At 49.2% G+C, this 70,971-nt stretch overlaps 3 protein-coding genes and 1 non-coding gene across 7 annotated transcripts in view; 2 read left to right on the top strand and 2 right to left on the bottom strand.

The window, feature by feature from the left end:
* The first annotated feature begins 33,641 nt into the window (after nt 1-33,641).
* On the top strand, nt 33,642-51,413 carry LOC144110920 (uncharacterized). The gene is made up of 7 exons (XM_077643987.1): nt 33,642-33,681; nt 34,152-34,206; nt 39,681-39,775; nt 44,040-44,475; nt 48,390-48,540; nt 50,702-50,879; nt 51,338-51,413. The coding sequence occupies exons 1-7, from the start codon at nt 33,647-33,649 to the stop codon at nt 51,411-51,413; spliced, it is 1,026 nt and encodes a 341-aa protein (XP_077500113.1). The 5' UTR covers nt 33,642-33,646.
* Nucleotides 51,414-57,684: 6,271 nt separating this feature from the next.
* LOC144110917 (uncharacterized) lies at nt 57,685-63,022 on the top strand. Its single transcript, XM_077643985.1, has 3 exons — nt 57,685-58,104; nt 60,529-60,775; nt 62,121-63,022. The coding sequence occupies exons 1-3, from the start codon at nt 57,685-57,687 to the stop codon at nt 62,624-62,626; spliced, it is 1,173 nt and encodes a 390-aa protein (XP_077500111.1). The 3' UTR covers nt 62,627-63,022.
* A 947-nt stretch (nt 63,023-63,969) lies between these two features.
* On the bottom strand, nt 63,970-64,041 carry TRNAS-GCU (transfer RNA serine (anticodon GCU)). Its single transcript has one exon. It is a non-coding gene; the product is annotated as a tRNA-Ser (tRNA).
* Nucleotides 64,042-69,996: 5,955 nt separating this feature from the next.
* Nucleotides 69,997-70,971, bottom strand: part of LOC144111461 (dihydropyrimidinase-related protein 2-like) — a 77,306-nt gene continuing 76,331 nt past the window's right edge. For all 4 annotated transcript variants that reach the window (XM_077644775.1, XM_077644776.1, XM_077644779.1 and 1 more), the window contains one exon: nt 69,997-70,971. This exon is cut by the window's right edge and continues 344 nt beyond it. The gene's annotated coding sequence lies outside the window, so the exon portion shown is untranslated.

Below are 70,971 nucleotides of genomic sequence, written 5' to 3'. Positions count from 1 at the left end.
GGTTAATAATAATAATAATTGGTTTTTGGGGGGAAAGGAAATGGCGCAGTATCTGTCTCATATATCGCTGGACACCTGAACCGTGCCGTAAGGGAAGGGTAAAGGAGGGAGTGAAAGAACCCGAAAAACAATTTTAAATTTTTTCGTGGACTGGCCCAGGGAGCCAGTTATGATACCCTTCCTTTCCTGAAAATCACTCTAGAACGTTGTCAACGTCAACGCGAATGAACACAATAAATGCCGACGGCCTATAGCTTCAGTGCCGCGTTTCTGCACCAACTTTGCCAATGCCAACGCATGGGGCGCACATTTGACGCTACTCTTCCGTAACGCATCTGGGGTGTATTATGCGTCTTCCCTTTGCTTTCGAAGCTTCCGCTCTTGATCGGTCCAAACTCAGCTGGGGCTCGGAGACGTCACATGGTCATCCTTGGTTCAAGGCTATATGAAATACACGCCGAACAAGCTACGGAACATAGTAGTAAAGCTTTCATTTTAAATAGTTACCTGCGGTTTAACTACTCCAGAACCTTGTTGGAGAGCGAAAGCTGTGGTGCGTCGGGCAAGTAGACGCGGCTTGACGTCTGGGTTGTTGAGCGCGTTCCCCACACTGACTAGGCAGCGCGCCCACCCTGCCGCACTGGAAGGTGTCAGTTGAAAACTTTTTTTTTTTATGGGGGGGGGGGGATTTCGCTGTATCTCTCTCGTATCTCGGCGGGCACCTAAACCGCGTTGTAAGGGAAGAAATAAAGGAAGGAGTAAAAGAAGAAAGGAAGAAAGAGGTGCCGTAGTGCAGGGCTCCGGAATAATTTCGACCACCTGAGGATCCTTAACGTGCACTGGCACCACACGGCACACGGGCGCCTTAGCGTTTCGCCTCCATCGAAAAAAACGCTGCCGCCTTGGTCGGGTTTGCACCCGGGTGCTGCAGATCAGTAGCCAAGAGCCCTACCGTACGCTGAGCTACTGCGGCGAGTACCAGCTAATGGTTGATCGCGAGAGGTTGGCCGCTCAGTGAAGAGAGGAGGAGGATAAACTTTATTTTGGTCGACAGAGGTAGCAGTTGGTGTGGGGTTATAGCCCCATCATGTGGCCATGAGCCCGTGGCGTTCGGCGACTTCTGTGGCTCTTGTCACAACCAAGTGAACGCTGCAGATTGTTCCTGTAGTGCCGCGTGTCTGCCACAACGTTGACAGCGCTAATGCATGCGGCCCACATCTCTCTCTCTCTCTCACACACACACACAATAAAGTTCTTTGACTGTTAATAAAGTTCATTGTCTGTCTGGCTATCTCATCATCTCCATGTATACTCAAAGTGCGATTCATCCACTGACCCAGGGAGCCAGTTATGAGTCCTTCCTTTTAAATCATTGGAGTCTTCCCTATCCTCTCTTCCTGCCTCCTCGCCTTTTTCATTTCATTTCTCCATTCTGCCTGCTATCCTTTATTTCCGCTTCCGCAGCTCAGATACTTCAGTACCGATCGCAGTTGCCGGGGCTAGCACAAATTTTATATTTCGTTTTTATTATTATTATTTCCATACACCACTGCTACTTGGAGTCTTAAGCATTGTGAACGGCAACGCCAATGACCGCAATGATAACCGACGTCTTATAGCTTCAGTGTCGCGTTTATGCCACAGCGTTTTGAGCCGGTTCCTATGGGAATCTTCACAGGCGTCTCTGGGCTCATTGGCGTAGTTACACTGACAGTTTCGTACAGAGCACCACCCAGGCATTGTAAACTAACTCGCTCGCAAACTTCTGTGCAGTACTGTTCAGAAACAACGCAAACACAGTCCAAAATGACGCGCGCTGACAATGTGAGCCGCGACATGCCACTGCATTCCGAAGCGGCGTTCCGTTTCGAGTTGTTCGCGTTGACACTGGCGTTTCAGTTCGCGTTCATTGCGCTCGCCCCGCCCATCTCTCCCTTCTTCTCACTCACGTTATTGTCGAGATGGGGACATGCGCAGGCCTTATAAGGAAGCGACGAAGCACTCAATAGAGGAGAGCTGGGAGCGAGGAGACGCGGGTACCAGCTTTTCGTGAGACCTTCGCCATTTCGACCTGTGCGTTCGCACTGTCTGGACTGCTCCCTATTTGTTCCCTGTTCTGGAAACTCTCCTTATACGTATATTTGCTGCATTAGAGATGGAAAAGGAAGCGACTTGTAGCAATGACAGCAGTGCCGAGGGATTGGCCGTTACGGTGAAAAGAGAGCGGACTTATTCGACGGGAAGCAGTGACTACATCGCCCAGGGACGCCCAAGCTGCCGTCGCGGTAAGTTGCCTTCTACGATATTCTGCCAGAGTGTCCTAGATTCTTTTACTCTTTGGGTCATCAAGGATACGGTAATACCTTGACCGCACGGCGCTGCCTGTCGTGTAGGTTCAACGATATGGGAATGCTTTTCTCGCCCGGCGTCCCTTGGCCGGTCAGTAGCGTCCTGTTCTAAAAGCATATGGCCATTTCTGCTTACGCAATGGAAACAGCCAGTTATCTTATTATCGTGAAATCAACGCAGGGATGACGCCCCGCGTGACGGAAGCACGAATGTGTGTGTTACGGTAGGGTTATAGCAAGCGCTTAATTGTTTGTGAAATAATTGGACACTGGTGTGAGGAAAGGGCGCCTCGACACGGCTTTTTTTTTTGGGGGGGAGCTTCACCCTTCCAAAGGAAGCTGCATCGACGCATCATCCCTAGGGATGTCGCGCAGCGCATTTCCAAGAAGCTTACCGAAAGCGTTCGTCCTTAGTCCAATCTCGCATTATGTCTAGGCTATAAAAGTTCCGAGGAGCGTGTGTCGGTGCTTTTGAAGCAAAATGCTTCGCTACGTTAGGTAAACCAGACTTCGGGAAGGTGGCGAAACGACTTTGACCGACCTTTACCCCAACTAAGGACTGCCGTGGATGAACACATGTATTGTAGTTACGATGTCCAACCCTTCACTCCTGATCATCACCCATTACCATTATTTGACCTTTAACATTGGGTTACCATTGAGGTGACCTTTGACGCTAAGAAAAAAGTATGGGGTGATGTGAAGCCGCGTGATGAGTAGCCACGTGCGGAGAAGCTTTTCGCTGAATTTCAAGGACAATGTTCTAGATGGCTATGAATTTGTGCAAAGGAAGGGCGCATAACTGGCTCCCTGGATATGCGGACGCCATATTCATGCTTTCATACATGTGGCGGTGGTGAGAGAGATGTGGCCTCAATAGATTAGCGCTGACAGCGTTGTGGCTCACATGCGGCACTGCAGCTGTAGCTAGACCGCAGCGTTCATTTGGTGATTAATCTCTCGCGATCTCCATTAACTGCATGCCACCTCCCAGAGTGGCAGAGAGGCCGCACTGCTTATAGAGTGCGCGGAACGCAAAGCAGGCTTTTGCAGTTGGACACCAACGCCACGAATATGAAAGCGAGATCGAGGTGTCCACTTAATCGCGGAGTCGATTGTGCGCCTTTCCTTTCATGAAAATGACAGCCTTTGCAAAGTTGTCGACGCCAATGAAGTTGTAGGAACGCCGTCGGCTCACCTGTTTTGTTTGGTTTTTGAGGTAATGAAATGGCACAGTAAAAGGTCTCACCTATTTCGGTGGACACCCGAACCGTACCGCAAAGGGAGAGATAAAGGAGGGAGGGAAAGAAGAGAGAACAGAAAATTGAAAGTTGGATTTTTACCCGCCGCGGTGGCACAATGGTTAGGGCGCTCGACTACTGATCCGGAGTTCCCGGGTTCGAACCCGACCGCGGCGTCTGCGTTTTTATGGAGGAGTGGGTGAAAACTTTTATTGATCCATTCAAGAGATTCGCGGATTCGAAAGCTCCGTCGTCTTCGTTCTTGGCGCTGGCGATCGCAGAATCCTCTTCAGCATGGGTGGGCCCCTATTCCAGGGCTCCACTGAGCCGTGCTGCATCGCCCGCGTGCCTCACTAAGGCCCGTTGGGCCATGAGCTCGCTGCTGGTGAGACGGCTCTCCCATTGCTCCGCACTCGGGTGTTCGTATTTGTGGAATGCTTTGTAGCGTTCGCACTCCCAAGTAATGTGATAAAGTGTGGGTGTGGCTCCGCACCACGGGCAGGTGGCCCTGTATTGTGATGGGAACATTTTTTTGATTATGTGTAGGTTGGAGAAGGTGTTTGTCTGTAGTCTACGCCAGATGGTGGCCTCCTCCTTTGTCAGAGCTTTGTGTGGTGGTGAATATTTGATTCTGATCCCCCTGTGTAAGTTTAAATGTTCTGCGTATCCCCCCTCGCAGGCTTGCAGATGGAACTCCGGGGCGTTAGACTGTCCTGCTCGGATTGCTTCGCCTCGAGCTAGGCTGTCTGCCCTTTCGTTTCCCTCTACCCTCGCGTGGCCTGGGATCCAAATCAGATTGTGTCTGGGTTTGTTTAACACGGTAGGGGCTACTCCGCTGAGTATCCTGAGGGCCGTTTTGCTAATTCTGCCCTTCGTGCAGTTTTTGCACGTTTCTTTCGAATCTGTTAGAACATTTAGGGGGCGGCCGGTCCTATAGCCTTCTGCTGCCGCAAGCGCGACGGCAATTTCCTCTTCCTCCGCTGCGACTGCGACTTTCGCCGTGTCGCTCGTCACTAGGTGTCCTTCGTTGTCTACTACCACCATTGCGGCTGCATGTTCTGCTCCGCATGGATAGAGGGCAGCGTCTGTGTAGACAGTGTTGTCTTTTGGGGCTAGCGTTCGTTCGACGTATTCTGCCCTAGCCTTGCGTCGGTTTGCGTGGAGATTAGGGCCCATGTTCTTTGGCATAGGCCCTATGTTAAAGGATTTTCTGAGGTGGTCCGGAACCTCCGCGTATCTATCGACTAGTCCGCGCGTGTCCCGACCCAGCCTTTTCAGGAGCGCCCGTCCTGCGGGGGTGCCTCCGAGTGTGACGGTCTGTGCACCCAGCAGCGCTTCCGCGAGTTCGCTGAATGTGTTGCTGACGCCCAACTGCAGGAGTTTCTCGTTGGACGTGTTTCTGGGTAGGTGGAGGGCTGTCTTGTAAGCCTTTCTGAGGATGGTGTCGGCTTGCTCTCTTTTAGGCGCCCGTGTGCTGTGCGATGTCAGTGCACGTTAAAGATCCCCAGGTTGTCGAAATTATTCCGGAGCCCTCCACTACGGGACCTCATTCTTCCTTTCTTCTTTCACTCCCTCCTTTGTACCTTCCCTTACGGCGCGGTTCAGGTGTCCAACAATATATGAGACAAATACTGCGGCATTTCCTTTCCCCAAAAGCCAATTATTATTATTATTATTATTATTATTATTATTATTATTATTATTATTATTATTATTATTATTATTATTATTATTATTATTATTATTATTATTATTATTATTCATCGGCTGGCCCAGGGCGCCAGTTATGATACCCTTCCTTTCCTGAAAATCACTCTAGAACGTTGTCAACGTCAACGCGAATGAACACAATAAATGCCGACGGCCTATAGCTTCAGTGCCGCGTTTCTGCACCAACTTTGCCAATGCCAACGCATGGGGCGCACATTTGACGCTACTCTTCCGTAACGCATCTGGGGTGTATTATGCGTCTTCCCTTTGCTTTCGAAGCTTCCGCTCTTGATCGGTCCAAACTCAGCTGGGGCTCGGAGACGTCACATGGTCATCCTTGGTTCAAGGCTATATGAAATACACGCCGAACAAGCTACGGAACATAGTAGTAAAGCTTTCATTTTAAAAAGTTACCTGCGGTTTAACTACTCCAGAACCTTGTTGGAAAGCGAAAGCTGTGGTGCGTCGGGCAAGTAGACGCGGCTTGACGTCTGGGTTGCTGAGTGCGTTCCCCACAATGACTAGGCAGCGCGCCCACCCTGCCGCACTGGAAGGTGTCAGTTGAAAACTTTTTGTGGGGGGGGGGCGGGAATTTCGCAGTATCTGTCTCGCATCTCGGCGGGCACCTAAACCGCGTTGTAAGGGAAGAAATAAAGGAAGGAGTAAAAGAAGAAAGGAAGAAAGAGGTGCCGTAGTGCAGGGCTCCGGAATAATTTCGACCACCTGAGGATCCTTAACGTGCACTGACACCACACGGCACACGGGCGCCTTAGCGTTTCGCCTCCATCGAAAAAAACGCTGCCGCCTTGGTCGGGTTTGAACCCGGGTGCTGCAGATCAGTTGAGAGCCCTACCGTACACTGAGCTACTGCGGCGAGTACCAGCTAATGGTTGATCGCGAGAGGTTGGCCACTCAGTGAAGAGAGGAGGAGGATAAACTTTATTTTGGTCGACCAAGGTAGCAGTTGGTGTGGGGTTATTGCCCCATCATGTGGCCATGAGCCCCTGGCGTTCGGCGACTTCTATGGCTCTTGTCACAACCCAGTGAACGCGGCAGCCTGTTGCTGCAGTGCCGCGTGTTTCCCACAACGTTGACAGCGCTAATGCATGCGGCCCACGTCTCTCTCTCTCTCTCACACACACACACAATAAAGTTATTTGTCTATCTGTCTCTCTCTCATCATCTCCACGTACCTCAAAGTGCGATTCGTCCACTGACCCAGGAAGCCAGTCATGAGTCTTTCCTTTTAAATCATTGGAGTCTTCCCTATCCTCTCTTCCTGCCTCCTCGCCTTTTTCATTTCATTTCTCCATTCTGCCTGCTATTCTTTATTTACGCTTCCGCAGCTCAGATGCTTCAGTACCGATCGCAGTTGCCGGGGCTAGCACAAATTTTATATTTCGCTTTTATTATTATTATTTCAATACACCACTACAACTTGGAGTCTTAAACATTGTGAACGGCAACGCCAATGACCACAATGATAACCGACGTCTTATAGCTTCAGTGTCGCGTTTCTGCCACAGCGTTTTGAGGCTGTTCCTACGGGAATCTTCACACGCGTCTCTGGGCTCATAGGCGTAGTTAGACTGACAGTTTGGTACAGAGCACCACCCAGGCATTGTAAACTACCTCGCTCGCAAACTTCTGTGCAGCACTGTTCAGAAACAACGCAAAAACAGTCCAAAATGACGCGCGCTGACAATGTGAGCCGCGACATGCCACTGTATTCCGAAGCGGCGTTCCGTTTCGAGTTGTTCGCGTTGACACTGGCGTTTCAGTTCGCGTTCATTGCGCTCGCCCCGCCCATCTCTCCATTCTTCTCACTCACGTTATTGTCGAGATGGGGACATGCGCAGGCCTTATAAGGAAGCGACGAAGCACTCAATAGAGGAGAGCTGGGAGCGAGGAGACGCGGGTACCAGCTTTTCGTGAGACCTTCGCCATTTCGACCTGTGCGTTCGCACTGTCTGGACTGCTTTTATTTGTTCCCTGTTCTGGAAACTCTCCTTATACGCATCTTTGCTGCATTAGAGATGGAAAAGGAAGCGACTTGTAGCAATGACAGCAGTGCCGAGGGATTGGCCGTTACGGTGAAAAGAGAGCGGACTTATTCGACGGGAAGCAGTGACTACATCGCCCAGGGACGCCCAAGCTGCCGTCGCGGTAAGTTGCCTTCTACGATATTCTGCCAGTGTCCTAGTTTCTTTTACTCTTTGGGTCATCAAGGACACGGTAATACCTTGACCGCACGGCGCTGCCTGTCGTGTAGGTTCAACGATATGGGAATGCTTTTCTCGCCCGGCGTCCCTTGGCCGGTCAGTAGCGTCCTGTTCGAAAAGCATATGGCCATTTCTGCTTACGCAATGGAAACAGCCAGTTATCTTTTTATCGTGAAAACATCAACGCAGGGATGACGCCCCGCGTGACGGAAGCACGAATGTGTGTGTTACGGTAGGGTTATAGCAAGCGCTTAATTGTTTGTGAAATAATTGGACACGGGTGTGAGGAAAGGGCGCCTCGACACAGTTTTTTTTTTTTGGGGGGGGGGGGGAGCTTCACATTCCAAAGGAAGCTGCATCGACTCATCATCCCTAGGGATGTCGCGCAGCGCGTTTCCAAGAAGCTTACCGAAAGCATTCGTCCTTAGTCCAATCTCGCATTATGTCTAGGCTATAAAAGTTCCGAGGAGCGTGTGTCGGTGCTTTTGAAGCAAAATGCTTCGCTACGTTAGGTAAACCAGACTTCGGGAAGGCGGCGAAACGACTTTGACCGACCTTTACCCCAACTAAGGACTGCCGTGGATGAACACATGTATTGTAGTTACGATGTCCAACCCTTCACTCCTGACCATCACCCATTACCATTATTTGACCTTTAACATTGGGTTACCATTGAGCTGACCTTTGACGCCAAGAAAAAAGTATGGTGTGATGTGAAGCCACGTGATGAGTAGCCACGTGCGGAGAAGCTTTTCGCTGAATTTCAGGGACAATGTTCTAGATGGCGATGAATTTGTGCAAAGGAAGGGCGCATAACTGGCTCCCTGGATATGCGGACGCCATATTCATGCTTTCATACATGTGGCGGTGGTGAGAGAGATGTGGCCACAATAGATTAGCGCTGACAGCGTTGTGGCTCACATGCGGCACTGCAGCTGTAGCTAGACCGCAGCGTTCATTTGGTGATTAATCTCTCGGGATCAACCATTAACTGCATGCCACCTCCCAGAGTGGCAGAGAGGCCGCACTGCTTATAGAGTGCGCGGAACGCAAAGCAGGCTTTTGCAGTTGGACGCCAACGCCACGAATATGAAAGCGAGATTGAGGTGTCCACTTAATCGCGCAGTCGATTGTGCGCCTTTCCTTTCATGAAAATGACAGCCTTTGCAAAGTTGTCAACGCCAATGAAGTTGTAGGAACGCCGTCGGCTCACCTGTTTGGTTTTTTAGGTAATGAAATGGCACAGTAAAAGGGCTCACCTATTTCGGTGGACACCCGAACCGAACCGTAAAGGGAGAGATAAAGGAGGGAGGGAAAGAAGAGAGAACAGAAAATTGAAAGTTGGATTTTTACCCGCCGCGGTGGCTCAAAGGTTAGGGCGCTCGACAACTGATCCGGAGTTCCCGGGTTCGAACCCGACCGCGGCGGCTGCGTTTTTATGGAGGAGTGAGTGAAAACTTTTATTGATCCATTCAAGAGATTCGCGGATTCGAAAGCTCCGTCGTCTTCGTTCTTGGCGCTGGCGATCGGAGTATTCTCTTCAGCATGGGTGGGCCCCTATTCCAGGGCTCCACTGAGCCGTGCTGCATCGCCCGCGTGCCTCACTAAGGCCCGTTGGGCCATGATCTCGCTGCTGGTGAGACGGCTCTCCCATTGCTCCGCACTCGGGTGTTCGTATTTGTGGAATGCTTTGTTGCGTTCGCACTCCCAAGTAATGTGATAAAGTGTGGGTGTGGCTCCGCACCACGGGCAGGTGGCCCTGTATTGTGATGGGAACATTTTTTTGAGTATGTGTAGGTTGGAGAAGGTGTTTGTCTGTAGTCTACGCCAGATGGTGGCCTCCTCCTTTGTCAGAGCTTTGTGTGGTGGTGAATATTTGATTCTGATCCCCCTGTGTAAGTTTAAATGTTCTGCGTATCCCCCCTCGCAGGCTTGCAGATGGAACTCCGGGGCGTTAGACTGTCCTGCTCGGATTGCTTCGCCTCGAGCTAGGCTGTCTGCCCTTTCGTTTCCCTCTACCCTCGCGTGGCCTGGGATCCAAATCAGATTGTGTCTGGGTTTGTTTAACACGGTAGGGGCTACTCCGCTGAGTATCCTGAGGGCCGTTTTGCTAATTCTGCCCTTCGTGCAGTTTTTGCACGTTTCTTTCGAATCTGTTAGAATATTTAGGGGGCGGCCGGTCCTATAGCCTTCTGCTGCCGCCAGCGCGACGGCGATTTCCTCAGCCTCCGCTGCGCCTGCGACTTTCGCCGTGGCGCTCGTCACTAGGTTTCCTTCGTTGTCTACTACCACCATTGCGGCTGCATGTTCTGCTCCGCATGGATAGACGGCAGCGTCTGTGTAGACAGTGTTGTCTTTTGGGGCTAGCGTTCGTTCGACGTATTCTGCCCTAGCCTTGCGTCGGTTTGCGTGGAGATTAGGGCCCATGTTCTTTGGCATAGGCCCTATGTTAAAGGATTTTCTGAGGTGGTCCGGAACCTCCGCGTATCTATCGACTAGTCCGCGCGTGTCCCGACCCAGCCTTTTCAGGAGCGCCCGTCCTGCGGGGGTGCCTCCGAGTCTGACGGTCTGTGCACCCAGCAGCGCTTCCGCGAGTTCGCTGAATGTGTTGCTGACGCCCAACTGCAGGAGTTTCTCGTTGGACGTGTTTCTGGGTAGGTGGAGGGCTGTCTTGTAAGCCTTTCTGAGGATGGTGTCGGCTTGCTCTCTTTCAGGCGCCCGTGTGCTGTGCGATGTCAGTGCACGTTAAAGATCCCCAGGTTGTCGAAATTATTCCGGAGCCTTCCACTACGGGACCTCATTCTTCCTTTCTTCTTTCACTCCCTCCTTTGTACCTTCCCTTACGGCGCGGTTCAGGTGTCCAACAATATATGAGACAAATACTGCGGCATTTCCTTTCCCCAAAAGCCAATTATTATTATTATAATTCATCGGCTGGCCCAGGGAGCCAGTTATGATCCCCTTTATTTTCTGAAAATCACTCTAGATCGTTGTCAACGTCAACGCCAATGAACACAATAAATGCCAACGGCCTATTGCTTCAGTGCCGCGTTTCTGCAACAGCGTTGTAAATGCCAACGCATGCGACGCACATTTGACGCTACTCTTCCGTAACGCATCTGGGGTGTATTATGCGTCTTCCCTTCGCTTTCGAAGCTTCCGCTCTTGATCGGTTCAAGCTCAGCTGGGGCTCGGAGACGTCACATGGTCATCCTTGATTCAAGGCTATATGAAATACACGCCGAACAAGCTACGGAACAGAGTAGTAAAGCTTTCACTTTGAAAAGTTACCTGCGGCTTAACTACTCCTGAACCTTGTTGGAGACCGAAAGCTGCGGTGCATCGGGAAAGTAGACGCGGCTTGACGTCTGCGTTGTTGAGTGCGTTCCCCACACTGACTAGGCAGCGCGCCCACACTGCCCCACTGGCAGGTGGCAGTTGAAAATAATTTTTTTCTTTTGGGGACGGGGGGGACTTTGCTGTATCTGTCTCGCATCTCGGCGGACACCTAAACCGCGTTGTAAAGGAAGAAATAAAGGAAGGAGTAAAATAAGAAAGGCAGAAAGAGGTGCCGTAGTGGAGGGCTCCGGAATAATTTTGACCACCTGAGGATCCTTAACGTGCACTGACACCACACGGCACACGGGCGCCTTAGCGTTTCGCCTCCATCGAGAGAAACGCTGCCGCCTTGGTAGGGTTTGAACCCGGGTGCTGCAGATCAGTAGCCGAGAGCCCTACCGTACACTCAGCCACTGCGGCGGGTACCAGCTAATGGTTGATCGCGAGAGGTTGGCCACTCAGTGAAGAGAGGAGGAGGATAAACTTTATTTTGGTCGACAAATGTAGCAGTTGGTGTGGGGTTATTGCCCCATCATGTGGCCATGAGCCCCTGGCGTTCGGCGACTTCTATGGCTCTTGTCACAACCCAGTGAACGCTGCAGCCTGTTGCTGCAGTGCCGCGTGTTTCCCACAACGTTGACAGCGCTAATGCATGCGGCCCACATCTCTCTCTCTCTCTCACACACACACACAATAAAGTTATTTGTCTATCTGTCTCTCTCTCATCATCTCCACGTACCTCAAAGTGCGATTCGTCCACTGACCCAGGAAGCCAGTCATGAGTCTTTCCTTTTAAATCATTGGAGTCTTCCCCTATGCTCTCTTCCTGCCTCCTCGCCTTTTTCATTTCATTTCTCCATTCTGCTTGCTATCCTTTATTTCCGCTTCCGCAGCTCAGATGCTTCAGTACCGATGGCAGTTGCCGGGGCAAGCACAAATTTTATATTTCCTTCTTATTATTATTATTTCAATACACCACTACTACTTGGAGTCTTAAACATTGTGAACGACAACGCCAATGACCACAATGATAACCGTTGTCTTACAGCTTCAGTGTCGCGTTTCTGCCACAGCGTTTTGAGGCTGTTCCTACGGGAATCATCACACGCGTCTCTGGGCTCATTGGCGTAGTTAGACTGACAGTTTGGTACAGAGCACCACCCAGGCATTGTAAACTACCTCGCTCGCAAACTTCTGTGCAGCAAAGTCCAGAAACAACGCAAACACAGTCCAAAATGACGCGCGCTGACAATGTGAGCCGCGACATGCCACTGTATTCCGAAGCGGCGTTCCGTTTCGAGTTGTTCGCGTTGACACTGGCGTTTCAGTTTGCGTTCATTGCGCTCGCCCTGCCCATCTCCCCCTTCTTCTCACTCACGTTATTGTCGAGATGGGGACATGCGCAGGCCTTATAAGGAAGCGACGAAGCACTCAATAGAGGAGAGCTGGGAGCGAGGAGACGCGGGTACCAGCTTTTCGTGAGACCTTCGCCATTTCGACCTGTGCGTTCGCACTGTCTGGACTGCTTTTATTTGTTCCCTGTTCTGGAAACTCTCCTTATACGCATCTTTGCTGCATTAGAGATGGAAGAGGAAGCGACTTGTAGCAATGACAGCAGTGCCGAGGGATTGGCCGTTACGGTGAAAAGAGAGCGGACTTATTCAACGGGAAGCAGTGACTACATCGCCCAGGGACGCCCAAGCTGCCGTCGCGGTAAGTTGCCTTCTACGATATTCTGCCAGAGTGTCCTAGATTCTTTTACTCTTTGGGTCATCAAGGACACGGTAATACCTTGACCGCACGGCGCTGCCTGTCTTGTAGGTTGAACGATATGGGAATGCTTTTCTCGCCCGGCGTCCCTTGGCATGTCAGTAGCGTCATGTCAGTAGCGGAGTGGAAGCGTCCCCGCCTCAAGCTCCAAAGGCACTGGTTCGAATCCAGCCTCGCCAGAATTATTTTTTATTCGTTGAGTGTGCGAGGGATTTCAGTGGTTCCCATAGATGCCGCCACCGAACACGTTGGTTAGCGGTTAAGCGCGTTGATCCTCGGGCGTAACGGGCGCACGCGCGCTGCACGGCGACGTCACGTCGGCCAATGGGGCAGCCTCTATAGTCCAACTGCGCTTGACCGCCGACGCGTTCAGCGGCTTTGGCGCACTCTGACCGGATCGGCTGCGCGGCGAGGCGCGTGTTGTGACGCTGTGTGCCGAAGCACCGTTACGGCGTAGTCGCAAGTTCGCAGTTAAGCTCTCTCTTTAAAACCTGGAAGCCTGCATTGGCAGATTGAGCACAAATCGGAGAACACAATGTTTAAGAACATCGTTTCCACGTATTTTCCGTTTTTGAATAGAACAACCAGGGTGGAAAAAGAAAAATCAATTGTTGGCTTTTGGGCAAAGTAAATGGCGCAGTATCGCACATCTCGGCGGACATCTGAACCGCGCCGTAAGTCAAGGAATAAAGGAGGCAATGAAAGAACAAATGAATAGAGAGGTGCTGTAGTGGAGGGCTCCGGAATAATTTCTATCACCTGGGGATCTTTAACGGGCACTGACATAGCGCAGCACACGGGCACTTTAGCGTTTCGCCTCCATCGAAACGCAGCCGCCGCGGTCGGGTTCGAACCCGAAAAACCAATTTTCAATTTTTTCGTCGGCTGGCCCAGGGAGCCAGTTATGAGCTCCTTCCTTTCCTGAAAATCACTCTAGAACGTTGTCAACGTCAACGCCAATGAACGCAATAAATGCCAACGGCCTATAGCTTCAGTGCCGCGTTTCTGCAACAACATTGTAAATGCGAACGCATGCGACGCGTATTTGACGCTACTCCTCCGTAACGCATCTGGGGTGTCTTATGCGTCTTTTCTACGCTTTCGAAGCTTCCGCTCTTGGTCTTTCCAAGCTGAGCTGCGGCTCGGAGACGTCACATGGTCATCCTCGGTTCAAGGCCATATGAAACACACGCCGAACAAGCTACGGAACAGAGTAGTAAAGCTTTCACTTTAAAAGTTACCTGAGGCTTAACTACTCCTGAACCTTGTTGGAGACGGAAAGATGCGGTGCATCGGGCAAGTAGACGCGGCTTGACGTCTGCGTTGTTGAGTGCGTTCCCCACACTGACTAGGCAGCGCGCCCACCCTGCTGCACTGGCAGGTGGCAGTTGAAATTTTTTTTTTGGGGGGGGGGGGGGACGGGGGGGACTTTGCTGTATCTGTCTCGCATCTCGGCGGGCACCTAAACTGCGTTGTAAGGGAAGAAATAAAGGAAGGAGTAAAAGAAGAAAGGAAGAGGTGCCGTAGTGGAGGGCTTCGGAATAATTTCTACCACCTGAGGATCCTTAACGTGCACTGGCACCACACGGCCCACAGGCGCCTTAGCGTTTCGCCTCCATCGAAAGAAACGCTGCCGCCTTGGTCGGGTTTGAACCCGGGTACTGCAGATCAGAAGCCGAGCGTTGTACCCACTGAGCCACTGCGGCGGGTACCAATTAATGGTTGATCACGAGAGGTTGGCCACTCAGTGAGGAGAGGAGGAGGATAAACTTTATTTTAGTCGACCAAGGTGACAGTGGGTGTGGGGTTATAGCCCCATCATGTGGCCATGAGCCCGTGGCGTTCGCCGACTTCTATGGCTTTTGTCACAACCCAGTGAACGCTGCAGCCCTTTGCTGTAGTGCCGCGTGTCTGCCGCATGTCTGCATGCAGCCCCCCACATCTCTCCCTCTCTCTTTCACTATAAAGTTATTTGTCTGTCAATGAAGTTCTTTGTCTGTCTGTCCGTCTGTCTGTCTCTCTCTCATCATCTCCATGTTCATCAAAGCGCGATTCGTCCACTGACCCAAGGATCCAGTTAGGAGTCCTTCCTCTTAAATCATTGGAGTCTTCCCCTATCCTGTCTTCCTGCCTCCTCGCATTTTTCATTTCATTTCTGCATTCTGCCTGCTCTCCTTTATTTCCGCTGCCACAGCTGAGATGCTTCAGTACCAATCGAAGTTGCCGGGGCTAGCACAAATTTTATATTTCCTTTGTATTATTAATATTTCAAAACACCACTACTACTTGGAGTCTTAAACATTGTGAACGGCAACGCCAATGACCACAATGATAACCGTCGTCTTACAGCTTCAGTGTCGCGTTTCTGCCACAGCGTTTTGAGCCGGTTCCTACGAGATTCTTCACACGCGTCTCTGGGCTCATAGGCGTAGTTAGACTGACAGTTTGGCACAGAGCACCATCCAGGCATTGTAAACTACCTCGCTTGCAAACTTCTGTGCAGCACTGTTCACAAACAAAGCGAACACAGTCCAAAATAACGCGCGCTGACAATGTGAACCGCGACATGACACTGTATTCCGAAGCGGCGTTCCGTTTAGTTGTTCGCTTTGACACTGGCGTTTCAGTTCGCGTTCATTGCGCTCGCCCCGCCCATCTCTCCCTTCTTCTCACTCACGTGACTGTCGAGAGGGGGACATGAGCAGGCCTTATAAGGTAGCGATGAAGGAATCAAGATGGGACAGTTGGGAGCGAGACGACGCAGGCACCAGCTTTTCGTGAGTCCTTCGCCCTTTCGACCTGTGCGTTCGCACTGTCTGGACTGCTCCCTATTTGTTCCCTGTTCTGGAAACTCTCCTTATACGCATCTTTGCTGCATTAGAGATGGAAAAGGAAGCGACTTGTAGCAATGACAGCAGTGCCGAGGGATTGGCCGTTACGGTGAAAAGAGAGCGGACTTATTCGACGGGAAGCAGTGACTATATCGCCCAGGGACGCCCAAGCTGCCGTCGCGGTAAGTTGCCTTCTACGATATTCTGCCAGAGTGTCTTAGATTCTTTTACTCTTTGGGTCATCAAGGACACGGTAATACCTTGACCGCACGGCGCTGCCTGTCGTGTATTTTCAACGATATGGGAATGCTTTTCTCGCCCCGCGTCCCTTGGCCTGTCAGTAGCGTCCAGTTCGAAATGAATCTGGCCATTTCTGCTCAACTTGCTTGGTGGAGCCGTTTCAAAAAATTTAATAGCGATCGCATATTAACTGCAAGAAAATTTACAATTAGAGAAGCGTACGCAATGGAAACAGCCAGTTATTATCTTATTATCGTGAAACCATCAACGCAGGGCTGACGCCCCGCGTGACGGAAGCACGATTGTGTGTGTTACGGTAGGGTTATAGTGAGCGCTTTTGTGTGAAATAATCGGACACGGGGTGAGGAAAGGGCGCCTCGACACAGCTTTTTTTTCGGGAGCTTCACCATTCCAAAGGAAGCTGCATCGACGCATCATCCCTAGGGATGTCGCGCTGCGCGTTTCCAAGAAGCTTACCGAAAGCATTCGTCCTTAGTCCAATCTCGCATTATGTCTAGGCTATAAAAGTTCCAAGGAGCCTGTGTCGGTGCTTTTGAAGCAAACAGCTTCGCTACGTTAGGTAAACCAGACTTCGGGAAGGCGGCGAAACGACTTTGACCGATCTTTACCCCAACTAAGGACTGCCGTGGATGAGCACATGTATTATAGTTACGATGCCCAACTCTTCACTCCTGACCATCACCCATGACCATTATTTGACCTTTAACTTTGGGTTACCATTGAGGTGACCTTTGATCTTAAAAAAAGGTGCGGTGATGTGAAGTCACGTGATGAGTAACCATGTGTGCAGAAGCTATTCGCTGATTTCCAGGGACAATGTTCTAGATGGGGATGGATTTGACCGAAGGAAGGGCGCATAACTGGCTCCCTGGATACGCGGACGCCTCATTCGTGCTTTCATACATGTGGCGGTGGTGAGAGAGATGTGGCCTGAATAGATTAGCGCAGACAGTGTTGCGGCACTGTAGCTGTAGCTGTACCGCAGCGTTCATTTGGTGATCAACCATTAACTGCATGCCACCTCCCGGTGTGGCAGGAAGGGCGCACTGCTTATAGAGTGTGCGGAACGCAATCAAAGCTGACTTTTGCAGTTGGAGACCAACGCCACGAATATGAAAGCGAGATTGAGGTCTCCACTTACTCGCGGAGCCGATTGTGCGCCTTTCCTTTCAAGAAAATGAAGAGCCTTTGCGAAGTTGTCAACGCCAATGAACTATGAACGCCGTCGGCTCACTTGTTTTGTTTGGTTTTTGAGGAAATGAAATGGCACAGTAATAGGCCTCACCTATATCGGTGGACACCCGAACCTTACTGTAAAGGAAGAGATAAAGGAGGGAGGAAGGAAGAAAGAGAAAACTGGAAAGTAAAAGTTGGATTTTGAGGAAAGACGGCGGGACACCTGTGGCTCGGAGTTACTGGTGGCTCATGCGCAGTACTGACTAAGAAGCGAGGGAGAGAAATAACCACGGCGAGAGGCGCGCTGTGACGTCATGTGCCTGTTCGGAATACCGCCACAGCGAAATCGCAACGTCGCGGCCAGTAAAGCGTTCGCTTTTAGAGCGACAGCTGTCCGAGTCCATTGTATTCATTGGCGTTGGCGTTCAGAACGTTCAAGACGCCGATGATTTTGAGGAAAGGAATAGCACTGAAGTGGCTCCCTGGGTCAGTGGACGCCTTAGCCGTGCTTTGAGGTACGTTGCGGTGATCAGAAAGAGAGAGAAAGATGTGGGCTTCATGCATTAGCACTGACAACGTTATGGCAGACACGCGGCACAGAAGCAATAGGCCGCAGCGTTCAGCAAACCTCGCCATCAACCATTAACTGCCACCTGCCAGTGTGGCAGGGTGGGCGCGCTGCCTCTCCAGTGCGCGGAACGCACTCAACGTTACAGACGCCAAGCCGTGTTTAGTTGCCCAACGCACCACACCTTTCGCTCTCTATCCAGGTTCAGCACTAGTTAAGCCACAGCTAAGTGTTCTGTGCAGAGTGCATGTAAGGACAACTCAAGTTTTGGGTCTCCGGATTTTCTGAACGGGGGACTTAAGAGCCCTTTCATGGGTTGAACGCTTTCCTCGGCGTCGGCCTCTATCTCGGCGTAGCCGGTAGAGCGAACGAGAAAGGCAGCAATGGAATAAGGTGCGGCGATAGCATAGAACAAACGAGTAGAAGAGCGGAATATGATTTGGTTCTAGGTTTTATGCTGTTTACCTTCCCAAAGGAGATCAGGTTCATCAAGCAGTTTTTGTCGCGGTATTATCTTTTGGTTAAATTTTACGGTCGATTAAAAATTTAAAAACTTTTTAAATTCAGGATTCCCACGTCTAAAACTTCGTAACGAAAGCAGTTTCTCTCTGGAAACCACACGAAAGCAAATCTACCAAATTACCTAATCCGCCAACGCAAATATTGCACAAGTTGCTAAACTATACTTTACGATATTTCGCATTTGCTCTAGTTGCGAAGCTGAACATTTGTAAAACCGTGTAAGGATTCTACGATTCATTCCGGTTTCTATCTTGAAATTCACGGCCTCTAACAAACAAGCAATTTTCTCTGATTTGGTATAAAAAATTGCTGATGGCCTAGCTTTGTTAAGCCGCGATATACGCAGCGAAAGCGCGCAGACTTCTTCATCAAAAGAGTGCATTCACTAGATGCGGCATTATTCACACTTGAAGCTTGAGCCGTCGTGGCGGACTGGTAGCGTCTCCGATAGATGCCGCCACCGAATAAGTTGGTTAGCGGTTAAGCGGCGACTTCTAGGGCTCTTGTCACAACTCTGTGAACGCTGCAGCCTGTTGCTGTAGTGCGGCGTGTCTGCCACAACGTTGTCAGCGCTAATGAATGCAGCCCACATCATTCTTTCTCTCATCACCTCCATGTACCTCAAAGCGCGATTCGTCCACTGACCCAGGGAGCTAGTCATAGATATATGAGGTGTACATCATATATACGAATTCTTCAACCTGAGTAAGCGTGAAATGCTCCAGTAGACGAAAGTTGACACGCCGGCCTTTTTTCCCAACATATGATGCTCTGCATGACAAAGGGATTTTGTAAACCAAGTCATTGTCGCATGCTGTGACTTTGACTCTTTGCTTCGCCTTGTACATAATAGTATACAATGACTGTAATGCTTCAATGTCGTACTGACTGAGGAAAAAAGAAAATAGAATGGGAGTCGCTGCGTTTCGTGAAGAAAATTTTGCACAGCACAGCGCACACTCCTGTCGCTTCGTCCAAGCAAATGAGTCCTTCCTTTTAAATCATTGGGATCTTCCCCTATCCTCTCTGTCTCCTCATCTTTTTCATTTCATTGCGCCTGCTATCCTTTCTATCCTCTGCCGCAGCTGAGATGCTTCAGTATCGATGGCTGTTGCCGGGGCTAGCAAAAACTTTATCCTTCCTTATAATTATATTTCAATAAACCAGTACTAAGTGGACTCTAAAACATTGTGAACGGCAACGTCAATGAGCACAATGAACACCGACGTCTTATAGTTTCAGTGCCGCGTTTCTGCCACAGCGTTCCCAACGGCAACCCATGCTGCGCACCACTGTCACTATCTCCACCTAGATCCATTTTCCATTCCAAAAACCTTTATTTCCACCAGAGAAGAGGCTCCCCTACTCCCCATCTCTGGCACGCAGGCCTAGGGGTGGGGACCGGGAGCCTCGCATCTAAAGGCAGGCATAGAGTTCTTGGTCTCTTGCGGCCTCCAGTGCCAGGTGAATGACTTTTTTCTGCACGGCGGGGTCCGCGCTTTGCAGAAGGGTTTCCCAGGCTTCCTTGCTATTTATTCCTTCTTTAATCCCTGGGGAGTGTGTACATTCCCAAATGATGTGATCTAGGGTCCCCCTATTCTCACATTTTTTGCATTTTTCCTCTATTTCCTTTTCCCGAAATACGTGTGATGCCCACACCGGGTTTATGAAGTTCCCAGCTTGTAGTCTACGCCATGTGGTAGCTTCTTTATTCCCTAGTGTTTTGTCCGGCGGAGGGAAAATCCTCCTTTGACTTCTATAGCTCTCTATTATTTCTGCATAGCTGATCAGTCTCTCATCCAGGTCCTTGCAGTCGGGCGGCTCTCCCCTGGCTCGGAAGTAGAGGTCTCGAGCCAGGGAGTTTGCCGCCTCGTTTCCAGGGATGGATGCGTGAGCTGGTACCCACACGATGCGTACGTCCCTCCCAATTTCCTTCTTTTTTAGAATTTGTGCTGCTTCTAAGGCAATCCTCCCTCTGCCATAATTGTAGACTGCAGTTTTGCTGTCACTAGCTATAATTTTGGCCTGCGTTCCTACGCATGCGAGCGCTATTGCGACTTCTTCCGCCGTTTCCGGGTTGCGGCTTCGAATGGATGCTGCTATCTCAGGTTCCCCCTTTCCGTTGACCACTGAGGCCACGGCTGCTCCTAGCTTCCCACTTGCTGCATCTGTGTATGCCACTGCTTTCTTATCTAGACTGTCCAGTCCTCTGGCCATGGCTTCTGCCCTCTTTTCCCTTCTTTCCTTGTTGAATTCTGGGTGCATATTTTTGGGCAATGGGTCTACTCTGATCTTTTCCCTAGCACATTTTGGAATGTCTTGTTTCTTTTGCATCCCCCTGTCGGTTTGCCTGTCGACCGCTTCTAGTATAGCTCTGCCGGTGCTCGTCCTGCTGAGCCTATCTAGCTGCGCTGATCTTACCGCTTCAGCTATCTCACTCCAGTTGTTGTGAAGCCCCATATTTAGTAGCCTTTCGTTTGAGGTGCTTATTGGCAAGCCCAGCGCCTTCTTATAGCTTTTCTTGATTATGGCATCAAGCTGCCTTTTTTCTGTTGCCCCTATCTTGAGGAAGGGGGTCGCGTAGCTGATCCTACTTAGTATATATGCCTGTACTAGTTTCATTAGGCTCTTCTCTTTGAGGCCTCTACCTCTAAGCGATATCCTTCTGAAAATTCCCGTGACTTGCGTCGCAAACTTGTCCAATCTTTTTAGGGTTTCATCATTGTAGCCGTTACTTTGTATGAATAGGCCCAGAATTCTGATCATATCTACCTTAGGCACCAGTTTTCCTTCCACAGTGATTTTAAAGTCCTCACCCTGCTTGAGCCTGTTTCTTTTTGGGTTGTATACCAGAAGCTCAGATTTCTCTGGTGAACATGCCAGTCCTCTTTGTGCTGCATACTCTACCACAGTGTCTGCTGCCTTCTGGAGTTTCCTTTCTATTTGCCCATCGTCTCCTTTGTTTATCCAGACATTGATGTCGTCTGCATACATACTGAACTTTAGATCCTCTATTCCTTGAAGTAATTTAGGTAACCCTCTCATTGCTATGTTGAAGAGGAGTGGGGATAGTACCGACCCTTGGGGGGTGCCCCTGCTGCCCAGTTCTATGTTCCCTGATTCTATGTCCTGATATTTGATCCTCGCTGTTCTCCCAGTTAGGAAGTCCTTGACATATTTATATGTTCTCGGACCTACCTCTAGACTATGTAGTTCCTCTAGTATAGCCTCGTGTTTGACGTTATCGAACGCCTTTTTGAGGTCGAGACCTAGGATTACTTTTGCATCTTTGGATTGGGATTCGATTATGTCGTGCTGCAGCCTCAGCATCACGTCTTGCGTACTCAGCCCCGGGCGGAAGCCAATCATCTCGCTTGGCCAGAGCTCGTTGTCTTCCATGTATCTGGTGAGCCTTGTCTGAATTACGTGTTCCATTAGCTTCCCTACGCAAGATGTGAGGGATATGGGTCTTAAGTTTTCGAGCTTCGGCGCTTTTCCCGGCTTTGGAATGAGTATGATGTTCGCCTCTTTCCATTGCGCGGGAAGCTTTCCGGTTTCCCACACCTTCTGCATATATGCAGTGATTGCTGTTATCGAGCCATCATCTAGGTTCCTCAGGGTTTTGTTGGTGATGCCGTCTGGGCCCGGGGCCGATTTTGACTTTAGCTTAATTATTTCCGCCCTTACCTCCGCTTCTGTTATTGGGCCGTCTAAAAGCTCCATCGGGGGACCCTGGTACTCTGGGAGTTCTACCCTCTTCGTGTCCCCTATATATGTTTGTATAATTTCTTTAACGAACTCCTCGTCCGTCCCCTCATAGATGTGCTTTGTCTTGGCTAGACTAATGCTCGCCTGCGTTTTAGAGTTGGTAGGGTCGAGTAGGTGCCTTAATAGGTTCCAGGTCTTAGTTAAGCTCATACCCCTTTCCATCTCGTCGCACCTGCTGCACCAGTTTTGCTCACACAACTGTCGTGCATATTTTTCTATGTCCCGATTTAGTCTTGCTATTCTTCTCCTGAGGTTCCTATTCCATCTCTGCTTCTTCCATCTGCGTTCGAGTCCATTTTTGGCCTCCCACATGTGCAGCAGTTTGTTGTCTGCTAGTTCTAGAACATATTGCCCCTTCAAAGTTACGGTCGCTTCCGACACGTGCTTCTTAAGGGTTTCTGTCCATTCCTCTATGTTTTGGATGGTTCCCCAATTTTGCTGGTCCCTTTGGGCCCTGAATTTGTCCCATTCCGTGATTTTGGGCAGTCTACCCGCTTTATCTTTGATGCCCGTGCGTACCGTCGTGGCGATAATGAGGTGGTCACTTCCTAGGTCCGTTCCTGTGTTCATCCAGGTGGCTGCCCTAACGTTTTTGGTTAGCGTGAGGTCAGGTGTGGTGTCCGCCATGACGCTATTCCCTCTCCTAGTTGGGCACCCCGGATCTGTTTGCAGGGTTAGGCCTAACTCCTGTATGTCCTCCCATAGGTGCCGTCCCTTCGTGTCCCTCGTACTGTATCCCCACTCCTCGTGATGGGCGTTGAAGTCCCCTACTATGATCAGTGGGCTAATGTTTGCCACTTTCATTGCTTTCCGAAATATTGCCCTGAACCTGACTTTTTGCTGCTTCGGTCTCGAGTACACGTTTAGTAGGAACAGGCTTGGTTCATTCTTTTTGCCCGTTATCATCTCTACTAGGACGACTTCTGCCTCTGCCGTGTTTAGCTCATGCGCAATTGTTGCTATGTTCCTTTTAACGTATGTGGTGACGTGAGATTTCTCCCCTCTATCACTGTGGAATGCTTGATACCCTGGTAGATTTAGCCGCTTACCAGTTTCTTGCAGGGCTATGGCCAGGGGCTTTTCCTCTAATGTATCGATGTATTGTTGCAATACCGCTCGCTTGCTTCGGAAGCCTCGGCAGTTCCACTGCCAAATGAGGGTCTTGTTTTTGGCCTTTCTATCCATGTTGGATTCGTGCTATTGCTTCCTCCGTTCGTTTATGTTGCTCCGCGTGGGCTATCAGCTCCGCTCTCTGGCTTTGTAATTCTGTTCTCTGAGCCTGGACTTCAGACTGCAGCTGTCCTATTGCCTGCGTTATCTGCATCATGAATGCCCTCATCTCGGCTTGTAGGGTGGAGATTGCTAGCCTATTCGCTTCGCTCTCTTTCCTGACCGTTTCCCATATATCTACCTCCTCGTCCCCTTTGCGTTTGAGCGGGGGTCTCCTTGCTTTTTCCGCCTCCTCCGTTACCTGCCCTGTCGCCTGGGGTTTCTGCGTAAAAGGTCCGGTCTGCTTTGTACCTGTTTTGGGCTGTTCTGCTTGTTTCATCTCTAGTGGAGCTGCTTTTGCGCTCCCCTCTATGTGCTTTTTCAGGAGTCTCTGTAGCTCCTCTACCTGTTGTTTAAGTTTTTCTATCTCTCTGTCTTTATCATCTTTAGCCTGGGAGGCCCCTCTGTTAAGTTTTTCTATCTCCCTGTCGTTATCATCTTTAGCCTGGGAGGCCCCTCCTGCAAAGCTTACCGTTTTCGGCTCCTTGCTCGGCTCTCTGCTCCGGTCGCTGCGTCCTTTTCCCCAGGGGTCCTTTGGGTCCCTGGGCCTCGATCTCTCCGGGTCCCTGGACCGTGATCTGGATCTCGCCCTTCTTTGTTCCCCGAGTCCTCCCTGTCCTTTGGGGGCTCCCGGTTTTCCTGGGGGCGTCTGGTTCCTTGTCTCGCCTTCCCCCAATCTGGGGAAGCTGTCGTCTCGGCGATCCGTTCTTCCTGTAGGCTTCTGGTCCTTCCTGCGGGTCTCTTCTTCCTGCCTTTTTTCCCAGATCCTCTTCTTGATCTCGTACGGTGTTCTGTATATTTCCTTGCATCTTCGGTCTCCTAGTGGGTGTTCCTTTGCGCATAGTTGGCATTTGGTCTTGCATTTGTGGCCTTCTGCTGGGTTCTCTTCTCCGCAGCTTCTGCACTTCTTGTTTTCTGGGTCCGGGCAGACGTCCTGTCGGTGTCCCATTCGTCCGCATGCGTAGCAGACTTCGTACCTTTTCTTGTAGAGGACGCACCTCGTCGGCGTTGGGGATAGGTACACGTGCCATGGCACCCTGTTGTTTTCGAACAGGATTAGGACGGCCTTGGATGCTTTCCCTAATCTTCTCACTCCCAGTATGGGTGGGTTCTTGGCTCCGTGTTGCTCTAGTCTTTCGAAAATTTCTTCCTCCGTCCAGAAGTCCGGGGCGTCGTAGATCACTCCCTTCCCGCAGTTTTCCGGCGGGGTCAGGTACGCGTTCAGCGTTGTCTCTACGTCGCCTATCTTCAGCTCTGTTAGCGACGCGTATTTCTCTCTTCTATTTCCATCTCCGGTGGCTATCATGATGGACTGCTGTTTCCTGTTGAAGGTGATTATGTCCTCTCTGCTGCCTTCTCCGACCTCGGCCGCTTCGGCGATGGCGTTCGCCAGAAACGCTCCTCCGTGCACAAGTAGCTTCTCTATCCCACCTCTGGGACGCATGATTATTTTGTCGAAATCTTGCGGAATTCTCGTTATTTGTTTCTCCACCGATTTCGCAGCCAGTCTTCTTCCCTCTTGCCTTGCGGCCGTCCTGTCCTTAGCTTTTGTCTCGACCACGGGGTCGTCGGCTATTTCCTTTTCCGGAATTAGTCTCCCATTCTTTCTTGTCCTAAACCATTGCCCTGGGGCTTTTAGCTCCTCCGGGTCTATCTCTCTTCCCTCAACCACCTCCATGGCACTGGGAGGGCTCGGGCGTCGGCCGTTAGGCCTAGGCCTCTCCTTTGTCTTGGTTAAGCTTCGTTAGGCTTAGCCCGGTCTCCTTCCCGTTGGGGCCTTCTCGGCCCTATAATTCAGGAAAATCGGCCCACCTTGTTGGTTATTGGTGTTCCTAGCCTTCCGGTTCTCTTCCGACGCTGATTCCAGCCAGTTTGGGTCGTCCTCAGGCTCCTGAGCACGACTTCGTCCCCGATGTCGACGGAGCTCGCCGAACGCACGTCCGACCGCCTCGACAGCCGGCGGAAGAATCCCTCCACCTAGATTAAAGCGCGACTGACGTGCCCACCGTCCGAAGGAGGCCAGTTATCCGAAGCCTCCTTTTACTGCGCAGAGCTCGGAGAAGACGGCCCGACTTCGTTCTCATGCATTGCCAAGCTCGCACTGACTACGCCAGAACTGCGTTCCTCTTAGCCAGGCACGCGGGGAGTCACGTGGTCAGGCGGCGAACCAGCTGCGGAGAGCGTATGCGCCAAGCCAGCAGCGGTGCTAGCGCATGCGGTGGCGTCGTTGCGAAGGCTACGCCGCAGGTGCGATGAAACGAAGGCAGAACTGCAGCCCATATTGAAACTCGGCTCAACTAGGTTAAACTTGGCTGAGGCTCAGCCCGGCTGAACTATCAGCATTACAAAAAGCAGCTTAGCGGTGCAAGGAGAAATTCTATATCCTGTGCACCAGCTCTGGGTCATATTAAGGAACGTCCATGTCACTGCATAATAATAATAATAATTGGTTTCTGTGGAAAGGAAATGGCTCAGTATCCGTCTCATATATCGGCGGACACCTGAAGCGCGCCGTAAGGGAAGGGATAGAGGAGGGAGTGAAAGAAGAAAGTGGTGCCGTAGTGGAGGTCTCCGTAATAATTTCCACCACCTGGGGATCTTTAACGTGCACTAACATCGCACAGCACACGGGCGCCTCAGCGTTTTTCCTCCATAAAAACGCAAAGAGGTTGGTCGTTTCTATCCGTGAAATTTTCAAGCATTCGTACTAGCGTCAGCGCGCATTTTTCATGACAATTTGTTAATGAAAGCACAATGAATTGTTACCCAATGTCGCCTCATAAGCATCGTACAAGGCCTCCATAATTATGAAAATTGTTTTTTTAGGAAAGAAAATGCCATGGGATCTGTCAGGTCTCGGTGGACACCTGAGCGGCGCCGTAAAAAAAAATAGAGGAGGGAGTGAGAGAAGAAAGGAAGAAAGAGATGTCACAGTGAGGGCTCAAGAATGAAAATGAACATTGGTTTTTCGCTAGCTCTGACTAGCTCTGAGTCATATTAAGGAACGCGCAAGGGACTGCAGATTAATAATATTAATAATAATTCATTTTTGTGGAAAGGAAACGGCGCAGTATCTGTCAGATATCGGCGGACACCTGAACCGCGTCGTAAAAGAAGGGATGAAGCAGGGGGTGAAAGAACAAAGGAACAGGTGCCATAGTGGAGGGCTCCAGAATAATTTCGACCACCTGGGGATCATTAACGTGCAATACCTCATACCTGATACCTGATTAATGTCTGCAGCGGGTACTTGGACATAAGGTATTAAACTTATTTATAGAGTGTTGCGGTGTGTTTGGCTTGCAGCACTCTGGGACGGGTCGGCTCGGTATTTCACTGCCGCCGGGATCGGCCTTACGACTATTAGTGCGGCGCGTCTTTTCTTTCGCTCTCTGCTCTCCTATCCTTCACCCCTCCTACTTTCAGCACGCGGCAGCGAGCGTGGCTCGGCTTGAGCCAGGAGGCAGGCCCGTGCTCTTAAATAATTGGTTTTTGGGGAAAGGAAATGGCGCAGTATCTGTCTCATATATCGTTGGACACCTGAACCGCGCCGTAAGGGAAGGGATAACGGAGGGAGTGAAAGAAGAAAGAGGTGCCGTAGTGGAGGGCTCCGGAATAATTTCGACCACCTGGGGATCTTTAACGTGCACTGACATCGCACAGCACACGGGCGCCTTAGCGTTCTTCCTCCATAAAAACGCAGCAGCCGCGGTCGGGTTCGAACCCGGGAACTCCCGATCAGCAGTCGAGCGCCCTAACCACTCAGCCACCGCGGCGGGTCCAAATCGTTTTCGTTCTTCCTCTCAGATACATGTCAGTCAGTCAGTCATTAACGTGCACTGACATCGCACAGCACACGGGCGCCTTTGCGTTTCGCCTCGATCGATATGCAGCCGCTGAGGTCAGGTTCGAAACGGGAACTCCGCACCACGTGAGGATCTTTAACGTGTACTGAGATCGACTGAGATCGCACAGCACACGGGTACCTTTATGCGTTTTGCCTCCATCGAAACGCCAAGGAAATGTTGGTTGTAGGCTGGACTCTATGAACATTCTCTTGGCAAACAGAGTTTGCATACACGTAGCTCCAGTACCCAAGAACATGTCCACCCACTCACATTAATGCCGAAATACAGCTCAGAATGAATTGACAAATGACAGCGAGAGTGGTAAGGCAGTCGACGTAGACGAGGCCCCTATTTCCCTCTCCCCATGGGAACGCAGCGGTAGCTATCGTAGTAAAATCCAACTGCCAACAACTCGTCTCCCTTTTCATACAAAACTCTACCATACAAGAGGCCTAAGTGACTGCGATAGCCCTGGCCATACCGCACGGGAATGCTACCGGCCGATAGTACCACATCGTGGCCGACTCACAAGCGGCTTGTCAGATCCTCCCTGCAGGCAGGGCACATAAATATTCCTCCCGATAGTCACAGCAACCCCGAGTCTAATACATCCATCAAATATCAGATAACATGGACCCCCGCGTACAAAGTCTTGGAAGGAAATTAGGTCGCGAACGGCCTAGTTCGAGATTACACAAGCCGAGGGGCCCTTAATCCGATCTCCCCCAACCATTCTCGAATCCAACCAATGTTCACAGTATACAACACAAGACTGCACCATCACCGCCCCATGTGTTGATCTCTACCACCACCTCCAAAACAACTGACTGCTGGAAGGCTCTCTTTTGAAAGGGAAATGCCAATTCTTTCTTGAGTTTTATCTGACTTAGCTGTGTGGCTACAAAAATCATTGAAGGTAGCGGTGCTCCTATTCAAGTTGAAACAGACAGCTCATGCCCGCCTTGGCCGGCCTCCGTCCCACCTTCAGCTCAGTCTCAGCATGTACCTGCCTATGAATGATCAGTGCGCGCTCTGTCATGAAATCTTTGAGAGAGCAGCACTCGCCTGTTCCCCTTGCACGTGGGAGATACAGGAAAATTGATGGTAACAGATTTTGCCTCTGAGGGTGAACTTCTTTATTCCGAAGCACAGCGCTAGCTGCTGGTAACATGCGGGAAAATGGGGGGGGGAGGCGGGGGGGGAAGAGTGCTCGAACATCGCTTGACCATGTACTAAATGGTCGCCGGACCTGCGCACACTGATGCGAAAGGCTTTGAACACCAAGAAAAGATCAAGTACTCGTTTTAAAGAAGCATTCGGCAAGCTCACTTGTCCTGCGACTCCACAAAACTGGAGCTGTCCTTGTGTTATATAACAAGAACGGTATACTATAGAGTCTGACTCTTAAGAGATTCTGCTGTAAAGACAGACAGCGGATGCCTGTCTCGAGAAAAAGTTTTTCAGAAAGCACAAGCCGTCACATATGCACTGACGCAGGCCGAAAACGGAAAGCCAGCGGAGGCGGATGCATAGGACAACGACGAGCCCGGACGTGTGAAAGCGAGAAGCAAAATCCAGAGACGAGCGACTCGGATGCCGTAACTACGGCTATGCATCACGAATCGGGGACGGCGGATGTGAAGCCGCTTGGCGCCGAGGTGAGTGCGACAGCGATTCCACCACGCGTCCGGGGACACTGCAATCCGAATGGGGAGCGTACCACTCCGCCAAGCCCTCGCTGCTTCCCCGATGTCATTAGGCGCGGATGCTGTCGAGGGTAAAGAATGCCAAACTTCCAGAAGTGGTAGCACTAAATGTATCGCTTCCAGCCAAAAATTGCGAGGGCACTTCAGTCTCCTTACACACAGGAATGCGAAAGCATAGAACTTTGAAAAATGCGGATTTTTTCCACGAAGCCAGTGCAAGATCTATTTATATTTGTTATGTTTGATCTTTTACTTTCTTCTTCATTTTTCTTTCCTTTCACTTCTTTTTATGTTTCTTGTATTTCTTTTATTTGTTAATTTTACTTATCCCGTCCAAGTACTATGTCGACGTCCATGACTATTGTGTCGTCAAAGTGTAAAAACTTTCTAACTTCAATTCATCGACCAAATGTTTCCTATAGCACGATCTCATCACGCACTATCTAACAAAGTCAAAGTTGTCCACATTTATCTTCACAGAACGACGTAATCGTGCGGAGAATGTTTTGCTGACAAGGAATTCGGGACACAGCCATCTAATGTTTTCGCATTAGAAACAGCCACTTTAACATGGCACCTCGTTATGTAATTCAAGGGTGGCACGTTTTAGAGGGAGGGTATTTCTCCTGGATATTATTCGAGTTGAGGATCTTTAGCAGCTGAAGGATTTAGTTGTCATTGGAGAACTACCACGGACTCGAGAGACGCAGGTTCGATCCTGGCCGCGGCGGTCGCATTTCGGTGGAGGCTAAATACTAGGGACCTCATCCTCCTGTAGGGAACGCCTCACTGCTTTCTAGAGTCCTCCTTTTAAACGACTTGGCCACATTGTTGTTATATTTCGCAGAGGTGTTCTAAATACCTGCAGCATTGGTCGTCTATGACTGCTTGCAACCTTCCTGAGAGCTTCATGTTTGAGCGCCAGGTTGTAGTCTTGCACCCCGCGCGTCCTTCCTTCTTGTTCCATCCTCCACGTTACTCACTTTGTTTTAATGCAGTAACACTAGAGTTATCTCCACGCCATAACCTCGCTGACGACTGGTCTGACGGCGTAACTTTCCTCTTTGGCTGAGACGGTGATAACTGCACCGGATGTCGTGTGTCCACAAAGGACAATTCAAAGAGTGCCACCCACTGCAAGCAAATTCAAACCACTAAATGCAAAGTAGATTGTGGAGGATTGTGCGACAGCAGTTTGCCGTCCTGATCGTTAAAAACTGGCATAAGTCTAGAATGTGGTGATATTGAAAAAATGCGAAAGCATCCTTTGACCTAATGGCCTTTACCATAAAGACCGTTCACATAAAAGCCTTCAACCGAAAGTGCTTTAACCAGAAGGCCTTTACCCTGAATGCATTCACCTTAAAAGACTTTTGTCCTAAAGGACTTCACCATATGCCTATGACGTCACTATCACTAGGTGCATGTCTCAGTGCGTATACTCATTGACTAATTGTCCTTTTCTTGTTGCGTGACGACTTGATATCGAAGGAACTCCAAAGCTCTCGCCTTGCATCCAAAGCGAAAAAGTTATGATACGTGTGCAGTACACCTTAGAGCACCTCTCCCTTCAAGAGTGCACGTATACTCCTGATAAGGCCCTCAAAATTGACATGACGAGAAAATGGCTACGTGTAGCCATACGCTCAGATTTGGTTTATGGTTGGTTTATGGGTGTTTAACGTCCCAAAGCGACTCAGGTTATGAGGGACGCCGCAGTGAAGGGATCCGGAAATTTCGACCACCTGGGGTTCTTTAACATGCACTGACGTCGCACACCACACGGGCCTCTAGAATATCGCCTCCACCGAAATTCGACCGCCGAGGCCGGTATCGAACCCGCCTCTTTCGGGCTGGCAGCCGAGCGCCATAACCACTCAGCCACCGCGGGGGCTGTCATACACTCATGTGGTCTCATGCAGTTGTCCTGGTGGGCCTGGCTACGCCTTGAGAAATGCACAGGCCGGGGAGTGAGCACCCTAGGCGACGTTATTGTGTCACGTGATCTGTGGTCAGATTATTACATAGCTGAAAATAACGTGACATTATCACGCTATCTACATACGCGGCGTGTGTTCTACCAGAAGAAGAGCGTTATTTTCGGTTTCGACATATCCCAATTCCCAGACCATTCCGATCTGACACCTTCCTCCATGCAGTTGTAATAGTATTAAGTTATTATTGAGTCGATCACCCTGTTATTGAGTCTTAAAAGGAGTCTATTACACGAAAGTACTCGTGCTGGGTAGAGCTCACGAATACTACGCCCATTTTCTTCTGCTCGGTGAGGCATCATTAGTAGGCTTAATTTATAGCTCCGTTAGTAGAGTTTCTCTCTGCAGTTCAAGTTTTGCAGAGGCTAGCGCATTGTGACCTGTGCTCGTCGTCCCTGCTACAGGTCGAAGAGGAAACCGATGCTCTTTCCAATGCCTACGTGTCCAGCATCATGCCGGACATGAGCACCGTAGTGCAAGCAGCGAGCGATGTTCCATCTAGTGCTGGCCACCAACACCGCTGCGGCGAACCCAGCACGAAGAAGAGACGCCGCGGTGAGTGAGAGCTGTGCGCCACTTGCGCTGTCCGGTGCACTCCTGTCGGCCAATTAAAATCCGAGGTAGGCAGTGTTATTTTCGTCCCGGACGATACACATATCCGAAGCAGGTCTCCAAGTCGAACAACCTGTAGTCTCTGGACCAATGTAGGTAAAAGAAGTCGGCAGAACGGATTCGTTACTGATGTGAACAGGATGGCAAAACCCTTCACCTTAGGTCCTATTATGAAAAGGATGTGTGCCTCGAACCGTGTCCGTAGGGGGTCCCTTTATGTAGAGCCGGAAAGCTTCTAAGCTCTGCCAGAGAATAGTGCAGACCTATTAGCGTGGGCGTACACCAAAATATGGAATGTCTATTGTGCACTTGCACCCGCAGATGCTCTCCCCACCTAACCACATAGCTACCACTTCACGTGCATAGCATGCAGCTGGTAATCCGGTTTTTCGTATTGCCTTTAACATGGTTAGCACTGTACTCCCCCAGGAGCACATGTAGACGCAATCCTAAAGCTATAGTGACGGTCCTCGCTCTGATGCTCGTCACAATACGCACATGGGTGTGCGTGTTTGCATTTGAGCCGTTAGTGCTCGACCCCTTGTGAAATGGGTGGCTGCGCAGAGCAAACCTGGCCCACAGATACGGGATGCCGCAGTCAATGTATTTGTCCTGCACTTAGAATCAGCGAAAAGGGGCAAATGCTTATGGTAGTGGGGTTGTATATGTACTGACGCGGAGTCCTATATGTGTGCGGACATGTATGCTTGGCTCATCCTGACGCCAGAGTGACCGCCATGCAAGTGCACAGTGTCATGGCGCCAATAAATGAAGTTTAAGTCGAAAAAATCTTACCGAATCGCGCCCAAACTGTGACAATTTGTCCTGTATGTTTGCGGAAACGACAGATGATTTTTCTGTAGTATTGTGCTATTTTTCTGCAGCAATCCAGTATTTATAATTGATACTTCTCTGTTTTTCTTTCCGGTAGGACAAGGGACAGCACAATAGTACTGAAAATTTCATTCTCACTACAAAATGTTTTTTTTACTAAAGTTCAAGGCCGAAATACAGCAGAAATCTGCTGTAATGGCAGAAATTTTTCAGCTGTGTTGTTATACTGGTTGCGTCTTTTATCCTACCCACTTAACAAGCGCAGCGCTAAGCTTGCGCAAGAGCGGTCTCCATGACGTCATGCAACATTGCAAAGAGGTTGCCATGGTTGTTGCGTATTATTTGCCTAATAATTATTGACGGTTTGCCCCACGACCGTGTACTTTTCGTTGTTAGTGCGGTGGTGGTTGCGGCCGGCCACTTCTAATGTGCTAGCGGATTCAGCCCTACACTCTTGGTATCGCGTTGTGTCTTCTACGAAGTGATAGCACTGCGGTCGTCTTTCTCCCGCTAACAGTAACGACACTCCTTGTTTTCTCATCATCTGACGCATGAGTGATTTGCCAAGTCCTCCCCTATGCTGACAAGGCGAATTTGATACAACTGGGCAGCCCTCCCAGTGCACCCCCATTTCCTGTACAAAACCCCATACATGTCCGCTGGAGACGTTACGACTACCGATAGTTTTTGACAGAAGCAGCACATCGTGTTTTCCTGCGTCTTAAAATATCTGTATTTCATCCACACGTAACTGAGGATTGCCAGCACAAATATGTATTAATCATTATAAGTGATAAATCATTTGTATACCGTGTAAGGTAGAGCCACTAGCAATATGTTTCCCACGTTGTGAGTACTTGGTCTAAGGTAAAAAGGGTATTAAACGCTTTTCGATGTCCGTCAAGAAGTTTAGCGTCGTAACTTTCAAAGCGAATCAGCAGAGATTTTTAAAAAATGGTTTGCATTGCCATAACCATCCCTGTTAATAATACAGAACGCAGAGGCATGTGCAATAGTGCAACGCCACAGCGCTGGCTTTTGTCTTTATACCTGGACTGCAAGGATAAAAAAATAATGACGTTCAACACGAAGCCTCTAGATCAGCATGTGTTTGGAGGCGGATTTTAAAAACTGTTTCATATTGCACAGAATTTTCTATCAGTCTGAACTCTTAACTACTTCTTTTGCCACATTGGGCTTGGTTCATATTTAGGGAGACGCCACAACGCCTGTTGCTGGAAGTCGACTTAAGTTTGTGCGTGGTTCTCTCATTGCGGCGTTAAAAAGAGCGGAACCCAAGGGAAATGGCACAGCTCGAAGGAATTGTAAAAGAGAAAACTGGCGCAAATGAAAAGAACTGTGCAGGGAACAAATGGCGCAGCTTAAGAGAATGGTACTGCTGCCTGGCGCCACCATCATTTGTTGTGGTTGGCCATCCGTCGCAGGAGCTGCCTGGCAGTGGACCGTCAGACGCCAGAAGCTACCGAGTATTGAGGACACATGCACGGTGGGCAGGACGCCACCTGGTCCCCTGGGAGAACTGCTGCCCGCGGGCACCGGCCTTCGGAGGCCGTCAGGCTACTTGGTGCAGCACATCGCTAACGTTATCCACGAGAGTCCGCGGCAAATGTTGCGCGTGCAACACATCTACGAGGCACTGAGGTGAGCCCCCTCTTCGAACGAACGATCTAGAAGGTATCTTGCCTGATCGCGAAGACCTCAGGTTGCATCACCGCCTCCTAAGTGTTTCAATGCTTATTGAACTAGACAAAAATGACGAATCCAGACATTTCATGTCCCCCAGTCCTACACCTTCCCCTTGCTAAGTTCTGGGGGTCCCCCGGCTCAGTATGGTCACGTGGGGTCCTGACGGACTGCGCCGCGTCACGGAGACTGTACGAAGCAGCATTCCGGGAGGACTCCACATGACGTGCATTTCAGGCTACATCGCATTTTGTCTCGCGTGTGAGCGGCTCTCTTCAAGATGTGCCAAACTTAAAACTTCCTTAACGAACTGCGCTTCTCAGTACGAGTGATATGAGCAACACATCATGTAGCTCGATAACTAAAGTTACTCTGAATGGTCGCTCGTCATTTGGGTGTTCTCTCTAACCTGTCTCCCCAATGCGCAGGAACAAGTTCCCGTTCTTCCGCTTCGTGGATAAGGACGCCCACGCCACATTTAAGGTGAGCGAAGCTGGGAAAGAGAGAAATGGGAAAAGTGAATGAGAAGGGCCTTTTCTGGACCAGACAACTTTTTTACAATGTATTTAAAACCACCGACATGCTGGTTTACGTAGTGGAGGTTACTTGAAAGGGGAAAAGGAAAAGAAAAATATTCTGCAAAAGATATTTACAGGAAAGTATTCTACTAACGGGAGCTGCTATTATAGCAGCTTCTCTATTTCATCAGACCTACCTTCTTGTTATTCCTCTTGTTGTCTTTCTATCCTTTTGACGTCATTGAGGTGATATACATAGCCTCTTAACTATGCGGTGGTGTACGTAGTTATGAGCTAAAGATGGCCATGTACCCAATGTTCGCTTACAAAGAAATCCAAGCAATTTATCATTATCTAGCTGAGGTTAGACCACTATTGTTGCTCAACTGGGGATGATGATAAACCTTTATTTGCCATCAGAATGGAGGCCCCCTACTCCCTACCTCCGGCACGCAGGCCGAGGGGCAGGGGCCAAGACCTCCGCTACTAGAGACAGGCAAGGAGTTTCTGACTCCTCGCGGCAGCTATCGCCAGATGGACCGCTTTCTTCTGCACGACGGGGTCCGTGCTTTGCAGAAGGGTTTCCCAGGCCTCTCTACTGTCTATGTTCTCTCGGAACCCTGGAGAATCCGCACATTCCCAAATCACATGGTCGAGGGTCCCCCTCTCCCCACACTTCCTACACTTATCATCAATATCCTCATCTTTTTACGACATGTGATGCCCACACTGTGTGTATGAAATTGTTTGCCTGTAGTCTCCTCCAAGCCGTAGCCTCCGTGTTAGTGAGCTCTTTGTCCGGGGGAGGAAAGAGTCTCCTGTTTAGTTTGTAATTTTCCACTATTTCTGTGTAATTTATCAGTCTCTCGTCCAGTTCCTTGCTATCGGGCGGTCCTGCCGCGGCTCGGAAGTAGAGATCTCGAGCCAGGGCGTTTGCCGCCTCGTTTCCTGGAACTGCCTTGTGGGCTGGTGTCCAAACGAGACTAATATTTCTATTTATTCTGCGTCCCTCAAGGATTCGCAGTGCTTCCTGAGTTATTCTGCCTCGGGCATAATTTTGGATAGCAGTCTTGCTATCGCTAATTATGTATTGTGCCTCCGTTCCCACGCAAGCGAGCGCTATTGCAACTTCTTCAGCCGACTCTGGATTTCGACTGCGTATGGTTGTGGAAGAGACAGCTGTACCTCGGCCACTAACGACCGTTGCCACCGCTGCTCCCAGTTTCCCGCTAGCCGCATCCGTGTAGGCCACTGCTTTCTCATTCATTTCGCCGAAGCGTTTGGTGAGCGCCTCAGCTCTCTTTCCCCTCCTTGCTTTGTTAAATGTAGGGTGCATGTTTCTGGGTAAAGGATCTACCCTGATCTTTTCTCTGATGTCCCTTGGGATGTCCCGTTTTACTAGAATACCCCTGTCTGTCTGGAGTCCTACCATGCTTAGAATCGCCCTTCCTGTGTTTGATTGGCTTAATCTGTCTTGCTGCGCCGTTCTCGTGGCTTCAGCAATCTCTCTCCATGTATTGTGAATACCCATGTCTAGGAGTCTTTCAGTGGAGGTGCTTATGGGCAGGCCTAGGGCCCGTTTGTAGCATCCCCTTATGATCGTGTCTAGTTTATCCCGTTCTGAGGCGCGGATCTTCAAGTAGGGTGTAGCATAGCTTATCCTGCTGATAACGTATGCTTGCACCAACTTGATCAAGATTTTCTCTCTGAGCCCTCGTCCTTTGAGTGCTATTCTTCTAAATATCCCTATGGCTTGCGCCGCATATCCCTCGCGCTTCTTCAGGGTTTCCCCGTTGTATCCGTCGCTCTGAATATGCAGTCCTAATATTCTAATCCTATCCACCATCAGCACGGGTTGTCCTCCGACCGTGATGTTGAAGTTGTTACTCTGTTTGAGTCTCAAGTGCCTAGGATTATACACCAGAAGCGCGGATTTCTCTGGTGAGCACGCTAGCCCTCTATTCGCTGCGTAGTTTACCACTACGTCCGCTGCCTCCTGTAGTTTATGCTCTATTTCGGCATCGCTGCCCTGATTGATCCAGATGTTTACATCATCAGCATACATACTAAAGTGTATGTTGCCAATCTTTTTGAGCTTTTCCGGGAGACCTCTCATAGCAAGGTTAAATAGAAGCGGGGATAAGACCGATCCTTGCGGGGTGCCCCTACTCCCTAGCGTAATTACCCCCGACTCTATGTCTTGATATCTCATTTTTGCTGTTCTATTTGTCAGAAAGTCCTTTATATAGTCATAGGTTTTTTGTCCTGCTCCTATCGCTTGGAGTTCCTCTAGGATCGCCTCGTGCTTTACATTGTCGAAAGCTTTTTTGAGGTCCAGCCCAAGAATCACTTTTGCATCCCTAGAACTGGAGTCTATGATGTCATGATTCAGTCGTAACGTTACATCCTGAGTGCTTTGCTTTGGTCTGAATCCGACCATCTCATCAGGCCATAAGCTGTTATCCTCCATGTAGCGAGTTAATCTCGTTTGAACTACCAGTTCCATCAACTTTCCTACGCATGAGGTTAGGGATATTGGCCGGAGGTTCTCCAGCTTGGGTGGCTTGCCCGGCTTGGGGATTAAAATTATGCTGGCCGCTTTCCATTGTTTGGGTAACTTTCCTTTTTCCCATACTTGTTGCATGTATTTTGTGAGAGCAATGACGGACTCGTCATCTAAATTTCTATGTATCTTATTTGTTATACCATCCGGCCCTGGGGCAGACATTGTTTTAAGTCTGATTAACTCCGCTCTAACCTCCGCCTCCGTTATGGGTGCGTCGAGCTCCTCTCTTACTGCACCTTTATAAGCCGGCAAGTCCGAGCAAGTTATATTTCCTATATAGGTCTGTTCTATTTCCTTTATGAAATCCTTGTCTTTCCCCTGGTAGGCATGTCTAGTTTTCTTTAGCTTAATGTTCGTGTGAGTTTTCGATTGAGTTGGGTCTAACAGGTGGCGTAGAATATTCCACGTCTTGGCTAGACTCATTCCTTTCTCCATATCATCGCATACGCCGCACCAATTATGTTCACATAGCTGCATGGCGTACCTCTCGATTTCTTTATTGTGTCTAGCTATCCTCCTTTTCAGGTTCCGGTTCCACCTTTGTTTTTTAAGCCTGCGTTCTAACCCGCGTTTTGCCTCCCACATGTGGAGTAGCTTGCTGTCGGCTATCGCTGGGGCGTCCTGTCCTTGTAAAGTTACTGTTTCCTTAGCCACATGCTTTTTAAGCTTGCTCGTCCAGCTTTCTATGGTTCTGCAGTGCTGACGAAAACATTCTGGCGGGGGAACAATAATAATAATTGGTTTTTGGGGAAAGGAAATGGCGTAGTATCTGTCACATATCGTTGGACACCTGAACCGCTCCGTAAGGGAAGGGATAAAGGAGGGATTGAAAGAAGGAAGAAGAGGTGCCGTAGTGGAGGGCTCCGGAATAATTTCGACCACCTGGGGATCTTTAACGTGCACTGACATCGCACAGCACACGGGCGCCTTAGCGTTTTGCTTCCATAAAAACGCAGCCGCCGTGGTCGGGTTCGAACCCGGGAACTCCGGATCAGTAGTCGAGCGCCCTAACCACTGAGCCACCGCGGCGGGTGCCGGACCTGCAAATCCTAGGATGCATTTCTGCATACGCGAAACATTTTCTACTCTTTTCCTGGATGCGGGATGTAAGCATTGACTACATTTCAGGTAACACTTCCCTGTCATAGTCTAAAACGACAGCAGTTTGAGGCTCGTTCCCTAGGTTTCGCGCCGTCGTAGTAGTAGTAGTATAGTTAGTAACATCGGTAGTAGTTTTAGTCGGCGTTGCAGGAGCGTGCTCACCATGGGGAAGGAAGACGGAATTGCCCTAACGTCACTCTTAACGTCACTAGGACGCGCATGGCAACACACTCGAATGAGTTGTCCTAACCCAATGACGTGACGCCTGACAGCGTAGAACCTCTCTCTCGTAACTCCTTCTACTGCAGTGACGACCCGAAACGCATCACAAACTTCGTCTCGCATAATCATACGTTGGTCCGACACCTCGAACACATCTCTTGCCAATTATCAGATCGCGACGCTTCCTTTTTGACTATCAAGGACTGAGAGGGAAGCCCTACGAGGGCGAGTGTGCCTGAAAGATGAAAATAGTGGTCCATAAATCTACAGATATTCGTGGACTTCTCAATTTCCTTTCTTCAGTAGATTACGAAAACAGCATATCTAAACAGATCTTCCCAAATGTCGAGTTATATAGTGGTAACAGTCCTGTCAGTTTTCGTGCTTTAACATTGTAACTGCCATCAAATATTTACCACCGTTGCACGTTTAAAGCTTCGACTGCGGAGAGGAGGGGGGAAAAAGTTGAGTATATTTGGTTTTTGAGGAAACGGAAGGGACAGGTACTGTCTCACTCCTCCGCGGGCAACTCAACTGCGCCATGAGGGAAGGCATGAAGGTGATAGTGAATGAAGAAGGAGATGATAGAGATGCCTTGGTGGAGGGCCCCGGAATAATTTCGACCGTCTGAAGATCTTTAACGCGCACTTACATCGCACAGTACACGGGCGCTTTTTGCGCTTCGCCTGCAACGAAACGCGACCGCGGTGGCCGAGATCGAATCCGGGTATCCCGGCTTAGCGGCGCAGCGCGCAAATCACAGCGCCCAAACACAGTGTCCAATTAGACCCGATGGGGAAACGATGAGATCGCGGGAGAGGGTGATTGGGGATCTTTTGGCTCGCGTTCAACGCCACGCCGTTGGCACGTGGTCTGTACAGAGCTAGCTCTTCACCATGACCGTTCGATGAAACGCTGTCGTGTACTCCACGCAACGCCGTCACTCCTTTGGAGCGGCGTTGTTACCGTTTTGCGGCTGCACTCAGGCGTCTCCCGCAGACACGATCATAACTGCCTTGACTGAATTGAGCTCACTAACACATATTGGTGTACCCGGGTTCGAACCCGACCGCGGCGGCAGCGTTTAGATAGAGGCGACACACAAAAGGCGTCCGTGTGCTGTGCGATGTCAGCGCACGTTAAACATCCTCAGGTGGTCGAAATTATTCCGACTTCCTCCACAACGGCACCTCTTTCTTCCTCTCTTCTCTCACCCTCTCCTTTATACCTTCCCTTACGGCGAGGTGCAGGTGTTAGCCAATATGTGAGACAGACGCTGTGTCATTTACTTCCACCCAAAACCAATTTTTCATTTGCCGGCGTTGTGAGCATGTTTTGCCAAGAGAGAAATTTAGAAGGCAGGTGGGAAACCTATGAATGTATAGAATGACTTTCTGCATATAAGGGAATTAATCCACTTTGCCATCGCGTCATACCCTTAAGGCGGAGCTTAAGTGTTCCCTCCCGTTTTTTAGTATATTTGTAAATATTTCTAGAGCGGCCACGATTTTTCTTTTAAAAGTCCTTCACATTGCGGTGAACTCTCGCAGAGCTCGGTGCGCCACGCCCTCTTCCAGCGCTGGTTTATCAAGGTGCCCTGCAGCAACGCCACGAGCAGCTTCTGGTCTCTCAACTACAGTGAAAGGTATGCATACGTGTCTCTGTCGCACGCTGTGTGTGACGGAACTCTCTCACAAGCTTATTTACTGCTAACAAATCAGGAAGCCGAAATGGACTTGCGCACAACGTGCACTGCTGAGGACCGATAAGCAAGGGTTAATTAGAGGAGTGCAGTGGCTTCTAATTAAAGAACAAGCAAAGCAGTGCACTGCATAACGAGTGCTACATAAAGTCCGGTGGGCGGATAAGTTAGGAAGTCCGCGTTGACAGGCTAACAGCCGCTGGCGCAGGTGATCTTCAAATGGAGATATAGAGAGTAATTTCAAGTCGAGCAAACCAAGCCAAATTGATGGTAATAGTAACAAGAACTTGACCCAACTGAACGAAAGCTTATCAGTAGTATACAGCGGGACGGTGCAGCCCTTGCCTTACGGCGCCCTCTCCCGTGTCTGTTCCTCCCTGCGAGGACGCGCTGCAACCTCATACCCGCCCACACGAAGACCGGTCCTCTTGTCGAAACGTTGGGAAGCCCCCTGAGGCTTTCCCCTCTCTTGTTCACTTTGTAATAAATTCTAGACAAAGGTATTTGTGAACCGAAAGGTGTTTAGGAGCACAATTTTTCCATACATTGTACGATTTAACTGTAACAATCAATATAACTGGAGATCTGTCATCATGCTTTATTTTTTTGTGTGTTAACGTTTTTCCTAACATCAGAAGTGTTCCCCATTGCTCCTTTACATCATTTTCATATGCTTAATGTGAACAATGAAAACACTGTAAAAAGAAGATATATCTGAAGAATTGACCAATTACTTTCAATATGTCTATAGCAGTACCTTAAAGCTTTCCAATATTAAAAAGTTTTGGCCAAGAATGTTGGATATGGGTTCTCTGATTGCTTCCAGTAAGAATAATTCAATAGAGGCCACGTTTGGGCGAGTTGGTTTTCCATGCTGAACGTAGTAGTAGAAAACATTTATTCCAAAAAGGTAGGATAGAGAGGCGAAAATACAGATTTTGGGTGGAGTCCTTATTTCAGGACCCCAATGTCCACCGCAGTTGCTCTTGCTTGGGATATCAGCTTTCGCTTCGTCGCCAAGTCAGAGCTGAGCAGGGCAGACTCCCACTGTTCCTCGGAGTGATGTTTGTCTAGTTCGGGGGGCTTGGGACCGGAGCAGCCCCATGTTACATGATATGTTGTTGGAATTCCGCCACACCAGGGGCAGATGCTGTCATATCTGACGGGGTAGATGATGTGGTACTTGTGTAGGTTAGGAAAGGTGTTCATCTGTAGTTGTCGCTATTCCCTCGCCTCTGCCGTCGTTAGCTTACGGTGTGGTGGGGGATAGACTTGTCTTTGTGTTCGGAGAAGGAGGAGGCGCTCGCCGTACGTAGAGGGGAGAGGGGTGAGGTCGGGGAGGTTAGTCGGTCGGTTAGTATATCCTCGCGCTAGACTGTCCGCGGCCTCGTTTCCCTCGAGCCCCTCGTGCCCAGGAGTCCAAGTGATTTGGTGCTTGCATGTGGAATTTTGAACTTGTGGGGTAGTCAGAATGGGAGCGACGGAGTGTGGAAGTGTAAAAGCGCAAGAAACAAGGACGTAGAGTAAGACCGACAACACAAGCGCTACTAAAAATGCTGAAGGCACACAGAACGAGTCTTTGTCTGGAGTGGGCCACTAGGTGAGTGGCCCGCACATTCAAAGTAGCGCTTGCCCGTTTCCACGGGAAACAGCCTGTACAGACGCCGCGGTTGGATTCGGAGTTCCCGCGTTCGAACCCGACTGCGGCGGCTGCGTTTTTATGGAGGGAAAACGCTAAGGCGCCCGTGCGCTATGCGATGTCAGTGCACGATGTCAGTGCACGTTAAAGATCCCCAGGTGGTCGAAATTATTCCGGAGCCCTCCACTACGGCACCTCTCTTTTCCATTCTTTTTTCACTCTCTCCTTTTTTTGTTCTTTTACGGCGCGGTTCAGGTATCCAACGATATACGAGACAGATACTGCGCCAATTTATTTCCCAGAAAACCAATTATTATTATTATTATTATTATTATTATTATTATTATTATTATTATTATTACGCCATTAACTGCCCCCATAGACGCCCCTCTGTTTGCTGGCTGACTGACGGGAGATTCATGGTTGACTCAAATGTCGACTAGCAGTTTAGTGATAGATCTTACATTGATCTTACATTGGGCATTGAGTCTTTATTGCACAAGGAACCGCCTCATTTGGGCAAGGCAGTGCGCCGTTTTTCATGGACCCTCCAATTTATTCCGTCATTAAAGCTGCGAACTGGGCGAGTTGGTATTGATTCATATTTGAACAGCGCAATAAAACAACGGGACACAACGAAGTCCCGTTGTTTTATTGCGCTGTTCAAATATGAGTTATTCCGTCAGTAACTGAGGGGTTGCTGCGGTATCTGCTTGCTATAGCGTCCACCACATTTGCTTTTGCTGCTCTGCTAGTGTTTTTCTCATGGTTTCATTTGTGATATGCGTCTTTTCTGTTGTTCTGTATGTTCCCCGTTGTGACTCCTCGTTTTCTTGTGAAGGTCATATAAGCTTCATGTAGCCAGTTGCTGTTGCGCTGGCGGTTTCGGCACATGTGCTAAGTATGACGGCTATCTATAAACTAGATTACGAAGCCACTACGCAAAATTAGCGCAACCTCGTTCAGCCTCTGCCGAATCCTTAATCTTCACTTTCCATCATACGCTTCTACCTTTCTCTCTTCGACTGCTACCTTTTCCACATTCATCGTTTTACTGTAGCTGCCGGTTACGCCGACGACAACGACGCTGAGGCGCAAGCCAGAAACGGGCACCTAAAAGCTGCTCTCTAAAAATATATGTTTCAGGAACTTCATGCACGCTTCATCGCAGCGCAAACCCGCTGTGGGCGTATCGTGCACTTCAAGGGCTGCCTTCTCTCCATCTGTGTAAATAATTATTTACGATTGCCCATCCAGGCTAAGCGCGAAGCGTTTGTTCCTAGTCCATTCGTTTCTAGCACATAGGAAGCCGGAAGTCCTTAAGAGGAAGGGAAAAGATTCCCTATACCCTTGGATCATCTTTGTCTGCTCTTGCAAGTATCCTTACAAGTACCTCTCTGTTTATGGGGCTTTCACTGCACCACGATGAGTGTCGTTTCCTTCAGGAGGCAAAGCCAGCCTTTGACCATTTCATGATGAGAGATCATTGGCGTGAGTGATGGTGTTATCTTTTGACGACGGTAACGAGGCAACGGTGTTTATGTAGGCGGCTTTGCGGAGCACTTATGGCACTCCTTTAGCTACAAATTTTTTCAAGGTAAGGAGAACTCCTTTCCTTACCTCTAGACATTTTCGCCTTTAAGGACGCCGTAAGGGCTCGATGACATGCCCGAGAAGCAAACCCCATTTGCCTACGAAGCAAACCACATTTGCCTGAGACAGAATAATGGTGGCGGGTCCGAGTTCACTCACGGTAGCCGCGGCCAGGAGACTTGGCTTGACTGTGATACAAGCACACAAATAACGAGCACATTCACACGTACGTTCCAAGCCTGTTCCTCGAGTTACAGGAGCGACCACTCTAGCTCAGACAAGCCCGAAAGCAAATTTGGCCATGGTACGTGGTTTCCCTCAAGGGTGGCTACCAGTGAGGCTAGAGACTTCATTGTTATGGTTAGCAGGAGTCAGTGAGGCATCTGTGGTGTCTACTGGTGGACATTGTCGCCCGAGTGACGCTTCAAGAGGTACGCGATGACGCCTGCAGGAGGCGACCACGAAGCTGTAGACTTCCACACCTGTCTTGGGGAGCATACGTCAAGCGGAAAAACGGATGTCATTGTAGCCACGGAAGAACCCAGCGAAACCCAACTTGCCTCGAATGTAAAACACCGCGCTTTCGTTTCTATCCGGCATGACATCCGCAAATGACCGTATTTCCTTAATGGTAGCAGACCGCAGCGCGTTTACGGATTCCGTCCAAGAAAGCCTCAGAAACCTCTTAGCGCTGCAGTACACTTCCCTGGCCTTTTAACGGCGCTCGTTTCAGGTGCTCCCCTTGGTATTCGCAGGTGCCTTGCTGCACGCTATAGCTTCAGCAGGAGAGTCTGTCAGGCGCGAGAAAGGCACCTTAGATTAACGGTGCCTCGAATCTTTGTTGAGACGTAGTGGCTAAAGTCTGACAGGACCGGTCACCTCTTCATGGGCTTCTTTGCGTCCGAACTCCTCACGGGCTTCTTTGTGTCCGAACTCCTCACAACCTTTTTTTCTCCTGCTGGTTTCCAAATACAGGCCTCACGATTGGATCATGCCCAAGAAAGAAGAGCAGGGCCGACCAAATGAGACAGCGGAGGCATTGAATTTCGCTAGCGACCTGGGGCCGGTGCCTTCCCCTGCGAGGACACCGCCGGACTTGGAGCCTCCGAGAGACATCAAAATGTCGTCGGTGCCCACGGCTGGAGCGTCGCAGGTGCCAATTGTCTCATCGCAGAGCCAGGAAGAGACGAGTACCTCAAGCTCGCCTCTGCCGGTACTGCTGTCACGGATGGCGCAGGCGACGCCGAAGTCGTCTCCCTCGGATTCTAATCCACCGTCGCCGACGCCACAGTACAGGGACACCGGCGTCTCGAGCTCGGCTCCAGCTCGTACAGAGCCGACACCGGTGGGCATGTGCTCCGGCCTCAAAGAAACTCCGACGGTCGACTGTCAAGGTCCCTTACCCGTGCAGGTAAGTGCTATCGGCACCCTGAAAACCGCCTCACTGTTCATCGTTGCGCAAGCCGGAATCACGCGACCCGTTAGCAGTGGCACACGAACGCGGCAGCCTCGTGGCTTCAATTCGTTCATTTGCATATCGTTTCGTACCACATTGTCGAACGTGACGGCAGACCCTTCTTGAAAAACGTGTGCACGTTTCCTCATTCAGCCTGCCCAGCCTGAATCGGTTTGTGGTCAGAAATAATATTAATAATTGGTTTTTGGGCAAAGGAAATGGCGCAGTATCTGTCTCATATATCTTTGGACACCTGACCCGCCGTAAGGGAAGGGATAAAGGAGGGAGTGAAAGAAGAAAGGAAGAATAGGTGCCGTAGTGGAGGGCTCCGGAATAATTTCTACCACCTGGGGATCTTTAACGTGCACTGACATCGCACAGCACACGGGCGCCTTAGCGTTTTTCCTCCATAAAAACGCTGCCGCCGCGGTCGGGTTCGAACCCGGGAACTCCGGATCAGTAGTCGAGCGCCCTAACCACTGAGCCACCGCGGCGGGGGGTCAGACATTCGTGGCTTCACATTGATGCGCTGCAAGAGGGTGGTTTAAGCTCGAAAAACGTGCTTTTATTCTCGGAGTGCTTAAGACAGCCATGGTCATAGGGCTTAGTTTGGTACAATATTCACTCATAATGGTGGCTCTCGGCTCAACAGCCAGGAAAACTCACGGGTTTCATCCAGGTATGGACCAGCCCTTCATTAAGTGCCATCGACAAGGCACTTCGCACGGCGTCTGTTCACATCTTTCCGGGCTGGTTGGCATTACAGTCAATGAATTACGCGGAGTGCTTTGCGAAATTGATTAATGTTCTTGTTTTACTTGTCGGCTGCAAAATTGGAAGCCAGGGAAGAGTTTTACGTCGAGTGTGACAATGTTGTAGGCTTAATTACACCCGCTGTCGTCGAAGTTTCGTAACACGCGCGTGGTACGAGAATTCTACCAAATGAAATAATCAATCAGTAAAGCCGCCCCTAAGTTGTCTATGGACACATGCACGCTAACAGTGGTGACAATATGGATTTTAAAGCAAATTCATTTCTTGTCTCACGAGTGACATGTACAGGACCTGTAATCAAAGCGTGTCGACTGAGCGTGACATCAGAGGATGCCCGTGCGAACTGGAATGGAAGGGACAGGTACAGTGTCACTCCTCCGTGGGCAACTCAACTGCGCCATGAGGGAAGGCATGAAGGTGATAGTGAATGAAGAAAGAGATGATAGAGATGCCGTGGTGGAGGGCCCCGGAATAATTTCGACCGTCTGAAGATTTTAACGCGCACATACATCGCACCCGCCGCGGTGGCTCAGTGGTTAGGGCGCTGCGTTTTTATGGAGGAAAAACGCTAAGGCGCCCGTGTGCTGTGCGATGTCAGTGCACGTTAAAGATCCCCAGGTGGTCGAAATTATACCGGAGCCCTCCACTACGGCACCTCATTCTTCCTTTCTTCTTTCACTCCCTCCTTTATTCCCTCCCTTACGGCGCGGTTCAGGTGTCCAGCGATATATGAGACAGATACTGCGCCATTTCCTTTCCACAAAAACCAATTATTATTATTATTATTATCTATTTATATTTTTATGTTTTATTTTTACTTTCTTCATTTTTGTTTCCTTTCACTTATTTTTATGTTTCTTGTACTCCTTTTATTTGTCAGTTTTACTTATCACGTCCAAGTACTATGTCGACGTCCGTGGCTATTGTGTCGTCGAAGTGTAATTAATTAGGTAATTGCAATTCATCGACGAAATGCTTTCTGCAGCAAGATCTCATCATGCACAAACAGAGTCAAAGTTGTGCACATTTATCTTCACAGAACGACGTAATCGTGCGGAGAATGTTTTGCTGACACGAAACGCGCACAAAAACACGGGCTTTGTCACGTCAAAGTGTGATTTTCGCGTTTAATTAACTATTTACAATTCATCAACCAGACTTTCCCCATAGGATGACCTCATCACGCACTATATAACACAATCAAACCTTTACATATATATCTGCATAAAACTACACTATCGGGCAGAGAAGCTATGTCGACGTCTGTGGCTATTGTTACGTCCAAGTGTGATTTCGCGTTTAATTAACTAATTTTACTACATCAACCAAATTTTTCCCAAAGCGAAATCTCATCACACACTATCCAACACAAAGAAACTTTTTAACATTTATCTTCACCGAACAACGTAATCCTGGGGAGAATGCTTTGTTGACACGGAATTCGGGGACACAGCCATCTAATACTTCCGCATTAAAAACAGTCACTTTGACATGGCACCTCGTTATGTAATTCACAGGTGGCACGTTTCTGAGTGGGGGTATTTCTCCTGGATATTATTCGAGTCCAGCATCTTTAGCAGCTGAAGGATTTAGTTCTCATTGGACAACTACCACGGACCCGAGAGACGCAGGTTCGATCCTGGCCGCGGCGGTTGCATTTCGGTGGAGGCGAAATACTAGGGACCTCATCCTCCTGTAGGAAACGCCTCGCTAGTTTCTAGAGTCCGCCATTTAAACGACTTGGCCACATTTTTGTTATATCTCGAAGAGGTGTTCTAAGTGCCTGCAGTTTTGGTCGTCTATGACTGCTTGCAACCTTCCAGAGAGCTTCATGTTAGAGCGCCAGAGTATAGACTTGCACCCCGCGCGTCCTTCCTTCTTGCTCCATCCTCCACGCTCCTCACTTTTCCTTTAATGCAAAAGCACTAGAGTTATCATCCCGCCATAACCTCGCTGACGACTGGTGTGACAGCGTACGTTTCCTTTTTGGCCGAGACGGTGATAACGGCACCGGATGTCGTGCGTCCACAAAGGACAATTCAAAGAGTGCCACCCACTGCAAGCAAATTCAAACCACTATATGTAAAGTAGATTATGGAGGATTGTGCGACAGCAGTTTGCCGTTCTGATCGCTAAAAACTGGCATAAGTCTAGAATGTGGTGATACTGAAAAAATGCGAAAGCATCCTTTGACAAAATGGCCTTTACCATAAAAACCGTTCACATAAAAGCCTTAAACCTAAAGTGCTTTACCCAGAAGGCCTTTACCCTGAATGCATTCAACTTAAGGGCCTTTTGACCTAAAGGACTTCACCATATGCCTATGACGTCACTATCACTAGGTGCATGTTTCAGTGCGTATACTCATTGACTAATTGTCCTTTTCTTGTTGCGTGACGACTTGATATCGAAGGAACTCCAAAGCTCTCGCCTTGTATTCAGAGCGAAAAAATTATGATACCTGTGCAGTACACCTTAAAGCGCCCCTGCCTTCAGATCACGTATACTCCTGATAGGGCTCTCCAAAATGACCTGACGACAAAATGACTACGTGTAGCCGTACGCTCATGTGATCTCCAGTCAGTTGTCCTGGTGGGCCTGGCAGCGCCTTAAGAGATGCACAGGCTGGGGAGTGAGCACTCTAGGCGACGTCATTATGTCACGTGATCTGTGGTCAGATAATTACATAGTCGAAAATAACGTGACATTATCACGCTTTCTACAGCGTCCGTCCACGTCTCTTGAAGCCCTTGCCCACCTACGCAGCGTGTGTTCTGGCAGTAGAAGAGCGTTATTTTCGGTTGCGACATATCACAATTCCCAGACCATTCCGCTCTGAGACCTTCCTCCGTGCGGTTGTAATAGTAGTAAGTTATTATTGAGCCGATCACCCTTTTATTGAGTCTTAAAGGGAGTCTATTACACGAAAGTACTCGTGCTGAGTAGAGCTCACGAATACTACACCAATTTTCGGCTGCTCGGTGAGGCATCATTAGTAGGCTTAATTTATAGCTCCGTTAGTAGAGTTTCTCTTTGGAGTTGAGTTTTTGCAGAGCCTAGCGCATTGTGACCTGTCCTCGTCGTCCCTGCCACAGGTCGAAGAGGAGACCAATGCGCTCTCCAATGCCTACGTGTCCAGCATCATGCCGGACATGAGCACTGTAGTACAAGCAGCGAGCGACGTTCCGTCTTGTGATGGCCACCAACACCGCTGCGGCGAACCAAGCACGAAGAAGAGACGCCGCGGTGAGTGAAAGCTGTGTGCCACATGCGCTGTCTGGTGCACTCCTGTCGGCCAATTAAAATCCGAGATAGCCAGTGTTATTTTCGTCCAGGACCATGCACATATCCGCAGCAGGTCTCCAAGGTGAACAACCTGTAGTCTCTGGACCAATGTAGGTAAGGGAAGTCGGCAGAACGGATTCGTTACCATGTGAACAGGATAGTAAAACCCTTCACCTTAGGTCCCGTTATGAAAACGATGTGTGCCTCGAACCGCGTCCGTAGAGGTCCCTTTATGTAGAGCCGGAAAGCTTCCAAGCTCTGCCACTAGTAACGGCTAGCGGCTGCTCCAATTAGAGAGCTTGAGAATAGCACAGACGTATTAGCGTGGCCGTACACCAAGATATCGGATGTCTACTGTGCACTTGCACCCGCAGATGGTCTCTCTACCTAACCACATAGCTACCACTTCACGTGCATAGCAAACAGCTGGCAATCCGGTATTTCGGATTGCCTTTAACATGGTTAGAACTGTACTCCCCCGGGAGCACATGTAGACGCAATCCTAAAGCTATAGTGACGATCCTCGCTCTGATGCTCGTCACAATACACGCATGGTTGTGCGTGTTTGCATTTGAGCCGTTAGTGCTCGACCCCTCGTGAAATGGGTGGCTGCGCAGAGCAAACCTGGCCCACAGATACGTAATGCCGCAGTCAATGTATTTGTCATTCACTTAGAATCAGCGAAAATAGCAAATGCTTATGGTAGTGGGGTTGTATATGTACTGACGCTGAGTCCCGTATGTGTGCGGATATGTATGCTTGGCTCATCCTGACGTCAGAGTGGCCGCCATGCAAGTGCACAGTGTCATGGCGCCAATATATGGATTTCCAGTCGAAAAAAACTTACCGGATCGTGCCCAAAATATGGCAGTGTGTTCTATATGTTTGCGGCAATGAATGATGATTTTATATAGTATTTTACTATTTTTCTGCAGCACTCCAGTATATATAATTGATACTTTTCGGTGGTTCTTTCTCGTACGACAATGAACTGCACGATAGTACTGAAAATTTCATTCTCACTACAAAAAGTTTTGTTACTAAAGGTCAACGTCAAAATACAGCAGAAGTCTGCTGTAATGGCAGACATTTTTCCTTGCGTTGTTATACTGCTTGCGCCGTTTATCCGACCCCCTTAACAAGCGCAGCTCAAAGTGTGCACAGGCGCGCTCTCCATGACGTCACGCGACATTGCAGTGAGGTTGACATCGTTATTGTGTATTATTTACTTAATAATTATTGACGGATTGCCCCACAACCGTGTAATTTTCGTTGTTAGCGTGGTGGTGGTTGCGGCCGGCCACGATTAATGTTCTAGCGGATTCAGCCCTATACTCTCTGGGTATGGGGTTGTGTCTTCTACTAAGTGGTAGGATTGCGGTCGTCTTTCTTTAGCTAACAGAAACGGCGCTCCTTATTTTCTGAGCATCTCACGCATGAATGATTTGCCAAGTCATCCCCTATGCTGACAAGGTGAATTTGATACATCTGGGCAGCCCTCCCCGTGCACCCCCATTTCATGTACTAAACCCCATACATGTCCGCTGGAAACGTTACGACTACAGATAGTTTTTGACAGAAGCAGCACATCATGTCTTCCTGCGCTTTAAAATATCGTGATCTCATCCACGCGTAACTTAGCATGGGCAGGACAAATAGTTATTAATCAATATAACTTATATATCATTTGTAAATCGTGTGAGGTAAAGCCGCTAGCAATATGTTTCCAACGTTGTGAGTGCTTGATTTAATGCAAAAAGGGTATTAAACGCTTTTCGATGTCCGTCAAGGAGTTCAGGGTCGTAACTTTTACCGCGAATCAGCAGAGATTTAAAAAAAATGGTTTGCATTTTCATAATCATTACTGTTAATAATACAGGAAGGGAGTAGGGGGGAACAGACACAGAACGCAGGGGCATGTGCAATAGTGCAACACCACAGCACTGGCTTTTGATTTATACCGGGACTGCAAGGATAAAAAAAATGACGTTCAACACGAAGCCTCTAGTTAAGCATGCGATTGGAGGCGGATCTTAAGAACTGTTGCATATTGCAAAGCCTTTTCCATCAGATTGAACTCTGAACTACTTCTTTTGCCACATTGGGCTTGGTCTATACTTAGGAAGTACTGAGGACACATGCACGGTGGACAGGGCGCCACCTGGTCCCCTGGGAGAACTGCTGCCCGCGGGCACCTGTCTTCGGAGGCCGTCAGGCTACATAGTGCAGCACGTCGCTAACATTATCCACAAGAGTCCGCGGCGAATGTTGCGCGTGCAACACATCTACGAGGCACTGAGGTGAGCCCCTCTTCGCACGAACGATCTAGAAGGTATCTTGCCTGATCGCGAAGACCTCACGTTGCATCACCGTGTCCTAAGTGTTTCAATGCTTATTGAACTAGCCAAAAATGACAAATCCAGACATTTCGTGTCCCCCAGTCCCACACTTTCCCCTTGCTAAGTTCTGGGTCTCCCCCGGCTCAGTATGGTCACGTGGGGTCCTGACGGACTGCGGCACGTCACGGAGACTGTACGAAGCAGCAGTCCGGGAGGACCCCACGTGACGTGCATTTCAGGCATTTTGTCTCGCGTGTGAGCGGCTGTCTTCAAGATGTGCCAAACTTAAAACGTCCTAAACGAACTGCGCTTCTCAGTACGAGTGATATGAGCAACACATGTAGCTCGATAACTAAAGTTACTCTGAATCGTCACTCGTCATTTGGGTGTTCTCTCTAACCTGCCTCCCCAATGCGCAGGAACAAGTTCCCGTTCTTCCGCTTCGTGGACAAGGACGGCCAGGCCGCATTTACGGTGAGCGGAGCTAGGAAATAGAGAAAGGAGAAGAGTGAATGAGAAGGGCCATTTTTTGGAAGAGACTACTTTTTGACAATGTATTTAAAACCACCGACATGCTGGTCTGCCTAGTGGAGGTGACTTTAAGAGGAAAAAAGGAACAAAAAATAATTTGCAAAATATATTAACAAGAAAATATTCTTCTAACGGGAGCTGCTATTCCAGCAACCTCTGTATTCTTTTCGAAATACCTTCTTATTCCTCTTGTTCATCTTTCTACCCTTTTGAACTCAGTGAGGTGACATACTTAACCTCTTATCTATGCGGTGGTGTACGCAGTTATAAGCTAAAAATGGCCGTGTACCCAATGTGCGCTTACAAATAAATCCAAGCTATTTATCATTATCCAGCTGAGGTTAGAGAACCTGTGTTGTTCAGCTGAGCTCTGCAGTGCTGACGAAAAACTACTGTCGGGGAAACCGGGCCCTGCAAACCGTAGGATGCATTACTGCAGACACGAAACATTTTCTACTCTTGTCCTGGAAGCGGGATGTAAGCATTGACTACAATTTAGCTAACACTCCACTTCCATAGTCTAAACCGTGAGCTGTTTGAGGCTCGTTCCCTAGGTTTAGCGTAGTAGTAGTATTAGTAGTAGTAGTCGTAGTCGTAGTACTAGTAGTAGTAGTAGTAGTAGCAGTAGCAGCAGTAGCAGTAGTAGTAGTAGAAGTAGCAGTAGCAGTAGTAGCAGTAACAGTAGTAGTAGTAGTAGTAGTCGTAGTAGTAGTAGTAGTAGTAGTAGTAGTAGTAGTAGTAGTAGTAGTAGTAGTAGTAGTAGTAGCAGCAGTATAGTCGGCGTTACAGGAGCGTGGTCACCATGAGGAAGGAAGAGGAAATTGCCCTAACGTCACTCTTAACGTCACTAGGACGCGCATAGCAACACACCCGAATGAGTGGTCCTAAACCAATGACGTGACGTCTGACAGTGTAGTTCCTCTCCCTCGTAACTCCTTCCACTGCAGTGACGACATCCCGAAACGCATCATAAACTTCGTCTCGCTTAATCACACATTGGTCCGACACCTCGAACACATCTCTTGCCAATTATCAGGTCGCGACGCTTCCGTTGTGACTATCAAGGACTGGGAGGGAAGCCCTACGAGGGCGAGTATGCCTGAAAAATGAAAATAGTGCTCTATAACTCTACAGATATTCGTGGCCTTCTCAATTTCTTTTCTTCAGTGCATTACGAAAAGAGCACATCTAAACAGATCTTCCCGAATCTCGAATTAGATAGTGGTAAGAGTCTTGTCAGTTTTCGTGCTTTAGCATTATAACTGCCATAATAATTACCACTGTTGCAAGTTTAAAGCTTCGACTCCGGAGAGGGGGGGGGGAAGAGTGGAGTAATAATTGTTTTTGGGGAAATGAAATGGCGCAGTATGTCTCATATATCGTTGAACACCTGAACCGCGCCTTGAGATAGGGATAAAGTAGGGAGTTAAAGAAGAATGGAAGAAAGAGGTGGCGTAGTGGAGGGCTCCGGAATAATTTCGGCCACCTGGGGATCTTTAACGAGCACTGACATCGCACAGCACACGGGCGCGTTAGCGTTCTGCCTCCATAAAAACGCAGCTGCCGAGGTCGGGTTCGAACCCGCGGACTCCGGATCAGTAGCCGAGCGCCCTAACCACTGGGCCACCGCGGCGGGTAAAGAGTTGAGTATATTTGGTTTTTGAGGAAATGGAAGTCACAGTAACTGTCTCACCCCTCGGTGGACAGCTCAACTCCGCCATGAGGAAAGGCACGAAGGTGTAGCGAATGAAGAAAGAGATAGATAGAGGAAACTTGGTAGAGGGCCCCGGAATAATTTCGACCATCTGGAGATCTTTACACGCATATGTATCGCACAGTACACGGGCGCATTTTGCCTTCCGCCTCCAACGAATCGGCACCGCCGCGGCCGAGTTCGAAGCCGGGTATCCCGGCTCAGCGGCGCAGCGCGCAATCACAGCCTCCAATCAGAGCCGGTGGAGAAACAATTAGCTCGCGGGTGAGGGGTATTGGGGGATCTTTTGGCTAACGTTCAACGCCACGCCGTTGGCACGTTGTCTGTACAGAGCCAGCTCTTCACGATGACCGTTCGATGAAACGCGGTCGTGTACTCCACGCAACGCCGTCGCTCCTTCGGAGCGGCGTTGTTACCGTTCTGCGGCTGCACTCAGCCGTCTCCCGCAGACCTGATCACAACAGCCTTGAGTGAATTCATCTCACTACCACTAATCAGAGTACCAGGGTTCGAACCCGACCGAGGCGGCAGCGTTTCGATGGAGGCGACACGCAAAAGGCGCCCGTGCGCTGTGCGATGTCAGCGCACGTTAAAGATCCCCAGGTGGTCGAAGTTATTCTGGTCTCCTCCACAACGGCACCTCTTTATTCCTTTCTTCTCGCACCCCCTCCTTTAGCCATTCTCTTACTGCGCCGTTCAGGTGTCAGCTGATATGTGAGACAGGTACTGTGCCATTTCCGGCGTTGTGAGCAGGTGGTGCCAAGAGAGAAATCTAGGAGGCAGGTGGGACACCTATGAATGTAAAGAATGACTTTCGGCATATATAGCAATTAATCCACTTTGCCATCGCGTCATACCCTTAAGGCGGAGCTTAAGTGCCCACTCCTGTCTTTTTTCTTTTTGTAACTGTTTCGATTGCGGCCTTGATACTTATTTGAAATGTCCTTCACATTGCTGTGAACTGTCGCAGCGCGCGGTGCGCAAAGCCCTCGGCCAGCAGTGGTTTATCAAGGTGCCCTGCAGCAAAGCCAGGAAAAGCTTCTGGTCTCTCAACTACAGTGAAAGGTACGCATACGTGTCTCTGTCGCGAGTTGTGTGTGACGGAACGCTCTCGCAAGTTTATTTGCTTCTAACAAATCAGGAAGTCGAAATGGACATGCACAGGGCGTGCACTGCTGAGCACAAATAAGCAAGTGTGTCTTCGGGGAGTGCAGTCGCTTCTAATTAAAGCCAAACATAGCAGTAAGCAGCATAAGGTCCGGTGGGCGGATGAAGTTAGAAAGTCCGCGTTGACAGACTAACAGCCGCTGGCGCAGGAGTTCGTTAAATAGAAATATTGAGAGAGTATTTTTCTTCTCGAGTAAACGAAGCCAAATTCACGGTAATAGTAACAAGAACTTGGCCGACGATTTCAGTACTACCTGATGCGAAATTTTAAGGCACCTTGTTTTTGCGACATATTCGGGCAAAATACTTGGATGACTGTAGCTATGCGAACCATGTCGTTTCTCGCACAAGGCCTCACATCTATCGAACTAAACGAAACCTCACCAGTGGTGTACAGCACGACTATGCAGCCCTTGCCTTACGGCGTCCTCTCCCGCGTCTTCTGCTCCCTGCGAGGACGCGCTGCAACCTCATACCCGCCCAGACGAAGACCGGTCCTCTTGTCGAAACGTTGGCAAGCACCCTGAGGCTTTCCCTTCCCTTTTTCACTTTGTGATTAATTCTTGACAATTGCATTTGTGGACGGCAATGTGTTTATGAGCGCAATTTTTTTCATATATTGTACGATTTCACTATAACAAACAATATAAGTGCACATCTCTAGTGATCAGGCTTGATTTTGTTTTTGGTATTAACGTTTTCGCTAACGTCAAAAGCGTTCCCCATTGGTTCTTTATGTCAATTTTAACTGCTTAATCTGAGCGATGGAAACACTGTAAAAAGAAGATTTTGCTACATATCTGAAGAATTGGCCAATTACCATCAATATGTCTATAGCCGCATCTTACAGCTTTCTAATATTTAAAAATTTTGTCCAAGAATGTTGGACATGACTTCTCTTATTGCTTCATATAAGAACGCTGAAGACACAGAGGACTAGTCTTTGTCTGAAGCGGGCCACTAGGCGAGTGGCCCGCACATTCAAAGCAGCGCGTGCCCGTTTCCACGGGAAACAGCGTGTACGCCTTTAACGGCCCCTTTAGACGCCCCCCATAGACGCCGCTGTATTTGCTGGTTGACGGTTCGACGAGTGGATTCACAGTTCACTCAAGTTGCTACTAGCAGTTTAGTTGTAGATCTTACACTGATTTGAATATAATCGGCCACGGTAGTGTGCGAAAATTAAGGGGCCCACAGTCTTAATTGCGCAAGGAACCGCCTCACTTGGGCAAGGCAGTGCGCCGTTTTTCATAGAACCTCCAATTTGTGCCGCGAATAACGGATATTAACCTTATTTTTTTAAATACCGTGGGGTGCTTTAAGCACTCTCGAAAGGGTCAGCCCAGTAATGCACTGCCTCTGGGACCAGCCCAAGGCATACTAGCGCGCGTCTTCTCTTCGGCACGTGGCAGCGATTGTGGCTCGGCTTGAGCAAGTAGGTAGGCCCCTGCACAACAGCAGCACCAGCCGCCAGTTACGGAGGGGTTGCTGGGGTTGCTACTTGCTACCGCATCCACCACATTTGCTTTTGCTACTCTGCTAGTGTGTTTTTCTCATGGTTTCATTTGTGATATGCGTCTTTTCTGTTGTTCTGTATGTTCCCCGTTGTGACTCCTCGTTTTCTTGTGAATGTCAAATAAGCTTCTTTTAACCAGTTGCTGTTGCGCAGGCTGTTTCGGCACATGTGCTAAGTATATGACGGCTATCTGTAAAGTAGATTACCAAGCCATTACGCAAAATTAGCGCGACCTCTTTCAGCCTCCATCCGCTCTATCCTTCATCTTCACTTTCCAGCATACGCTTCTACCTTTCTCTCTTCGACTGCTACGTTTTCCACATTCATCGCTTTACTGTAGCTGCCGGTTACGCCGACGTCAACGACGACGAGGCACAAGCCAGAAACGGGCACCTAAAAGCTGCTCTCTAAAAATATATGCTTCAGGAAGTTCATGCACACTTCATCGCAACGCAAACCCCTGTGGTCGTATAGTGCACTTCAAGGGCTGTATTCTCTCCATCTGTGCAAATAATTATGAACAAACGCCTCTGCAGGCTAAGCGGGCATCTTTTGTTCCCACTCCATTCGTTTCTAACACATAAGAAGCCGCAAATCCTTCAGAGCAGAGGAAAATATTCAATATATCCTTAGATAATCCTTGTCTGCCTTTGCAAGTATTCTTACAAGTACCTCGCTGTTTATGGGGTTTTCACTGCCCCACGATGAGTGTGGCTGCCTTCAGGAGGCAAAGCCAGCCCTTTATCGTTCCATGATGTGAGATGAGTGATGTGTGTGACGGTGTTCTTTTTTCACGAGAGTAACGAGGCAACCGGATTTTCGTTAACCACTTTGCGGAGGACTTATGGCACCGATTTAGGTAAAAAATTTTGTAAGATAAGGATAATCTCTTCCCTCACCTTTCTAGCCCCTTTGGCCTTTAAGAGCGCTGTAAGGGCTCGAGTATATGCCTGAAAAGCAAACCCGTTTCCCTGGTTACATTTGGCAAAGACAGTATAATGTTGGCGGGTCCGAGCTCGCTCACGGTAACCGCCGCCAGGAGACTGGTTGACTGTGATACAAGCACACAACAAACGCGCACATTTACACGTACGTTCCAAGCCTGTTACACGAGTTACAGGCACGACCGCTCTAGCTCAGACATGCCCGAAAGCAAATTCCGCCAAGCTACGTGGTTTTCCTCAATTGAAGGATGGCTACCAGTGTGTCTGGAGACTTCATTGCTATGGTTAGCAGGTGTCAGTGAGGTATCTGTGGTGTCTACTGGTGGACATTGTCGCAGGAGTGACGCTTCGAGAGGCACGCGATGACGCCTGCAGGAGGCGACCACGAAGCTATAGACTTCCACACCTGTCTTGGGGAACGTACGTCAAGCGGACAAATGGATGTCATTGTAGCCACTGAAGAACCCAGCGAAACCCAACTTGTCTCGAAAGTAAAACACCGCGCTTTCGTTTCTATCCGCCATGACATCCGCAAATGACCGCATTTCCTGAATGGTAGCAGACCGCAACGCGTTTCCGGATTCCGTTCAAGAAAGCCTCAGACACCTCTTAGCGTTGCAGCGACACTTCCCTGGCCTTTTAACGCCGCTATACTCAGGTGCTCCCCTTGGTCTTCCCAAGTGCCTTGCTGCAAGCTATAGCTTCAGCAGGAGAGTCTGTCAGACGCGAGAAAGGCGCCTTAGATTAACGGCGCCTCGAATCTTTGTTGAAACGTGGTGGCTAAAGTCCGACAGGACCGGTCACCTCTTCACGGGCTTCTTTGCGTCCGAACTCCTCACAACCTTTTTTTTTTCCTCCTGCTGGTTTCCTAAATACAGACCTCGCCAATGGATCATGCCCAAGAAAGAAGAGCAGGGCCGACCAAATGAGACAGCGGAAGCATTGAATTTCGCTAGCGACCTGGGGCCGGTGCCTTCCCCTGCGAGGACACCGCCGGACTTGGAGCCTCCGAGAGACATCAGAATGTCATCGGTGCCCACGGCTGGAGCGTCGCAGGTGCCAATTGTCTCATCGCAGAGCCAGGAAGAGACGAGTACCTCAAGCTCGCCTCTGCCGGTACTGCTGTCACGGACGACGCAGGCGACGCCGAAGTCGTCTCCCTCGGATTTTAATCCACCGTCGCCGACGCCACAGTACAGGGACACCGGCGTCTCGAGCTCGGCTCCAGCTCGTACAGAGCCGACACCGGTGGGCATGTGCACCGGCCTCAAAGAAACTCCGACGGTCAACTGTCCAGGTCCCTTACCCGTGCAGGTACGTGCTATCGGCACCCTGAAAACCGCTTCACTCTTTCACTGTGCGCAAGCCAGAATCTCACGACTCGTTTGCAGAACCAGACGCATGCGGTAGCCTCGTGGCTTCAATTGGTTCATTTGCATATCGTTTTGTACCGCATTGTCGAACGTGACGGCAGACTCTTCTTGAAAAACGTGTGCACGTTTCCTCATTCAGCCTGCCCAGCCTAAATCGGTTTGTGGTCAGAAATTCGTGGCTTCACATTGAAGCGCTGCAAGAGGGTGGCTTAAGCTGGAAAAACGTGCTTTTATTCTCGGAGTGCTTAAGACAGCCATGGTCTTAGGGCTTAATTTGGTATATTTGGTATAATTTGGTATATTATTCACTCATAATGGTGATTCTCGGCTGAACAGCCAGAAAAACTCAAGGGTTTCATCAAAGTATGGACCAGTCCCTCATTACGTGCCATCGACAAGGCACTTCGCACGGCATCTGTTCACATCTTTCCGGGCTAGTTGGTATTACAGTTAACGAATTACGCGGAGTGCATTGCGAAATTGATTAATGTTCTTGTTTTACTTGTCGGCTGCAAAATTGGGAGCCAGAGAAGAGTTTTCCGTCGAGTGTAACAATGTTGTGGGCTTAATTACACCCGCTGTCGTCGAAGTTTCGTAACACGCGCGTGGTACGAGAATTCTACCAAATGAAATAATCAATCAGTAAACCCGCCCCTAAGTTGTGTATGGACACATGCACGCTAACAGTGGTGACAATATGGATTTCAATGCGAAAGCATTTCTTGTCTCATGAGTGATGTCTCATGAGTGACATGTACAGGACCTGTAATCTGAGCGTGTCGACAGAGCGTGTCATCAGAGGGTGCACGCACGAACTGTCAATCATACGTTATGGTGGTAATTTTTAAAATAGTTGATTAAATAATCTTGTAATTAGCACAAATTATTAGTTGGCCAAATCTTTTAATTTATTCTACAAATTAGTCGAAATAGATAATTAGGTTAAATCAATCGGTAATTTAATCGCACCGATGAATTCGTTGATTACTGAATTAATCACAGTTACATTCAATTAATTCACCCGAATTGTTATTTGGCAATTAAATACCCGAATTCATTAACTGGTCCAATTAGTGAATTGCTTTTTCAGACATTCATAGCTAATTGAATTTGTGGATTTATCTCATCCGTTAATTCAACAAACTAATTAATTAGTACCTTGGTGTGCTTGCTAGACGCTCTAGTATCGGGGGGACGCACGTCTTTGGATGTGGTAAATTGAAAATTTGTTTTGAGGAAAGGAAAGCAGGCAGTAACTGTTTCGCATATCTCGGTGAACACCCGAAGCGCGTCGTATGAGAATGGATAAAGAAGGCAGTAAAAGAAGAAAGCACACGGGCGCCTTTTTGCGTTTCGCCTCCACCGAAACGCGGACCCCGCGCTCGGGTTCGAACCGGGGTACTCCGACTCAGTATAAGACCGACTTAACCACTGGGCCAGGTTAGAGCGAAAATACGACTTAAAAACGGCAAAAACATAAACGAACACGCAGCAACATAATCGTCCTCATTAAGAGAAATGCTTTCGCATTAGCGCACTTGAGCAGATTTAAGTGCACCCATGAAATTTAAATTAATGATGAATTTACAGCGTTTAGTATGCTGTCACTTTGTGACCGCTTCATCGCATCACCTACATGCTTTTCAAAAAACATATTTCGTGCGCTACTCGTCATGAAGGTCATTGGAAACCTTTTTCTGAGCGACGGGTGCAAAGCACTTTTCGAGTAGCCCAGTGCCGGTACTATATCACGTTACTGATATTGCGGTATGTTACTCTAATATAACAAGGAGAGCACAGCAAGAATCACCGAAAACCAGGAGCTTATCATCCTCCATCTGTTCCACACGGCATTGCCCTAACCCATTCATCATTTGCCCCCTATGCTGAGCGCCAGGGGGACATTCAGCGGTGGCGTTGAAGCGCGCAGTCGGGAGTTGTCTCTGGTCGCCGCTGGCGGCGCTGAAGCTGTGCATTATAATGCTAAAATCAAGACAAGACCAAAATTTCATAAGTCATGGCTAGGTGGCTTGAGCCATCGCCTGATTTAAAAGGTTCAGCTTTATCGATCCATCCACCTATCCATCCATAATAAAGTTAGCAAAAGGCGTTAAGAAGATCATTGGCGCAAAAGCAGAGAGGTGACAATGTCAGAAGGGTAGGATTAAAAATGTATTTGAACGAAATGACAAATACGTGAACCGATTTATAGCACCGTTTAAGGAATATAAAGAAAAAGTGAATTAACATGGTGGCAACTGCCACCGGGCACCTCGTTTCAAAGGGGCTCAACCATGCGTGCATCCATATCGGCCACCTTCTGTAACTTCCCTACCGAGTGCCATCGTCTGCTCACTGCGTGCAGGAACCAGCGGCAAGGCCCAGCACCGCCCCACCGCTGATCGGCACGGCCACGTCTCCACAGACGGCGCTTCCGGCGGTGGTCGGCCGTTCAAGAGAACCGCACCAGCCGCAGCCACAGCCGCAGCTGCAACCGCAGCGACAGTTTGTGGGATGGCCTCATGGCAACGCGGAACGTTTCTACGCACTGCACGTACCATCGTTGCAAGACTACGCTCAGCAAGAGATGCAGCCACCATACGGACGCCGCTGTAAGCACCCTTACAATGCCCCATTTCCGTGTGGATGTATCTGTGGCAATACTACGCCGCGAATTTTAATTATTCGGCTTGAAGGCTGTGGAAAGCATGTGGTGAGCTGTCATATCGTCGTACCCTATAATGTGACGTGCCAAGATTGTAGCAGTATATTTCCCATCGTATAAAATAAAAAGATCATTAAAGAGTGCGTACGTGAGATGAACGCCAGTGGTCTCGAAGTGAAAGTGATGAAAAACTCAGTGTCTGTGTGCTTCTGAGCATGCCAGTCACCTTAGTGTCACATCGTTATTGAGGCTGTCCAGTCTAACGCAGTTGTCAGGAAAGAAAAGGTATTCAAAGGAGCCGTTTATGTTGACATTGTTACTGTCCGAAAATAAAGCTTATCTCGTGGCGCAAGCTTTTGAGAGTGAATGTGCGGTATGTTGCTCGAAAATAAAGCTTATCTCATGGCACAAGCTATTGAGGGGGAATATGCAGTATGTTGCTTTGTACGTTATAAATGCTAAAGCATAAATTGGCTGTATCAGCGAGGTCATGTCATCAAAACGCATCCGCATACGTTGTGGCGCTCTTAGAATAGGTAGGATCAAACGAATGGTTTTAATCGAAAGAGCATGATGTGAGGATGATGAGAAAAAAAATGTGTCGATAGGATGAATAGTTAATTAGAGCCAAAAATGTCGAAAAACCGACGAAATAGCGTGGACGTCCATATAGTGAGTGGATGGGAAAAGTACCGTGGACGGCAAAAGGGTGGGAAAATAGGCAAAGGAGTTGAATAAAGTTTCAAACGAACTGAAATGTGTTTCATGAGTGATAATTAAGCGAAAAAGTTTGAGTGATATACAGTTATTAAGCGTTAGAACCAAATTTTGTTAGGCTGGACGGTGATATAGTAGGCAGATGGGAAAGCTGACCTGGCGTCAAATTTGAAAACGAATATGTGATTGGAGTAAAAGGAGATATAAATACAGTAACTGCGATTAATTAATAAGAGTAAAAAGGAAGAAAATGGGTAACATAATTGCAATAGATAATCGTAACCATTGAGGACGTTTAATTGATAGCCAGTAATTGAAAACAATTCCTTAACTGCAAAGTTCATTAATGCAAATAGGATGTGCCGACAAAGGATTTTTATAAAATAATGCATCTTGAACATCCATCCGATCACATCCCATCCCATACTATCAAGCATCTTGAGCCTCTATACTTAGCTCGCTATCGCAACCTTTTTCGCATCGAAAAAAGTTGTGTGGTTGTTGTTGCTTTTGATTTGTTTATATTCCGTAGACCTCGCATTGTCTTCACTATGCCTCGCCCTTCCACACCGCAGGGCCAGGTGACAACTACAGCCTCAGCTGGGGCCCACACGCCAGGGTCGGGAATGTACTTTCCGAGGACAACTTTTATTCGGGTCGTCCCTACGGCACTCACGGCACTCAATCTCCGCCAAGACCGCCAACCATAATTCACTCGGCATGGCGTAGGCCAGAATTGCGATGGACACCGACGGACGCCAGCTTCGTACAGCTGTTGCCTCAAAGAGAACCGCCGCTGAGTCGGCAGGAACCGCTGTCACGACGGGAGAGACCGGCTTCACCACAGGAACTGTCGCCACAACAGTATCGACAGTCACTACTGCAGGAGGACCTGCTGTCAGAGCACGAACAGCCACTGCTGCGCAGTTGCCGCCCCCAACAACAGGGAATGCCACGGGTAGAGTTGGACGCGATTCGCCTGAATGGCAGGCCGTACGTAGTGCGGAATGCGAGGCGCTCCGCGGACGACCCTCGCTTGGTCATCATCGAGTGCTATGCAGCGCTGGAGCGGCCGACTTAGAGTCACCAGAGGTCAGCGCCGACTGCGGCCAGCGAATCCCACCTCCTCTTCCACCCGCGTCACCGCATTTCTGACGCTGTTTGCAAGTCGCTTGAGAGCAGGAACTTGTTCCCACCATTGTTCACAGCGTGGATAGAGACAAAGGGGCCGAGCGTAATTTCTGTCCGGGCTTTAAACACCATTGCCGGTTGGAAAGTGCGCGCTTGTGGTGCCACGGTTTGTCAACTTGTTTCTCTGCGTGTTCTCGGCGTCGTTGAAGTCTTTGCCTTCAGTTTTTCAGTGCGTTTTTTTTTTCGTAACACGTGGTTTACGTTGTGTTCTGCGGGCTGTTTTGGTTTTTCCTTCTTGCTATTTGTTGCCTGTTTTTGCAGAAATCACGTGCGATACATAAATCATGTAATAAAGGAAAAATTTCCGGGGGCGCACTTGTCTGCTTATGTACAGTGATGCGAAAGCACTTCTCTTACTGTTGCCCATTATGCTGCTGTGTTTTTGTTTCTTTATGCCTAAGGCGGAGACTGGAAGCTCAGATACGAACTCTTACCGATGAAATGAAAAAATGAATGTAATCTAACTTAATTTAAAATTTTATTCAATTATTAATTAGGTATTGAATCAGTTGGATTAACTTCTTTATCAGGTTGTAGAGTAATTAACTAGTTAATTATGTCAGTATATTTGACTGCATGTAATTGAAACTAATTCAGTTAATACATAAATCATTGATTTGATAAAATTGCCGACTAATTTGGGAAGTATCTATTTTTATTTACTGATTTTTTGTTTATTTAAAAAATACCTCTATAAAGGCCCCCACGGCTGAGGCGATTACATAGGCAGGTACAGGTAATTGATCGAAAACAAATTTAAAAACAGACGGGAAAAGGCAATGTTATATTATATATTGTAATAAAATACACATCAGTAATAATTAAACAAAATAGACAAAAATTGAACGGAGCAGCCAACTGTGAAAAATTATTCCCTTGACTACAACCCATACAACTTCCTTGAAACCACAACGTTAAAGTGAAACAATTTGAATCATCATTAATAAAAATACCCACTGCATTGATATGAAACAACGCAAAAAGCTAAGACGCGATAGTAATAGCAGACATCAGTTTGTAAAATTTATCCGGATCAGTGGCAGTCGCGATACGTTCACAACAAATTTCAACAGGTTTGGTTTATGGGGTTTTAGCGTCCCAAAGCGACTCGGGCTATGAGAGACGCCGCAGTGAACAGCTCCGGGAATTTCGACCACCTGGGGTTCTTTAACGTGCACTGACATCGCACAGTACACGGGCCTCTATTGAATTTCGCCTGCATCAAAATTCGACCGCCGCAGGCGGGATCGAACCCGCGTCTTTCGGGCCAGCAGCCGAGCGCCATAACCACTCAGCCACCGCGGCGGCTCAAATTTCAACAGAATAATTGCTTCGCCCAATTAATTCCTCAACTGATCAGCCATTTTGGGTGACTTAATTTTTATTGCATGCTAGTTACGTAAATATACTTAACTCATCTATTAATTACCCCTACAATGGATGACTTACGGTTCTTGAGGACACGCTCGGATGATACGTTCTGCCCATAGGCCCTGTGCAGGCCACTAATGAAGCAAGTAATGCTCTCGCATTTTAAAGCAAAAATTATGAGAGAGAGTAGGTTTAATGTATGCCGATATAGCAGGCACCCCTACCTTCCCAACTCGGTTAAGCAGACCCGGAAGGGAGCAGGGGGCGCGAAAAAAAATGACTGCGTGCATTTACACGTATAGGCGGCAAGATTGTCTGGAAGTGGAAAAGGCAGTAATTGCCTTAGCTATCGCACACTCCTCCGATGACTATATTTCACATTCCAATACAGCAGTTAGTAGCTATGCCAATCGCAAAATCCACTCCCCGGATGCAAACATCCTTGCATCATACCCCCCTCCACCCTGCCCACAGCAAGCATCCTTCAACAAGGCCGCTTACACCCAAGCCCGAGTACTCGTCAAACGGGCTGCGAGCGACCTGCCCTTGTCTCGCTGTGGCAGGGATCGGCTTCTCAACTATCACGACCTGATCCTCTTTTATTGTAATTCCCGCCAAATCTACCCTCCACCGCATAAATATTTTCCAAAAAAAGACCAAGCTTTCTGGCGCAGCCTTCGAACGGCCACAGTCACAACCCCCTTTCCTTCTCTCAATTATAACCCGCGGTGAACCTCTCCTCGCTGCCACTTGCTTCCTAGCGCCAGAGCCAAATTTCACATCTTTCTGAACTGCATAAACTCAAGCCCCCTTGGCAAAGGCCAGCACATAAGGAGAGATGGGAGGCTGCTCTGCGCAGCTGATATACAGCTTCTGACAGTGGGTGGTGGTGGTGAAATCATTAATCATAGAGATAGATGTTGGGGGTCGTGACCTGAAGGGTCACGCCCTTACAACCACTATGTGGGATGCCTATTCAGGCACCCCATTGGCGGCTGCCGCAGCCCGGGCGCGCTCCGTTAAGGCCCTTTGGGCCTCGAGGGTGCAGCAGCCAGACAGGGTCGCATCCCAGTCCTCTCAGGTGTGGTTTGGGGTAGGGGGTATGGATGGGTTCTGCTGGCAGGCCCACACCATGTGGTATGGATCAGACTCCTCCCCACAGTGTGAGCACCGGGCACAGCATCGTGTTAGTGCGCAGTCGCAGGAGTACCCACTCGTTGGCCTTCCCCAGCCCTTTACAAGGGGTGGGAAGAGTTTGGTGCGTGGATTTGTAATAAGCGCATATTTCCTTAAAAGTGTAAACCGGATTGAAATCGGAGTCCTGGTCAGCGTCGGGTCCCGTGGGAAATGCCCGGAGAGAGAGCGGCCAGGCAGCGGCGTCGGATGAGATATCGGTGCGCAGGATCCGAGTCTCGGCTACAATTTTGGTAGATGCGACAAACCAGGCGAGTAGCCCACCCTTGCTCGACGTTTCGACAAGCCCCTCGCGAGTCGGATATTATGTATTTGGAGGAAGGGTCGGAGGCTGCTAGGGCGATGGCACCCTCTTCTGCGTGAATTGCTTTCTCGGCCTTGAAAGTCAGGCCGTCTGCTGTTTTGCCCTCGTGGACGACCGCGGCCGTGTACCATCCCCTGGGGTCCGGGCCGGACGCGTCCACGTAGAAGACTCCTGGTTTGCTCCCAAAATGGCGGTGCAAGGGTTCCGACCGCGCCAGGCGCCTGCCATTATGGTCCTCTTTGGACATGTTGGTGGGGAGAGGCCGGATGTGGAGGGCGCGTCTCCAGTGTACGGAAAGGCAGCATCTCTCCTCTGTGAAGTCGGTGTGCTGGGTGTGAAGACGGGCTAGAAGGCGGCGACCCGACCCTGTCTTTGTGAGACGAGTGTATTGGTTGTGTTGAGGTGGGCCTCCCGAAGCTCCCTGAAAGTGTTCACCATCCCCAGTGCCATGAGGTGGCTGGTAGAGGTAGAGATCGGGAGGTCCAGCGCTCATTTCGTGATTTTGCGGAGGATGACCTCAAGGGCATGCTCTTCCTGTTTCCGCAGGTGGAGGTATGGAGTCGAATACAAGATTCGACAGGTCACGAATGCGTTCGCCAGCCGCAATGCGCCTTTGCATCGTAACCCACCGCGCATGTTGGAAACCCGGCGGACCATGCGGCCCTCCTGGTCCCCCACCTGCCAGATCTTGACGAGTGTTCAGTCGCAGCGTCGCTGGTTGTGTATGAAGAGTCCGAGGACTCTGATTTCCTTGGGTTCGTGAATGGGACCGCTTTGCAAGGAGATATGGATTTGTGTCGAGCATGTGCGCGAGGGGCGCAAATGCACGAATTCCGATTTCTGCGGGTAGCATTGCAGATCACAGAGCGGTCCACTATGCTGGCGGCCGTTTGCAGGCCGGTCTCCATGTCCTCTAGGCGCCCTTGCGTAGCCCAGAGGGTTATGTCGCCGGCGTACAGCGCGTGCTGGACCCCTTCGATCGCATTCAGCAGGGCAGGTAGGCGCATCATGGATATGTTCAATAGTTGAGGGGACAGCACCGCGCCTTGTGGAGTCCCCCTCGTGCCGAGCAGGAAAGGTCCATGCTCTTAGTCCTGTATTCGGATGTAGAATAGTCTGTCCGTGAGAAACTTTCACGTACTTGAAGGTGTTGGTGCCGCAGTGAGTTTGACTCAAGTGTGAGAGTCAACTCGCCTGCACGGGAGATACTGCCCAACTGCGTCTTCACCGGCGAACACGTGCTATCGTACTCAATATGAAGTGCGTTGCGCAAGACGTAATAGTAGCTCAACTTCTGAAGCAGTGCAATCACAACGGTGCTAATAATCGTTGGAGTTAGCAGTCGATACAAGCTAAGTATACTGAATGTTGAAGTCGCGTGCTTTTTAACATCGGGCGTTTGCGCGGAAACCTCAGTTGCTTCCCCATTTGACGCGTTGTAAGCTATACTGAGCGCAGCACTACTTGTCGCTGCCTATTTTTATGGCATTAATATGCACTACGGCTTTCTGTCAAGCGATAATGCGCTGCAACATCTTGTGCGTCGAAATTTCAGCACCCCAACATCAATGACATTAATTTGACGTACTACGTTATTTTGCAAATAGGACCCGGTACCATTAAGCGAAATTCGGCACATCTCCAGGACTTTTTCTCTCACATCACTTTTTTCATATGGTTGTCCCCTAGCAACTCGATTTTTACATGCTGTCCCCAGCTCCATGGCTACGTTTAGTAATGGGTTTGAAGCGCGCAGACATGACTTGTCTCTTGTCACTTTTGGCGGCGCTAAAGCCGCACGCTGTACCAGCCGCGTTTTGTAAATACCTCACCGGATGTTCGCTGCGTGCAGGAACCGGCGACAAGGCCCACAAACTCTCCCGCGTCGGTCGGCACTGGTCTCTCGCCGCAGAAGGCGCTGCCGTCGATACTCGGCGTCCAGGAAGTAAAGCACCACCCGCAGACGGTGCCGCAGCTGCTGCAGCTGCACCTGCAGTTTTCGGGGCGACCGCTTCCGAACGTGGAACGTGTCCTCGCGTACATGTTGGTGCAGGGATACGTACTACGTGTGATCGCAACGCCCGTTCTTCAAGTATTCTCACGATGCAGCGACGCAGTTCGGCAGACAGCAACAAGGCTTCGAAAAGAAACTCTTTATTGGAATGACTTGCGCCCCCACAGAACCCAATGACTTGGCGGCGCTGATAACAAGCGCACTCGGCGGTCGTCGAACAGAATGCCTGCCGCTCTCGGCTGCGCTCAGTTTAATGGTGGGAAGGAGCCATCCAGATAAACAGCCAATCGAACTACGGCAATCTGCAACACAGTGTAAGCAGTTCCTCGTGGCTGCGATCATTAACAGACAACTTTCGTCGCGCCAAGCGCAAATGAGGAAGCGGCATGCCGGCGTCTTTGAGCGTGAACAGATAGTGCAAAGATTCGTAGCAGTACCTTTGTCCGGACTATGCGGGCAGCTTCATTTATTTGGCTTACTGCGTATGCGGGCATCAGGGCGATATCGTCATTCCTTATATAACGGGGCGTACGTCCGGGAATTGTAGCAAACTTGCAAATGATATGCAACAAAATTAACATAATTAAAAGGAAGCGCGCAAGTCAGAAGAACGCCAGTACGCGTGAAACAAAAATGATGAGCAGCTTAATGTTGGCGTGTCTATGAGGAAGGCAGCAAGCTTTGAGCCACAGCATCATTTGTAAGGCTGCTGCTTTAGTGTGTAAATGAGAGGTGGTATTCGCTTGCTTCAGAAGTGCTACTGTATGAAACTTACGTAATTTTGTTGCGCAGTACACAAAGTGTAAATACGCAGTACATGTTAATCCATGCCGAATGGAGAATAATTCGTTATCATTTATTATACAGCTAATCTTAAGCAACTCAAGGAGTGCGCATGATCATTTTTGGTCGCTGAAGTCCTCTTTAAGGGACCTTTCTCATATCGATCACAATTTGTGACGTATCGTGGCGTGAAATTTTTGTTGTCCTGGATAAATCCTTTTTCATGAAATGAAGTGCGCTGGAGGACAGCGTACACACTATTGACTCCCATATAGGTGTATTCCTGTTAAGAGTGTGGGAACAGTGGCCGGAGTCTCCAGCGGCCAGGGAGCCATCTAAGGGCCGACGTCGCCCCCAGGCCCACACTCGGGGCCCCAGTGGGGCGAATGGCGCAGTTCGTGAGCACGCTGGCAGCCTGAACTTGTGTAGCGATAGCTACACTACGCCACCTCCCCGAGCCTTCAGTGTGGCTACCCCTGATCACGTAGTTGCTCACGTGGTCATGTGACCAGCCACGTGGCTGGTCGCGTGGTTGGCCGGCGAAACCGAGCTGCAACCGCTGTGAGTATGCGCCGTGTCAAGGGCATGGGACGAAGATGAACGCCCAGCGAAACGGCGCGGCGAAAGACTGACTTAGCAATTCGACTGAGCGAGTTCCACTCGGCCAGATGTCACTATCGCGTCGCTCCAGGTTTAACCAGAGCTAAACCACAACCATTTTTACCCCGTTTTTCATCCGCACTGACGAGGAGAGTGCGGGCGCTTGTTCATAGCGCGAAGGAGACAAAGAAACTAAATGAAGGCACAGCGCACGTGCGCTGTGCCTTCATTTAGTACCATGTACCGACTAGCCCAGACAAACACCTTATTGCAGAGACAAAGGAGCCGAGCGTAATTCTGCCTCCTGGCTTTAAGCCCAGCATTAGTTACAAAATGTGCGCTTGTAATGGCACGCGTCTTCTACCCAAGGTGTTATGAGCCTAGACGCTGCTGAATGTCGTCACCTGCCATTTTATCACTGCGGCAGCCGCTACTGCACAATGGCGCCCACGAAGCTGCTACAGTCCCGCGGGAAGGCACCGGAGGCGAGCTAGCACCCTCTCTCAGGAACACCTGGGTGCATTCTTGAGCATGCTTTACACAAGGTGCCACCGAACACCCGACTCATGTAATGGAATCTTTATAAGGCGCCTGTGAGAGTGCACTATCTAATAGACTTCACATTCAAATGGCATCGCTGTATGACGCGATACATTAAAGAACACGACTCGCAAGAGTGCAGTAGCTTCACTCTCACTATAGCCTATGTCATTGACGAGTCATAACTGCGATATGACCGTAGCTACCACTTCGTCGGGTGTTGAAGGCACAAGGAAAATTTTCCGGCCTGTTGTACACCTGCTCGTTGGTAGAAATTGCCGCATTGACAGTTTTATTAAAAAAAATATAGCACGAAAATCGGCGGTCATGTGAGCAGTGCTGTGAGCGCCCTTACGGTGAAAGCGCGGAACGTTCAGCAAAATTACTGCGCATGAGAGAGTAGTGACAATGCTCGCTTAGCCCCGCCACGGAGAGATAGTGAGTAAACGTCGTGGCAAAGTGCATTTATATTTCTTTAATCGCACACGACATACATGGTTGTGAAAAAAACAGGCACACATCACTCGCACGTTCCACTAAACTTGCAACTTAACATCTGCCAAATGAACACACTGTCGATGAGGTTGTCATTAAAAGAAATTGCGCATTGGCTCAAAAGGCAACCATCAAAGCCGCGAATTCATTCGTGCCGCAACTCAGCGGCAGCACTACACTATTAGCGCAGATCTGGCCTGCTGCTTTATTCTTTTGAATTTGCAGCCACGGAGGCTTCAACCCAGTGAGTGACATTGCAAGATACCGGTCTTTATAAGTTGAGCCATGGCACAAAGTTTTTAATAAAAAAAAAAGGGGGGGGGGGGTAATGAATAACAACACTCTAGTGACCTAAAAGATTTACAGCCTGATATGCACCTTAGCTGCTAGTGTCAACCATGTCTAGTTACATAAAATGCATAAAGATGTGCATGTTATGCTTTTGTTGTCACAAAAAAAAATCTATAAACTCAGGTACGCTTTCACACTCTACAGTACAAATGTTACAGGCAACAAAGACCTGCGTCATGACCAGCCTACACTTAATAAAACCAGCCTCAGGGCAATATTAGCTTCATTACAGAAACAGCGAATGCACAACCTTTGAAAAGAAAGCTTGGGGTGCGATGTAGAGAAGTTGTTCGTTTATTTGGCACCAAAACACGTCCTGTTACTTCGAAAAGTGGAGCCTGGACAGTAAACGGTTGCTTGATTATTCAAATTAACTTGCCCGCCTTCTTTCAAGAACTGCCTCATTGTTTTTGCCAAAGTGTCTGGATAAATATGACAATTGTGGACAGTGAGCTCCACCTGTCAAGAGTTCTTCTAAGGCGCCTTAAACCTGGTGAACTTTTCTTTCGAATACTACGACAGTTTTCACTCCTGGCGTAAGGTCCCAATTTGTCACATTTGCATAATCATAGCGATCGAATCC

This window comes from Amblyomma americanum, chromosome 11 (assembly GCF_052857255.1).
Source record: "Amblyomma americanum isolate KBUSLIRL-KWMA chromosome 11, ASM5285725v1, whole genome shotgun sequence".
In the NCBI taxonomy this organism is placed as follows: domain Eukaryota; kingdom Metazoa; phylum Arthropoda; class Arachnida; order Ixodida; family Ixodidae; genus Amblyomma; species Amblyomma americanum.
Note: the sequence above shows the minus strand (reverse complement) of the source record. Positions and strands in the feature narration are given on the sequence as shown.

Bases quoted from the DNA above. Each gene is read 5' to 3' on its own strand.
- LOC144110917 (XM_077643985.1), top strand. From the start codon at position 57,685: ATGCCCAAGAAAGAAGAGCAGGGCCGACCAAATGAGACAGCGGAAGCA. The intron at 58,105-60,528 runs GTACGTGCTATC...CACTGCGTGCAG, and splicing joins CAGGTCCCTTACCCGTGCAG to GAACCAGCGGCAAGGCCCAG. The intron at 60,776-62,120 runs GTAAGCACCCTT...TCCACACCGCAG, and splicing joins GCCACCATACGGACGCCGCT to GGCCAGGTGACAACTACAGC.
- LOC144110920 (XM_077643987.1), top strand. From the start codon at position 33,647: ATGTTGCGCGTGCAACACATCTACGAGGCACTGAG. The intron at 39,776-44,039 runs GTATGCATACGT...TTCCAAATACAG, and splicing joins TCTCTCAACTACAGTGAAAG to GCCTCACGATTGGATCATGC. The intron at 44,476-48,389 runs GTAAGTGCTATC...TCCCTGCCACAG, and splicing joins AAGGTCCCTTACCCGTGCAG to GTCGAAGAGGAGACCAATGC.